This window comes from Arachis ipaensis, chromosome B8 (genome assembly GCF_059453495.1).
Source record: "Arachis ipaensis isolate K30076 ecotype BB chromosome B8, ASM5945349v1, whole genome shotgun sequence".
NCBI lineage: Eukaryota > Viridiplantae > Streptophyta > Magnoliopsida > Fabales > Fabaceae > Arachis > Arachis ipaensis.
In genome coordinates this window covers 86,539,668-86,611,756 of record NC_142443.1, presented here as the reverse complement: position 1 = coordinate 86,611,756, position 72,089 = coordinate 86,539,668, and the positions used below count along the sequence as shown (strand labels likewise).

At 37.5% G+C, this 72,089-nt stretch overlaps 1 protein-coding gene, 1 non-coding gene and 1 pseudogene across 2 annotated transcripts; 1 reads left to right on the top strand and 2 right to left on the bottom strand.

Moving 5' to 3' along the window:
* The first annotated feature begins 50,974 nt into the window (after window positions 1-50,974).
* Window positions 50,975-53,538, top strand: LOC148548707 (uncharacterized). The gene is made up of 5 exons (XM_088495650.1): window positions 50,975-50,997; window positions 52,049-52,531; window positions 52,605-52,737; window positions 53,242-53,279; window positions 53,514-53,538. The coding sequence occupies exons 1-5, from the start codon at window positions 50,975-50,977 to the stop codon at window positions 53,536-53,538; spliced, it is 702 nt and encodes a 233-aa protein (XP_088351776.1).
* Window positions 53,539-57,019: 3,481 nt separating this feature from the next.
* On the bottom strand, window positions 57,020-57,835 carry LOC107611056 (large ribosomal subunit protein eL18y pseudogene; annotated as a pseudogene).
* A 109-nt stretch (window positions 57,836-57,944) lies between these two features.
* Window positions 57,945-58,024, bottom strand: LOC148548706 (small nucleolar RNA snoR53Y). The gene has a single exon (XR_015898606.1). It is a non-coding gene; the product is annotated as a small nucleolar RNA snoR53Y (small nucleolar RNA).
* Window positions 58,025-72,089: the final 14,065 nt, after the last annotated feature.

Here is a 72,089-nt window from a genome sequence, read left to right as displayed (position 1 = left end):
TACTTGGATCTATGAGGATGTGTGGTATAAGTAGGGACCATTCTTCATCTCTTCTCATGAGCAATTAGACTAAAGAATTGGCCATTGATCAAGATTTGAGAGATTGAATTACCAAGGAATTGGGATTCAATCAATCATGATTACCAAGAGGTCAATGAGTTGTATGATTGAAGATGAGATGAAAACTATTGATCCTAAGAATGCAATATCTCTTGATCCCAATGTTAATGTCATTCTTAATTCTTGTTATTTACTTTTTGTCTTTAATTCTTGTCATTTACTTATGCACGTTTATGGCTTTATTTACTTTTGAATATTTGTGCCTTCCAAGTGTTTGTGAAAATGCTTCACTTGGTTTTACTTTCTACTCATTTACTTTCTTGAACTTTACTTTCTTGTACTTTCCCTTCCTTGCAATTTACATTCTTATACTTTAATTTTCAGCACTTTAATTTCTTGTCATTTACTTTCCTTGCACTTTATTGCTTTCTTTTTCTTTTATGTCATTTACATTTCCTTGTTGCTTATCACTCAAAATTGAATCGTCTAACTAGAATAATTAATCAACTATTACTTGCTTAATCCGTTAATCCTCGTGGGATTGACCTCACTCTTTGTGAGTTTTATTACTTGATACGACCCGGTGCACTTGCCGGTAGTTAAAACGGAAGAAGTAATTTTTCCTTATCAAGTTTTTAGCGCCGTTGCCGGGGATTAATTATGATTAACAAACTACCAGTTGATTAATTATCTAGATTAGACAATTTTTTTCGTTTCTTTTGTCATTTACTTTACTTTTTTTATTTCTCTTTTCTTGTTGCAAGTTAAGTGTTTGTGTTATTGCCTCACTAAGAATTCTTTAGTTGTGACACAAGGAATTTCAATTTCTCTTGGTAGTTGTGTTTGATACAATATTTTTCAATTAAAATGGAGTTTTCCTCACATGTTGATCAATTATATTACATGGGATATTGCCCACCACCACAAAATAATTGATGTCATTATCCTCATGGTGGATGGGAATTTCAACAAGAAATGATGGATCATGAGCAATCAACCTAAATGGGATATTCCCCAAGGTTACACAATGATCAAGCAAGTTACATGGGGATTTTCTACCACCACAAAATGATTCAAGTTGCTATACTAATTATGGTTGGGGATATCAAGATCAAGGAATGATGAGGTTTGAGCAATCAAACCAAATGGGATACTTTCCAAGAACACAAAATGATTTATACTCCTATGAATGGGACAACTATCCAAATTGTGATTGGGAAGGCCAAAACCAAAGAGAATTCAATGTTTCATATCCCATCCATCAAGAGCCATCATCCCTAAATGCATTTAAGAAAAATTGTCCAACCTCACCTCTAAATTCTTCATATTAAAATTCTTCACCACTTGAGTTTGCCTCAACACAAAATTCCTTCCAAAATCCATACAATTCAATTCATCAACCACAAAATTCATTTTCACTATACACAAAACTCATTTCAAAATTCACAAAATTCATTTCACAACTTACAAAACTCCTTCCATACTCCTCAAAACAATTTTACCACAACCTATGCACCTCTACAAGCTCATCAAATTTCCTCTATCAAACTTTCACTAGAACAAATGTCCCAAACATCTACCTCAATTGGCCATATCTTTGAGTCCTTAAGGGATGAGCTCTTAAGAGAAATGAATAGAGAAAAGATTGAAAATATGGAAGCCTCAAGAAGAAATCATACGGTGCAATTGAGTCTAATGGCACAACATTTTGTTGATGAACCAAACAATGTCTTCCTTAGGCCAAGGGAAGAATACAACTCCATAAGCTTGATAAATGGAGTGGTGCTTAGCAAGGAGGATGAAGACCAATTTGTGGGTGTAAAAGAGGAATTGGAAGAGCAAGAAAAAGAGGCCCCTATACCAAGTGAAATCCCAATGAAGGAGGTTGTAAGGGAGAAAAACAACCAAGGGAGTCTACACTCCAAGGAAGTAGAGAGTTGTATGGAGGATGATTTAATTGAACCATCAAACTAAGAGGTTCTTGATGAAGAGGACACTCCAACCATCACACAACACCTAAGTCTTGCAATGAAGGAAGTGAAGGCAATCAAGGAAAGCACTCAAAGAAGGACTGTGACCAAGAAACAAAAGACAACATCCATGAAAAAGAGAAGGTCAACAAAAAGCAATCCAAACCCCATCCCAACAAGCAAGAGGAATCAAGCTAATAACAACAAAAGAAAGCTTGTTGGGAGACAATCAACTCAAGGGGCATCAATCTTCTCTTCTTCTCCCTTGAAGTCATTTCTCTTAACCAATTGGAAGAAGAGGAAGAAAATTCAAGAACTAACATGTCAAGCAAATGACACTAAAAAAGCGCTTGTTGGGAGGCAACCCAACCTTTGGTAGCATTTTCTTTCTTTTCTTAGTTTACATTCAATAATTTGGCATATGATTGCATTCTAAGTTTGGTGTTGCATGCAACAATTTGATCTTCAATCTTTAGTGGGTACTTGCATTATTCTAAAATGAAAGTGTCACACTAAGTTTGGTATTGCCACTTACCTTTAATGCATAGTACCATCCACAACTCACTTATTAATGTAATCACATTGTCTCTTTTATTTATACCTTGATTGTTATCTTTAATTTTGCTTGCTTAAACACATGCATCACTCACTTACTTTCTTTAAGACATTCATGATTAATCATAAATTCCATCACCATTTTTTTGTTTGTTGCTTGAGGACAAGCAATCATTCTAAGTTTGGTGTGGGAAGGAAGGAATAGGAGGAAAATGACAACAATGAAGATGAACTTCAAGGTGGTTAAGTTCCTTTTCCTCTTATTTATTCGCTATACTTTCAATTGCATGATTATCTTCCATTTCTTTTATATGCATGTGTGTTCTTCTCTTGTGAATAAGCATAACTTGATTGCTAAATTGTAATATGTGCTATGACATTATGACCACCATCTTGAGTTTAGTGAGTTCCAAGTAATTAAGCATCATGATCATAAACAAACAAGGTAATTAAAGAAGAATGTAGTATGAGCATATAAGTATTGGACGGCTAGCATGACTATTGTTGCTCAATTGTATTTGAATTTGTTTAATTGAAGTTTTCATCTAGGACATTTTATGAAATTTTTTGAAATATTGAAAACCTTGAATAAGCAAATCAATTAAAAGATTAAGAAAAAGGGAAAAATGAGAATGTTGAAGGCTCTGAGTACCAATGACAATTGATTAGTCAAGTACTTGTGGTATTTATGTATCAAGCAAAAAGCTCGAAAACAAAACACTTAGAGTCAAGGCTAGTCTCAAGTGCAAAGCACTCCCTCAAAGCTCAAGTCTCTAAGCACCAATGATTAGAAGGAAAGTAAAGAAAAGAAATAAATGAGCTTAAAGAGTCCTCTAATTAAATGCTTGTGGTGCTTATGTATCATGTGGTAATACTTGAAAACAAAGCATTTAGAGTCGAAGCTTTCAACAAATGGTGCAAAGCACCCAAGAAGCTAAGCTAAGAAAAGAATGAAAAGCTTGTTTCAAGGAAAGAACATAAAGAAAAAGATTTCATAAAATGAGCTAGATAGAAGCATCAATCATTTGAATTCCTTTTGTGATTCTAGCATGCATAAGAAACTAGCCAACCATGAACATAAATATTGCTATTCTTCTCACCTTGGTTTGTCAATCTTTATTGCATGATTCTTTGTTTGCTTGAGGATAAGTAAAGTTTAAGTTTGGTATTATGATAACTTGCATCATTTACCCTTTTTACCTATGCAAAAGGACCATAAAAAGAGTACATATTCATTGTTTTAATGTAATTTCATGAACTAAATGATAAATCTTATGGTACATTGCTTTGAAATGGGTTTGTTTTGAATTTTGTAGGAAATGATAGAAAAAGAAACAATAAAAGCACTAATAGAAGAAGTACACTCTCAAGGTGGCAAAAGAGTTGGAGACAAACTCGAAGAGAAGCAAAGAGGATTTGCAACCCTGACCTCTTCACACTCAAACAAGAATAACTCGAGCTACAAAGCTCCAAATGAGGTGATTTTAGTACCATTGGAAAGTAGACTTCCAGAGCTTTCCAACCATATATAACACTCTATAGTGGACACTATATTTTATGGTGCAAATCGCAGTTCTTTCAGCACTACGTACTCGGCGTGGCACGCCAAAACCTGGACGTGGCACGCTGGACCAAAATTCTAGCAAGCCTGTCAGACTAACCTCTTCACCTTCAAAAGATCATATCTTAGGCTAGAGAAGTCTAAATGATATATAATAGTCTATAGTGGGCATTTAAGTCGGGGACCCAAACAGATCAATACTTCAGCGTGCAAGGTTTTCCAAACATTCAAAAGCCCAAAATGCCACTTCAATGACACTCCACATTGGGCCACTTCTAATACTCCAATTTCTTCATTTATTCTTCAATTTTTCAAGCTTCTATGAAGAGAATTAAAAGTTCACAAGCCCAAGTGAAGCCACAATTAACAATCAATCAAGGCCACAAGAATCATCTAGAAATAATTAGGAAATTTTCATTTAATTGTAATTTCATTTGAATTTGCAATTTAGGTAGCTTATAAGTAGAACCTTAGATTCATCAATTCACACACACCATGGAGGGGTGGAGGTGACTCCACTCCCCTTTTACTCTCATTCTTTTCTCTTCTTTTATTTCTTTCATATACACTTTTGTAAATATTTAGTTATGAGCTTCTAATTTCCAACATTGGGAAAGAGAGCTCTATTGCTATTTGATGGATTATTTTATTTTTATTCTTCTTCTTCTCTTCGTCTCTCTTTGATTTACTTGAAGGATTTTTATTCTTCATGCTTAGCATTTAATTATCTTGTAAAAGAGATTGAATGCAATTGGGTTTTATGGGAACCTTGGAAGAGGAAACATAAAACCATTCTTGAAAATCCTTCTTACACTTGAGTAGATTTGGGTTTTGGTGATTGGATATGGTGACATATAATCCACCCTCTACTTAGATTTATGAGGATGTGTAGTATAATTAGGGATCATTCTTCATCTCTTCTCATGAGCAATTAGACCAAGGAATTGGTTATTGATCAAGATTTGAGAGATTGAATTACCAAGGAATTGGAATTCAATCAATCATGATTGCTAAGAGGTCAATGAGTTGCATGATTGAAGATGAGATGAAAACTCTTGATCCTAAGAATTCAATATCTCTTGATCCCAATGTTAATTTCATTCTTAATTCTTATTATTTATTTTTTGTCTTTAATTCTTGTCATTTACTTATGTACGTTTACGGCTTTATTTACTTTTTCACATTTGTGCCTTCCAAGTGTTTGTAGAAATGCTTCACTTTGTTTTACTTTCTAGTCATTTACTTTCTTGCACTTTACTTTCTTGTACTTTCCATTCCTTGCAATTTACATTCTTGTACTTTAATTTTTAGCACTTTAATTTCTTGTCATTTACTTTCCTTGCACTTTATTGCTTTCCTTTACTTTTATGTCATCTACATTTCCTTGTTGCTTATCACTCAAAATTGAATCGTCTAACTAGAATAATTAATCAACTATTGCTTGCTTAATCCGTTAATCCTCGTGGGATCGACCTCACTCTTTGTGAGTTTTCTTAGTTGATACGACCCGGTGCACTTGTTGGGAGTTAAAATGGAAGAAGTAATTTTTTCGTATCATAGGGGCTGCATGATTATGGCCTTTTTTCGCGCCCCTGTTCAACGTTATTGAGTACTTGCTCAAACTCAGGACCTGAACGATCGAGATGTCGAATTCTCTGAAAACGAATGCGACATAAAGTTAGCTAAAATGACAGGTTATGACTAGCTAGACGGCTAATCACAAGGCAGGGTATGAAAAAAAAAGAAGAGAAATATACAGCAAGGTAACCAGAAACCAATTACCGGTCAAAATCAGAGTCACTGAGCTGGACATGTGCTGCTAGCGGCGTGTGTGGATATGCATCCTTGTGGTCAGTGTTTTCTTCTTGAGGACCATTGTGCTTGCCTTTGAACATGGGCTCTGCTTGTTTTACATTATGTGGTGGATGCTGCTGTTGGAATAATCGTATTATTCTAGCAAGCGGGACGTTGTCCTCATCAACAGAGTTCGGGACTACCAACGGTGCAGCATTGCTTCCTGGGACAATTTCTCTTGTAATTGATTTTTTGGTGCCGCTTATAGATCGGCTTCTGCGGACAAGCAATTTTCTCCTCGTACCAGGCCTGGATTCCTATGGTATATATTCTTACATATCGTCATTTGCATAAAAAATACTTAAACTCTTCGTCATAGATATCGTCATTTGCATGAAGAAATAAACACCAATGATAATAACACAAGTAATGGTAATTAACCAAGCACACCTTCTGCGTTTCAATATCCCTATGCTGAGGTTTTGCCCGGCTCCTAGTAGATGGCGACTGGTCAGAGTCCTTGCGCTGCTGTTTTCTTCTGATCTCGACCTTGCCATACTGTTGGAATTAGAAAAGAATTAACAACTACATGCACATCACAGAATGTTGCACAGCAAACAATGAAGGAATGTACAAAGATAAAGACGGATGCATGAAAATACTAACAAAAATGAATGACAAATTAGCAATCCAGTTTAGAACATAACCCTTTTGAACATCTTAAATGCATCAATTTACATAACAAATACAATCCAAATAAAAAATCAAAGCTGACCATTCCAAACAACTCTCCCAATTTTCCTGTTTAAACATCATCTATGAAAACTGACCATTCGATTACATACTAAAGTTACCTTCCAATTATACAAACCCAACATAAAAAACTCACTATCTATCATAAAAACCAACCATCCAAAGCCCTACTAAAGTGAACATCCAAAACTATACTAAAGTGAACATCCAAATGACTTACAAAAAATATAAACGTACTACGTGGAGCAGCACTGCCCTCAATTACAACCACACCAATCATCAATGAAAACTATTTTCACACAATCAATCTACTCGGCAGCCCCATATAGCAATTCTTTCATACATAAAAAGTCATCCAAATAAATAAATCATAAGTTATCTATGTAGTTTAGACCAGAACCTAATTTGAGCATCTTAAATGCATGTGTTTATTTAGCAAACTCAACCTAAATAAAAACTTAAGAAAATTAAGACACAACAAATGTATTCAAACAAGCCTTCAACATAAAAACATGTAAATAACATTCACGGTAATTGAAGTCAGGTCTCCCAAGTTTTCATTTATACAGATCATATATCAAAAGCAACCATGTAGCCAGGTACTGAAGTAACTTTCCAATTTTGTAACCGCATATTCTATGATAAGGATCAACCATCATATCACATAAGTAAGGATCTAATTAAATGAGCGTACGATCTATCATAAAGAAAGTAGACTACCTTATCCGCCTCCTTATAGCTTGGCTGAGATGTAGTCTTGTCTTGGGTAGATGGAGATTGGTCAGGGTCCTTGCGGGGCCTTTTACACCTTCCTTTCTCGTTAACTACTTTACTAGAAGACTGTTTTTTCTTTTTTTTTCTCTTTCTTTGCATTTTTAACTATGCAACCCTGTGTGTACAACATGGGACAACAAAGAGATGAAAAAAACAACGTGAACCTCCAATTGCATTTGTGTTCAACTAGATTATAAAAAAGAGATTCGTAGAGATTGAACCTGTGAGATAACATGGTCGGCCTTCTTATCAAGTTCATTAGTGGTCCATTCAACAATCAAAGGCTCGGGTACTTGACATGCATGCAACAGACCATGCTTTAAGCGCTGAAAGTACAAAACCTATACACAAATAACTTAAATATTAGGACTTACACCTAAAGCCGTACATGGTTTTTAAATTTATGTAATTTATTTGCAATACCAGCAACACGAACATGCACCCGCCGCATGTTTCCCGGTTCTCGTCTTGAAATTTGCTTATTGCATCTCGCAGCCACTTTAATATCTGATACGGCCAGTGAAATCTTCTTGGGTTCGAGACATCCAATATCGGAGGGAGGTGCCATGGAGAAATAGTCTGCTGGCTTGTGGGGTTAAGAAACATCTTCAAAACAACCATGATAAAGTATCTTCTAAAGGACATCCTCTGTTGCTTGGTCTCCATTGGACAGGCAAAGACAAAGTCCCGCAGTTGGGTAGTAGTTTTCTTCTAAAACTCTCTCTTAATTGCCAAATGCGATGCATTTTTTTTTGCAGTTCCGGGATTGGGTCCCCTGCGCGAAACGAAACAGTTTACCACAATCAGTACGTATCAACAACGGAAAAAGCATAATCACGCAGAGGAATTTTTACATATTACATAGCTTCCACTAACCTCGCGAAGGTATGCCGAATACATTGCCAATAAGTTTTGAGGTAATGCGAATGTCTCCTGCGTCGACCCTGAGAGTGTTTGTCTCCACGTCATAGACCCTAGCTAGTTGGAGCATGATGCTCTGCTTCACATGCCATTGTGGTACCCGGCGCAAGAAATCAAATCCAATGGCCTCAATCTCGGCCAACTTAGCCTGCTCATTATGTCGTTCCAAGTGGGTAAACATGTTGTTAATGTAGCAAGGTGATCATCGCGTCTTCACTATTTTCTGTTGAGAAAAACAAGAAAGGATCAGAATAACGGCCAAAAAAATAACCAAACATGTTCATTTATTCATGTAATCAATGGGATACCGTTTTACCCATCTGAGTTTGTGTTTGATAGAGATCGGTTTGTTTGAGCACCTTGAAATTTACTCACGCAATAGTTCCCCTGAAATCTAACTCGTTGACTCTTACAAAAGAGGCAGGTGACCTGCAACCAAATAACGTAAATAATAGCATAATATTACATTCCAATTGATGTAACCTTAATTATTGGAGCTATATGGCATAAGAATATAACCCTGATGTATCGAGGCAGATAAGAAAATATAGGCCTCAAAGATTATAGCCTTTTTCTTATATCTGCTGTGTTGTGGAAGATATATAATGATCAAACCTCAAAATTTCCCTTTTGTAACCATCTATTATTAAGATAAAAAATTAATTCATGAAGACATGGCAGCAAATACGAAATCCAACTGTCCAACCACAAACTTAAGTAATGATCCAAATAAATATGGGCAATTTCTATTAGATACACCAACCATCAAATACCCTATTAAAGTTACCATCCAAATTGCTTACGAATATTACTAACAAACTAAGAGGAGGAGCATAGCCGTCAATTACAACCACACCAATAACTACTTTCCCATAATCCATTAACTTGGCAGCTACAGAAATAAATTTTACCCTTCACAAAAGGGCATGCGAATAAATGATTCAGAACTTAGGTACGGAGTTCATATGTCCTCCGAATTAAGCATATAGAAAGGAAATGTTTACTTAACAAGAAAAAATCATGCAAAAAACAAAAGAAAAAATAAGCTGGAACATAACATATTAACATCAAAATAGCATTTACTTTATCTGTTTTCAAAGTGGCCTTCAACATAATAACATCAACACATCATTCATGGTCATTGAAATCAAATTCTCCCAATTTTCCTGCGTTAACATCATCTATCAATACCGATCGCCACATTACATACTAATGTACCCATCCAATTAAATATCCCCAGCACCTATGATAAGGACCAACAATTCAATCACATAATAAAGAAGAGTGTTTACAAAGTATAAAATGCACCAAAGACGCATTTAAGGTTTCATTCCACTTCTTAGCACAAGTTTCAGTGACTGCCCAAAACTGTTTACCAATAGGTTGGATCAAAGACGAAAGATACATGATTCACGCTGAATCTAAAAAGGCTTCAAACAACTTAATGAATATAGAAAAATAGAAACTGGACATCGTGTTGTAAAGTCGTATAAACCAATATAAATGTTGTGAAAATTAATATCTAAGGAACACTAAACCATATCGATTCACCTCCTAGCAATTAAGGATGCCTGTCTTATAGAAACCTTGAAGCTGGGATAGTGAGGTTGTTTTAATGCTTCCTGAGCCACACAAAAAAAAAAGATAATATTGTGTAGTTATCCAGCTCATGTAGCTGGGAGCATGAGTTAAACACAAAAAAAACATAATCATATTTAGTTTGCACAAAATAGCATAACACAAAGGTGCACCTCAAGGCCATAAACCCTTTCCTTATATTTTATCGTCTGGGGTTAAAAATCTAACGGTCCAGGCCTGATAAGAAAATTATTTTACTTTTATTACAAACCAATAACAAAAAGTTCAGGTAATTCTTTGGCTACATTGACAAGAGCAAAATAGTCAGATTTTGAAATTGTCCAAACTATAGAAAAATTGCAAGACTAACCATCTAATATCCTACTAAAGTAACCATCCAACAAATATCAACCGAATTTCAACAATGGTCAGCCAGTTTACGTCACATTGAGTGCACATGGTCTACGTGGAAAGAGAAAAAAAAATTTAAATTTTACTGCTATATAAACAAGATCACCAAACTTTTTCGACCTTTCCTGCGCTAAAGTTAAATCATCATGAATTGCAACAAAATCACTCATATCATCAACAAAATCTATCTATAGTACAGCATGCAACAGCGATTACCATTCGAATATTGAACAACTTGACCCACTTACCTTGGATGGTTAGGATTATTCCGGTCATGATGTTCGTTGTGTTTCCGGTGAACTGTTGATGAGCAGGCGGCTATTTTCCTAGGGTCGGATGTTCCGCTGCTCGGGGATGACGGCGCTAGAGCGAGGAGAGTTGTGCAGCTGCTCAGTTCGCGATGAGGACTCCCTTGGCTGTAGTTCTGGTCGGAGGCGTAGAGCACAAGGGCTCGGTTGCAGTAACGGCGGGATGTTCAGCAGCAACCGGGCGTTGTACTTGAGGGCAACGATTAGGAGGCTTGCGTTCATAGTTCACCTTCCGCAGTTGAATCTTGCGGCGCACACAGGTCTGGGTGGTCGTAGGTCTGTACAGTGATTGGGAGGGTTTTGGTGGGGGAGGCAAACGGCGACAACCAAAAGGATTGGGATTTTGGGGAAAAAGTGAAAATATAATAAATTGGGTGGTGTGGGAAATTAAACAGCCAAAGGAGATTAGGGTTATTGATGGGTTAATTTTCTGTTTGAATTTTAATTGGGCCTAATAAACATCCCATTGTAGCCATTGTATACATATTTCATTGTCTCCCTAGCTGGACTTAATAAATAAAGATTGATAAAGTTAAAAAAATGTGCAAAAACCAAGGATGTATGGTAGTTTGACTAACCATACTTACGCCTATAGCTCTCGACCTTAGTTGAGAATTTTACTATTTTAACAAGTGTTTATAAGATATTTTTCCTCAAAATTTTTTATAGGCTAAACATGACTTAGATTTTAATTTATCTAATAACTTTAGATATTGTGAAACACTATAGTGACTAAAATCAATCAATTAATTTAAAAACATTATATATTATTACCATATAACATCTCAAACTAAGAAAATTGCTATTAGATTATATTATAATAAATGTTGAAATATGTTTATGAGATACACTACAAGAATTAAGATTCTCGATGCAAGATATAATCAAATACATGAACTACTCAAAAACTGTTTGCTAATTTAATGTATAATAATACAAAGTTTAACTTAGATTACAAACAACTTATAGTAATTCTTTTGAGGTATCAAAAGTATATAGAAAATGAAGGAAATAAAAGACTGTAAACTGAACAATTAAAAGCAAATGATCAGTAATTCATTTTAGTTCGAACTTCTTATCCATTTTAGGGTTGTTCATTAATATGTATTTATAATGTGAACTTGACAAAGAGACGGAAAAAATCTTTTCTTTCTTCACTATATACTTGATTTCTTAAAATAAGTAAAAAGTAGGCTATTTTTTATATGAAAAAAAATATTGTTATTTTTATTGAAAATGAGATTATTTAGTATAATTACAAGTGGGTGAATTTTACAAGTAAAGAGTTGACACGCAGCATGCTGATGACAAGTCATCTTATGCTAGTTTCACAAGCATTTTTCATTTGTTTCATTAGGTTTTATGCACTTTCTTGCACAATAAGTAAGTGGTTGGAGTGGAATTTCATGATTATTGTGATTCAATCAAACATCATTTATTTTATACAAAATCATGAGATTTATGCAAGAACTAAGTGATTATTATGATTGATGAAAATTCTTGTGATTTATGCAAGAACTAAATCGGAATTGAAATTGAGATTGCAGAAAGGTAAATTGGCAGGAAACTTAAATTGCAAGAAAGTAAATGGCAGAAATTAAATTGCAGGAAATTAAATGACAGAATCTTAAATTGCTAGAAAGTAAATGGGAATGGGGAATTAGCATGAAATTAAAGACAGAAAATAAATAGAATGGGTAAATCAGAAATGGGGATTCATTGGGTTTCAGGAGATATTGAATTCTCCGGATCAAGTCATTTTCATCTCTTACTCAATCAATGCATTCATTAACATTGCTTGGCAATCTTAGATGATTGGATCACAATGTCTTGCTTACCAATCTCTCTAAGCATGAACAATTTCCCAATGTCTTGATTTAATTTCTCACGAGAAGAGTTAAAGTTTGGTCACTGACTATACCACACAAATTCATAGATCAAAGTATTGGTAGGATTACATGTCACTATATCCATCCAACCCCCAATCTAATCCAATGAGAGAAAGCAATTCTAGCATGAACTCTTCATTCCTCTCTCGAGGCTCCGAAGAATTCCAATTATGGATAGCTTCTCTCTCAAGACAACTATCCAATCGAATTAAGACCGAAAGCTTTCTAACAAAATCAAGAGAAAAGAGAGAAGAAGAGGATGTAAACTACTATTGATCCATTGAATTACAATAGAGCTCCCTAACCCAATGAGAGGGTTTAGTTGTTCATAACTCTCAAAATGGAAATTACAATTGAAAGAGACATTACTAAAAGCTAAAGAATTTCAGAAAATAAAAACGGAATTCCCCAAAAATGAAAAAGTAAAAATTCTTTTCTAACATAAATTCTAAGCTATTTACACACTTTCCTCCATTGATCTTCAAGTTTTGAATTGGGCTTTTGGCCTTGATGGAATTGGGTTAAAAATGGCTCCAATTGGTTTTCCTTGGTGTTGAGAAGATATCTGTGTGAATTTTGAATCCTAATGCTTCACGTTTGTGTGAACGTTTGATGGCTAACGTAGACTCAAATGCCATTTAGAACAAAACCAGAAAAACCAGGAAGCTTGCTGTCATTGGCGTTTGACTCAACATTGGAGGGCCAATGTTCAGCTAACCCACGCGTACGCGTGCCTTGCGCTTCCGCACAAAAAGGTTAAAAATGCTTATCAACGCGTACGCGTGCTTCACGCATCTGCGTCGATGCAAGATTTTCATTTTGCAGTTTTAAAACGAAGCAGGGGACGTTGGCCTCAGTGTTGGACCTCCAACGTTCCCTCCAATGTTGGCATTTTCACGCGTGCGCGTACTCCACGCTTACGCGTGCTTTGCCTTTTTTTCCATCCACGCGTACGCGTAGATTCAAAATTCTCGACTCCAATTTATGGGCTTGGCATAGCGGATGTTGGAGGCAGCGTTTGAGGCAACGTTGGACCTCCAACATTCGATTTTGACGCATACACGTGACCCACGCGTACGCATTGATGGTCAATTTTTGCCATTCAATGCGTGCGCGTGACGCACGATTGCGCGTGATATAGAATTTTGCTTTTTCACGCGTACACGTCATAGAGGCGTATGCGTCACCCAAAAAACATTTAGCTCCATAATTGAAGTTTTTATCACCATGTTGGGGGTAACGTTGGATGTCCAACGCTGCCTCATACGTGAGCATCAGCAGTGTCTACAGAGAAGTGCTCTGTTTCTCTTCCAACATTTGAGGCGACGTTGGTGGTCTAACTTAGCCACCAACTTTGCTTCTTCTCCATCTTTTCCATGCTCATTCTTCAACCTTCCTCCATGCTTTCTTTCACCCATCATCAACCAATACATGCATCAAAGCCTTGTTAAAGTCATGAGAATTCTAATCATTCTTAGCATACAAGTAATTATAGCATAATTCTCATGAAATTGCATTCAATTAATCATAATTAGATGAATCTTGGTATGCATGAATTTCTACCCAAATGGCTTACTTATAACTCAAGAAAGTGCATAAAACCTACTAAAAACAAAGAAAAAGTCTAGTGAAACTAGCCTATGATGCCCTGGCATCAATTATTCTTCTGCAATTGTCAATTTCTCTTTTAGGATTTTAGAATTGATCTAAGTTTTCTTTCTGTTTTATCTTCTTCTAAAAATTCTTCATTTCTGTTTTGTTACTAAAATCCTGATTGATCTATTTTCTGCATTTCTTCATCTATGAGTTCTCTAATTCACTGCAATTTACATTTTCCAGTTCTGTTTAGATTCTCAATACCCAAATCCCTTTAATCTTCATGCAATTTAAGTTTCCTAGCAATTTAGATTCTGTAATTTAAATTTCTTGCACTTTAAGTTTAAGTTATTTACTTTTCTTGCAATTTAAGTTTCAGCTCTTTTAATTTCTTGAACTTTAAGTTTCTATAATTTACCTCTTCTGGAGTTTAAGATTCTGCCAATTTTCATTCTGCACTTTAGTTTACTTGCAATTTAGTTCTTGTAAATCGAATTTTACCAAAATCATCGAATATTCGCTTAACTAAATTCATCACCATACTAAAGTTGCTCAATCCATCAATCCCTGTGGGATCGACCTCACTTTTGTAAGTTATTACTACTTGATGTGACCCGGTACACTTGCCGGTGAGTTTGTGTGGAATCGTCTTTCCGTCCTCAAGTTTTTGGCGCCCTTGCCGGGGATTGATTTAGATTGACAATGATTAAGTAGGTGATAATTTAGATTAAGCATTTTTTCTTTGTTTTTTTTGAGCATTTTAATTGTTTTAGATTTTGTTTCAACTAACCTTAACCACGCTCTAGCAGTAGAGTGTTTTGTTTTAGTTTTTCTGGTTTTGTTTGTGTTGTATGCCAGGAGGGAGAAGAGGTGAATCCACCTCCTTTGATTTTGAGCCAGAGAGAACACTCTTGAGAAGAAGAAGAGAAGCAGAGGGAAGGGAGTTATTGGAGAAGAAGAATCAGACAAAGAGGATCAAAAGATGGAGGGTAACATCCCAAATCCACCTGAGGATGTGACCAACAACAATGGCCAGCCTCAGAGAAGAGTTTTGGCCTCATACACTATCCCCAACCCAAGGAATTGTGGGAGCAGTATCCTAACACCTAATGTTCATGCTAACAACTTCGAACTCAAGCCTCAACTGATTACCCTGGTTTAGAATAATTGTCAATATGGAGGAAGTGCTGCTGAAGATCCAAACCAACACATCTCTGTCTTTTTGAAAATTTGTGACACTTTCAAAACCAATGGAGTCCACCCTGACATCTATAAACTCTTGTTATTCCCATTTTCACTGGGAGACAAAGCCACACATTGGTTATAAACCTTCCCTAAAGAAAGCATCACCAATTGGGATGATTTGGTTAGCAAATTTCTAGCCAAATTCTATCCACCCCAGAGAGTCATTAAGCTAAAAACTGATGTGCAAACCTTCAGACAACTAGAAGGAGAATCATTGTATGAAGCCTGGGAGAGGTATAAAGCTTTTATCAGAAGGTATCCAGAAGGAATGTTCAATGAATGGGTGGAGTTGCAGAATTTCTATGAAGGCTTGTCCTTGCCTTCAAGAAAAGCTTTGGATTATTCTTCAGGAGGATCTTTGCAAATGATGAAAACTGCTCAAGAGGCACATGATCTCATAGACATGGTGGCCAACAATGAGTACTTCTACTCCTCTGAAAGGGAAGCAGTTCCAAAGAAAGGTGTATTTGAACTTGAAGGAATTGATACAATATTAGCTCAGAACAAACTCATGCACCAGAAGCTTCAACAGCAAATTGAAATGATGACAAAGAGGATGGACGGATTACAACTTGCAGCAGTGAGCACAACTAACCAACCACCAGTGGTATGGGACAGCAGGAGGAAAGATATGAAGAACAGTAGCATGAACAAGTGTAGTACATGCACAATCAAGGTTCTAGACCAAATGACTTCTATGGAGACACCTACAACTCATCTTGGAGAAACCACCCCAATCTGAAATGGGGAGAGAACCAGAACCAGCAACCTTGGCAAAGGAACACCAACCAAAATAACTTCCGCAACACAAACCACCAAAACCATCAAAACACTAACCAAAATCCATACAGAAAACCACAAAACAATCAACCTCAATCCAACTTCTATCCACCCAACAACCCATCAACTAATCAAAATAACTTTCATTCACCATCTACATCTCACACTCAGCCACAACCACTCCAAGAATCTCAAAGAATCTCCAACTTGGAGATGATGATGGAGAAAATGATCTAGCATCATGAATTGGCAAACAAGAACCATGAAGCTTCACTAAGGAACCTGGAAAGACAAATTGGACAATTGTCTAAGCAAACAGCAGCTGAAGGAACAACCAATGTACAACCAAGTTACACTATTCCCAACCCCAAGGAAGAATGTAAAGCAATTTAACTTAGGAGTGGAAAAATATTGAAGAATAATAAAAAAGCTAACAAGAAGCCAGCAGATGATGATAAGGCCAACAACAAGGAAGAAGTGACAATTAAAGAGAAGGACCAGGAAGAGCTCAGAAAGAAGGATGAAGGGTCTCAAGCTTTAAAGAAGGGAAAACAAGTCATGATAGAGCCTCCACAAGAATAGAGGAAGGAAGTTAAACATTACATCCCTCCTCTGCCATACCCTCAAAAATTGTAAAGAGAGCTCAAGGATCAACAGTTTTCCAAATTTCTGAAAGTTTTTAAGAAGCTGAAAATCAACATTCCTCTTGCTGAAGCATTGGAGCAGATGCCCCTGTATGCAAAATTTCTCAAAGAACTCATCAATAAGAAGAAAAGCTGGAATGAAAAAGAGACAGTGTTCTTAACCCAAGAGTGCAGTGCAGTCATCCAAAAAAGGCTCCTACCCAAACTCAAAGATCCTGGAAGTTTTTTTCTCCCTAGTATCATTGGCAATATATCCATTGATAGGGCATTATGTGATTTAGGATCAAGCATCAATCTGATGCCCTTATCTATGATGAGAAAGTTGGCCATAGAAGAAGTGAAACCTATAAGGATGACCTTACAACGTGCTGATAGATCAATGGTAGTCCCTAATTGAGTGGTGAGAATCTCGTAGTCAAGGTGGATAAGTTCATATTTCCAGTAGATTTTGTGATCTTGGATTTAGATGAGGAGGGAGGCGATTCTATTATATTAGGAAGACCTTTCCTAGCCACAAAAAGAGCCATTATTGATGTGAAAAAAGGAGAAATAACTCTGAGAGCACATGATGAGAAGATCACTCTAAATGTCTTTAAGAAAATGCAGCATACTGCCGAAGAAAAAAGCTGCATGAGAGTTGAAGGAGAAGACTGGCATTGGAAGGAAAACCCAAAGAGGCACTCATCAGCTCACCTTCGAAGCAAAAGACAAATAGTGGAGAAGAACAAAAGGGGAATGAAGATGTAAAGACTGAGAAGAGAAGGCAGGAAGAGATTGAGAAGTTGATCCCTAGGAAAAAAGACCCTGATATAAAGCCTGCTGTCAAGACAGAAGGGCCACCAAAGAAAGGAAAGAAGAGCAAAAAAAAGGGGTCCAAGAGGGTGGAGAAACAAAAGAATACCAACTGAGGGATTCTCAGAAGGAGACAAAGTGAAACTGATCTACCAATAGTTGGAGACATGCCCTCAAACTGATGATTATTACACTGTCAAGAAGATACTCTCGTTGGAGCATATAGAGATTGTTCATCAAAGTATGGGAAGAAGGCTGATAAACCACTATTTTATGGTTTATCTTGTGTTTAATTGAGTGGTTTCATCAAGTCTTTTACCCACTTATTCATATGATTTGCATGATTTTATAATCCTTTCCTAGTATTGTTTTATGATTGAAAACTTGCTTCCTAAAGATCTTTAATTAGTATATTTTAATTCTCCTTTATACCATTCGATGCTGTGATCCGTGTTAAGTGTTTCAGGCTTTATAGGGCAGGAATGGCTTAGAGAATGGAGAAGAAGATTGCAAAAATGAAAGGAACACAAGAAACTAAGGAGATAAACACTGAGCACCGACGCGCACGCATGGCTCACATGAACGCGCGGAATGGAGAAATTTACAGTGACGCATGCGCATGCCTGACGTGTAGGCGTGGATTGGAGTCTGCACAAAAGACGCGCACGCGTGGACGACGCATACGTGTGACAAGTAAATTCGCCAAATGACGCGCACGTGTGACTGACGCGTACGTGTGACCTGCACAATCTGCAGAATTAACAGAAAATGCTGGGGGCGATTTTGGGCCGAGTTTTGACCCAGTTTTTGGCCCATAAACATAGAATAAAGCCAGGGAACATGCAAAGACTCAACACACACTCACATATTATCATTAGGATAGTTTTTAGGTTTTTAGATCTGAATCTACAGAGGGAATTACTCTTCCATTAGTTTCTCTTTACATTCATAGTTTATTGCTTTTACTTTCGGATATTGAAGAGTCATCACCTCCGTTGAAGGTACTATTCTAGTTTTTTTTCTTACTTCCTATTTATTTATTCCATATTCTTAATTCTTGTTTAGAGTGGTAATTAGATTATTTTCATGGATTGTTAATGCAAAGGATTACTTTTACTTTTAAACAATTTTGAATCTCTATTTTATTTAAATTATCATGTCTCTTTTCCATTCCAAACTCCCAATAACGAAGATGATATCCATGTCAATAGAGTAGATCCCCTACTTGACATGGGGGTTGATTAAGAGGAGACACTTGAGTTGGAATGCTCAAGTAATTAGTTAAATTGGAAGTTGTTGGCTAATTTTGTATTTACTAACGCTAGACCTTCCCAAGGGAGACGACTAGGATTTGTGAATAAGAGTTAGCTCAATCACTTGACTTTCCTTTATTTAGTAAGGGTTAACTAAGTGAAAATAACAACTTTTTTATACTACACTTGAGAGAATTCCAACAAGGATAGAACTTCCGATTAATCATTCCCCCAGTCAAGGCTTTCTTTTATTTTGAATAATATAAATTCCTTTTAATTTTCAGTGCACTTAATTATAATTATTTATTTTCTGTCATTCAACTCTCAAAATTCTCGTAGAACTCCTAATTAATAACCTAGCACCCTTTCTAGTAACTCATTGGGAGACGACCTTGGACTCATACTCCCAGTATTTTTATTCTAAACTTTTTGTGACAACATTTCTAAATTGATGAGGTAGATTTTTGCTCTTTAAGAGCTATACTTGCAACACTATTCTATTATATTATAATCTCTTAATTGCTCTAACTTCTGCCACGCATCAGTCTTTGGCGCCGTTGTCGGGGAGTTGCAATTGTGTGCTAAATTATTAATTAGTGTATATATTTTTATTTTATTTGTGTATTTTATTTTACTTTATTACCATGAGCTATATGTTTCTCTCATTGAATGACGTGTTCATTTCCTGATCCGAGCTTAGCCGCATTTGATCTTGAAATTGAAAGAACTATTTCACGTATTAGGCGAGCTCGACGCAGGTTAGCCTCAGAAGGTGGTGAAGTGATTGTTATCAATTCACCAGTCTCATCTGAAGATGAATTTGAACAGCCATCTGAGAGCAAAACATGCTCCTTTACTACTGATTCAGTTGATTCACGTGTAGATAACATGGAGGCACCTAGGAGGTTTACTCTCTAGGAAGCTGGAGTCCCAGATTTTACACTGCAGCCATATTAAGTGCATCATCCAACTCTGGCTGCAGATTTTGAGCTGAAGACTGCATTAATCAACTTGATGCCCAAGTTTCATGGCTTACCTGCTCAGGAGCCTATCAAGCACCTAAGGGATTTCCAGACAGCCTGTTCTACTGTTAGGCGTCATGGTGCAAATGAAACTTCTATTCTGTTAACCGCCTTCCCGTTTTCTCTTGAGGAAAAGGCGAGGGAGTGGTACTACTCCCAACCTGAAGCAACTATTACCATCTGGGATATGCTCAGGAGAGAATTCTTGGAAAAATACTTTCCAGCTGAAGTTACAGACAGACTGAGGAAAGAGATCTCCTGCATTGTTCAAGGAGCATCAAAGACTCTTTATGAGTACTGGGAGCGCTTTAAGAACCTTTTTGACGCATGCCCCATCACATGATTGACAGGCTAGTGTTAATAAGCTACTTCACTCAAGGCACGAAGCCTCGGGATAAAACCACACTAGATGGTGTTAGTAACGGTTCTCTGAAAAAGTACAAGACCGCAGATGAAGCATGGCAACTGATCAGCGACTTAGCTAAGTCTACTAGGAATCACAGGGACAGGAGCAGCCACTCAAAAGCTGTTGCAGAAGTTTCCTCTAGCACTGAGACTTCTGCTCTTACACAGAGTATATGTGAAATGACCAACCTACTGAAGCAAATGCAGTTGAACCAACAACAACAAGCTCAGCCTTCCCCACCACAACAAAGCCAACAGTTAGTTCCCCAAAGAGTATGCGGAATCTGTGCTGATTATAGTCATTATACTGATGAATGCCCACAGCTCCAACAAGAAGACAACACTGTGGCAGCTACTCATAACTTCTATGACCGCCCGAATCAAGGATACAATCAATAAGGCAGCAATTGCAACCAAGGTGGAAACTACAACCAAGGATGGCAGGACAACCTCAACTAAGGTTGGAGAGATAGTTCCAACCATGGTTGGAGGGATAACTATAACAGTGGAGGCAGAGACAACAATGAAAACCAGAGGTGGAATAACAATAACAGACAGCAGAATCAGAACCAGCCCTACAGAGCACCTCACCTTAGGCAATCCTAAGGACCCCAGCACAACCAACAACAGGTCCCACAGATCACTTATCCTACTTCCTCATCAAATGATGAGATGCTTCGTTCTCTTGCACAAGGACAACAAGACATGTAGACTATATTGAACTCTACTCTAAATGGTCTGAATGCCACTTTACAAGCTCTCGCCGCCCAGATAGATTCATTACCTGCTTCTACCTACCAACCTTCAAGCTTCGGTGGAATTCCTTCTCAACCCTTACCTAATCACAAGGGTGGCATCAATGCCATCACTTTGAGGTCTAGAACCACATTGTAAGAGGGGAACCAAGAGGCGCCTAGTGCAGTAGAACACACCCCAGTTGAGGATATGGTAGAAGTGGAAGATGCTGAAGAGGAAGAGGAAGTACAAGACAAAGTTTAAGAGGAAATAGCTCAGCAAAGGAATGGAGCACCAGAGGATGCAGAAGATGCAAGTGGCACCATTCCTATCCCATTTTCACACCTTGCAAGGAAGTCCAAAAAGCAGATGGAACTTGATCCCAAAATGGTAGAAATTTTCAAAAAGATTGAGGTAACTATTCCCCTTTTTGATGTTATTTAGCAGGTACCTAAATATGCAATGTTTTTGAAAGATTTATGCATACATAAAGATAAAATTAATGAATTAGAAACTATTCTTTTAGGTAAATCTATATCTGCTTTAATGGGAGGTATACCTGAAAAATGTAGTGATCCAGGTCCATGTATGGTAAACTGTACCATTGGAGGTGTAATATTTTCTGATTGCATGTGTGACTTAGGAGCGTGTGTTAGTATAATGCCATTGTCTATATATGATACTTTAAGGCTCCCTCCCTTAAAAACGTCGGCAGCTCATTTTGTGTTAGCAGATAAAAGCATTATTACAGTAGTTGGAATTGCTAAAGATGTATTCGTGAGCATTAAGCGGCTCACATTTCCCGTTGACTTCTATATCCTGGAAATGCCCCCTAATGACTCAGGAAGACCATCATCAATCCTGCTTGGAAGACCATTCCTGAAAACTTCGAAGTTCAAGCTGGATGCATTCTCAGGAACTTACTCCTTTGAGATAGATGGCAGAACAGTGAGTTTCAGTTTAAATGAAGCTATGAAGCATCCTCCGGAAGATCATTCTATCTTCCAGTGTGACATCATTGATGAAATTGTAGCTGAAGTTCACCAAGAAGAAGTAGAAGAGAAGCACATGGAGCAAGGTCCAAGTGTGGGGACACCTTCTGAACACAATGAGGACACTTTGCCAATATCATTAGTTCAAGATGATCCAGAGCCTAGCCATGAGCAGAAATTGGAATTGAAACCCCTTCCTTCACACCTCAAGTATACTTATCTTGAGGATAATTAGAAGTTCCCAGTTATCATTGCAAGGGAACTCACTTCACAACAGGAAGAGCAACTGCTCAATGTGCTGAGAAAACATAAGAAAGCAATTGGGTGGAGCTTAGCGGATATCGTATACATCAGCCCTCAAATTTGTGAGCATAGGATATTCTTAGAAGAAGGAGCAAAGCCTGTCCGTCAACCCCAAAGAAGATTGAATCCCACCATCTTAGAAGTTGTCAAGAAGGAAGTGACAAGGCTACTTGAAGCAGATATTATTTACCCCATCTCAGATAGTGAATGGGTCAATCCAGTACAAGTGATGCCTCCAACCATGCAGTAGGAGCGGCGCTGGCTCAGCACGAAGGTAAGGATCCTTTCGTAATTGCTTATGCATCTAAGACCTTAGATGCTGCTCAGTCTAATTATACTACTACTGAAAAAGAGCTTCTTGCTATTGTTTTTGCTCTGGATAAATTCCGAGCCTATTTACTTGGTACTAAGGTAGTAGTATACTCAGACCATGCAGCTCTAAAGTATTTATTAGCTAAAAAAGAGTCTAAACCAAGGCTAATACATTGGATACTGTTGCTACAAGAATTTGATTTAGAAATTAAGGATAGGAGTGGTAACCAGAATTTAGTGGCAGACCACTTGAGTCGCCTTGAGCACATTAAGGATGAATCCACTCCTATTAATGATACTTTTGCATTTGATAGCTTGCAAGCAGTATCTAAAGTAGTTCCTTGGTATGCACCTGTAGCTAATTATCTAGTTAGCCATACTTTCCCTCCAAATTTTACTAAGCATCAGAAAGACAAGCTGAAAAGCGAGTCCAAATATTATATATGGGATGACCCATACTTATGGAGGTGTGGAGCTGACCAGGTAATTAGAAGGTATGTACCTCAAATAGAATTCCAGTCCATTTTAGAGGTCTGCCACTCTTCTGAGAGTGGAGGACATTTTGGCCCTCAAAGAATTGCTAGAAAGATCTTAGACTGTGGATTCTGGTGGCCTATTCTTTTTAAAGATGCTGCTGAATTTTGTAAATCTTGTTCCCCATGCCAAAGGTTTAGTAATATATCCAAGAGGGATGAGATACCTCAACAGATTATGCTTTTCTGTGAAATTTTTTATGTTTCGGGCATTGACTTCATGGGTCCATTTCCAAACTCTAATGGTTATCTTTATATACTGTTAGCTGTAGATTATGTTTCTAAATGGGTGGAAGCAATTCCTACCCGTACTGATGATGCTAACACTGTTATTTCCTTTGTTAGAAACCATATTATCTGTCGCTTTGGAATACCACAAGCAATCGTGAGTGATCAAGGCACTCACTTTTGTAATAGGAGACTAACAGGATTACTGAAGAAGCATGGGATTGTTCACAAAGTGGCAACAGCTTATCATCCCCAGACCAATGGACAAGTAGAGGTATCTAATAGCGAAATTAAATGTATTCTGGAGAAGATAGTAAAGCCTCATAGGAAGGACTGGAGTGCCAAGCTATAAGATGCACTATGGGCATATAGAACAACGTACAAGACACCCATTGGGATGAGCCCCTTCCGCTTAGTGTACGGAAAGGCTTGCCACCTTCCAGTAGAGGTGGAACACAAGGCTTTCTGGGCTGTGAGGGAGTGTAACATGAATTTCAAAGAAGCTGGTGCTGAAAGGAAGCTGGAACTGGCAGAATGAGAGAATCTTCACCTAGAAGCATATGACAACTCCAGGCGATACAAAGAGAAGATGAAGGCTGTCCATGACAAGCACATAAAAAGGAGAGAGTTCAGACCAGGGGAGTTAGTTCTTCTTTATAACTCCAGACTGAGGCTTATGCCAGGCAAATTGAGATCAAGATGGGAAGGTCCCTACAGAGTAGAAAAGGCAGAGCCATACGGAGTTTTTCACCTGCGTCATCCTTCTATTTCAAAATTCATCAAAGTCAATGGACATCGCCTAAAGCTTTATCATGGTGAGAAGATGAAGGATCACAAAGAGCTAGAGGTTTTCCTCTTGGAAGACCCACCAACAGAAACAGAATGAGCCTGAAGACCGTCCAACTTAAGGACGTAAAAGCAAAGTGCTAGGTGGGAGACAACCCACCATGGTATGATCGTTCCGTTTCAGTCTTAGTTTTGTTTCGTTTTATTTTACTTTATTTTCTTAAGTGACTCTTCTTATAATCTCTGTATATAGTCTGCATTTGCATTTGCATTCTGCATATATAAAAAAAAAAGCATGCGACGCGCGAGCGTCACTGACGCGTCCGCATCATAGGCGCTTTCGTAACAAAAAAGAAAAGAAGCAGAGAGTCACGCGGGAGCATGGCTGGAGGTGTGCCTTAGGCACAAGCATGCCCACGCGAACACGTCCCTCACTCGTCCGCGTCATTTGAAAAAATTAGCCTCCCACGCGTGCACGTCACACACGCGCACGCATGACCCTGCAAAATCAACGTAAAGAGGTATATGGCAGAGAGTTATGATGGAGTGAGGCCGGAATGGTGCTGGAAGCACAAGCCCTATCACGCGTACGCATCACCCACGCGTATGCGTCAGTTTTCAAAAATAGGCCATTCACGTGTGCGCGTCACCCACGCGCACGCGTCACCCTAAATTTTGGCGTTATGCGAACGAAACAGAGAGTTATGCGTATGCGAGGCTGCTCTCGCGCCAATGGCACAGTTCATTTCATGCTAATGCGTGACCCACGCGTCCGCATCACTTGAACATAGCGCTAATCACGCAAACGCGTGAACCACGCATCCGCGTCGCATGCGACGCACAGTTTAACTAGACCTGCGCCAGAATTCTTATCTTTTCTTCCCCAATCCTAATTTTACTCCTCCCTTCTTATTTCTTCCTTTTTCCTTCTTTCTTCTTTATTCCTTCTCATTTTTTTACTTTCTCCCTCCTTCTCTTTTTCACATCCATTCTCAAGGTTCTTTTCTTTTCTTCTTTCCCTTTTACTTTTTCATTATTATTTTTATTTATGTTTTCTTCTTCCTTTTACTTTCATTATCTATGTTTCTTTTTTTTTTTCTTTCTCTTTTTACATTATTTTCATTGGTGTTAGAAATTTAACTGGGTGATTATTTTATTCTATATTTTTGCTTGTGAGTTATTAAGGAATTGTTTGACAATTATCAATAATTATTTATGGGTTAATTGCATGTTAAAATTCGATACTTTCCATAACATATTTACCATGCATGCTAACTGTTTGTGAAAAAGCCCGTATGGCATTGTGCATATTTAAATATTCTATTTACTCTAATGCCTGTTTTTCGCAAAACACTTTTTTACATATTATTGATTGAATATAATTGTCAATACATACAGGTTGTTAATTTGAAACACTTAATAATCAAATTGGGCATTTAATGCTTGATCTATGCTACTCATGCCTTTGCCAGCATGCCAATAAACATCTTGCATTTACTTTCCATAACATGCACTTTCTATATTTCCATTGATGACATCCTTCTTTACCGTGCATTCATTATCACTTGTACCATCCTCTTCCTTGCTCTAACCCTTAGCTTTAAAAGTTACTTTCTTTTTCCTTTTCAGGATGGCCACCAAGAAAGGTAAAGAGAAAGCTACTCCCAAACCACCGGCGAGGAAAGGAACAAAAAGAGCACTAACCGCGGAACCTTCTTCAACAGCAGTAAAGCTCTCAACAAAGAGAATCAAGAGGATCATCAAGGTCAATAAAAAAGAAAAAGCCTTTCCAGCAAAAGACACTGCGCAGTTCAGTAACCACTATTGTGAGCAGATGTTCCCCATCTTGGCTGAAAGAAACTATAACAATGAGTATCTACTCATCCTCTCGACCCACATTGTTGAATTTGTTGAGCCCCACATTGAGCAAAGACAATGGGAATTCCTACGGAGACAGCCACGGCAGGTTAACCTTTCATGGGTAGTTGAATTCTACTCCAATTTTCACATGCGAACCATGCAGCCTGTCTATGTCCGTCAGAAGCAAGTTCCTATAACTGAAAAAGCTATTCAAGAAGCTTTAGATTTTCCCCCTGCTCCAGAAGGATTGGACACATTCCAAAAAGCCTCTTTCAAGTACCAGACATACCAATTTGACTGGGATGCAGTTCTCAAAGTTATAGCACAACCTGGCAGCAGATGGACCTATGGATACCATCGATCCTGACCTAAGGGAATATCGGCTTCAGCACTCACCTTGGAGGCTCGAGTATGGGCACAGATCATGTCCTATTACATCTTTCAGAGCACTCACGAGTCCTCCTTCACTGCAGACATGGCTGTTTTACTCTGGTGTATCCTTACAGACCAGCCTCTCAATTTATCAAGACACATCCGGAATGCTATGGGACACGTACAGATTGCGGGCAACCTACCTTTTCCCGCCTTGGTTTCAGATCTAGTCTCAGCAGCTGGAGTCTCCTACAGAGTTGGGGACACCAAGGCCATGATTCGTGGGATGATCACTACGTCCCTAACGGGGAGTATATCAGACCTCCAGTAGCCACTATTAACCGGAGCACAGAACCAGCGGAAGATATCCCTTCTCCTACCACATCAGAAGCACCTTCAACAAACCAACTGCTCCATCAGATAATTGAGAAATTGAACCGGCTTGAAAGGCAAGGAAAGTGAAGAGAGCGCTGTAACAAGCGCAGATTTACATACCTCAAAGAGCTACTTGTTAGTAACCACCCACCTGAAGAAAACCCAGACACCCCGGACTCCACTTCATTTACAAGCACAGGGAGCCATGATGGTCCCGATTATGGAGATGCTGCTACCAGCCCCACTTTGTTCCTGACTGATGGCACCGAGGACGATGCCAAGCTTTAAGTGTGGGGAGGTCGGTCAGTACCTGACTTTCGGGGGTAACTGCTCTTTCTTAACACCAATAGGTTATTTTTTCTTTTGTTAGGATAGGATAAATAACATAGTAATAGGTTATTTGCATCCATGTTCTATTTGATTGAAAAATAATAAGTTTCTTTTTAAAACCCTATTTTTGAAAATTTCACTAATTTAAATCAAAACCTTTGTGTTAAAACCTGTTTGAAGACTATAAATTGGAACATAAATGATAGCTAAGAGCACACAATCCGTGAGACTTGAGCTTAATTACATGGTTACATTATTTAACCATAAAATTTTATTCTTGTGTGTTTGCTTCTCTATGATTGTAATCTATATTTTGTTTCATTCTATATGTCCAATGTTTAATGTGTTATATGCATGCATATGATTAAGGCCATTATTTTATTAGCTCACTTATCCCAAATAGCCTACCTTTCCATTTACCTTTATTAGCCACTTTGAGCCTGTTAATCCCATTTGTTCTATATTTTACCACATCACTAACCTTAAGCAGAAAAACATGTAATACTCCAAATTGAATCTTTAGTTAGCTTAAGATAGATATTGTGTATCAATTAAGTGTGGGAAAGCCGTGGGAATATGGGTTAACAAGGAAATGTGTTATGTTTTTACATTGATGAATTAATTGGGAATTTGGGTACCTACTCATGTGAGACCAGAAAATTAAAAATCCAAGTGCATTAATAATGTTATGTATATTTTTATGCTTCAAAAAAAATATTCAAGTAATTAAGTAATTAAATAAATGAATAAGAGGACAAAATTATCCCAATGTTAAGTTTAATGAAAAATCAATGCATATGTGATACAAAGTTAAGAGAAAAGTTGATGCATGAGTATGTGATGCAAAAGTGGAAAAATTTTGGGTAGCTAGGCATGATTCAAAAAGTATAAAGAGTGTATGTAGAGGTAAGATCTTAGGTAATTTATAGCTCACTTAAGCCATATATATACCCTCACCTTTACCTTGGCCCATTACCACCTTAAAAGACCTCATGATGTTTGCATTAGTACATTAAATACTTGTTGATTGGTTAGGAGAAGAACAAAATTTAGAAAGCATGACTAGGGAAGAGTAGAGTGGTTACCCTATACACTAAAGTGACTAAAGTGTATATACACCATCAGTGAGGGTTGAATGCTTGATTCTATGTTCCCTGCTTTCATGAGCTGTCTTCTTACAAGTTTACTTGTTTTTACTGTATAAATATTAATTAGTGATATTTGATTTATATATGTCTTGAAGAGCTTATCTACTTTTAACTAAGTAGGCAAAACCATTTTAGCATATAGTCGCATTCATATACATAGGTTGTATTGCATTTCATGAGTCTTACTTTTTCCTACTCATTTATTTTATCTCCTTAAGCTAAGCATGAGGCAATGCTAATGTTTAAGTGTGGGGAGGTTGATAAACCACTATTTTATGGTTTATCTTGTGTTTAATTGAGTGGTTTCATCAAGTCCTTTACCCACTTATTCATATGATTTGCATGATTTTATAATCCCTTCCTAGTATTGTTTTATGATTGAAAACTTGCTTCCTAAAGATCTTTATTTAGTATATTTTAATTCTCCTTTATACCATTCGATGCAGTGATCCGTGTGTTAAGTGTTTCAGGCTTTATAGGGCAGGAATGACTAAGAGAATGGAGAAGAAGCTTGCAAAAATAGAAGAAACATAAGAAACTAAGGAGATGACCAGCGAGCACCGACGCGCACGCATGGCTGACGCGAACACGCGGAATGGAGAAATTTACAGCGACGCATGCGTGTGCCTAAGCGTACGCATGGATTGGAGTCTGCACAAAAGACGTGCACGCATGGACGACGTGTACGCGTGACAAAGAAATTCGCCAAATGACGCGCACACATGACTGACGTGTACGCGTGACCTGTGCAATCTGTAGAATTAATAGAAAATGCTGGGGGCGATTTCGGGCCGAGTTTTGACCCAGTTTTCAGCCCAGAAACACAGAATAAAGCTAGGGAACATGCAGAGACTCAACACACACTCACATATTCTCATTAGGATAGTTTTTAGGTTTTTAGATCTGAATCTAGAGAGGGAATTACTCTTCCTCTAGTTTCTCTTTACATTCATAGATTATTGCTTTTGCTTTCGGATATTGAAGAGTCATCACCTCCGTTGAAGATACTATTCTTGTTTGTTTTCTTACTTCCTATTTATTTTTTCTATATTCTTAATTCTTGTTTAGAGTGGTAATTGGATTATTTTCATGGATTGTTAATGCAAAGGATTACTTTTACTTTTAATCAATTTTGAATCTCTATTTTATTTAAATTATCATGTCTCTTTTCCATTCCAAACTTCCAATAACGAAGATGATATCCTTGTCAATAGAGTAGATCCCCTACTTGACATGGGGGTTGATTAAGAGGAGACACTTGAGTTGGAATGCTCAAGTAATTAGTTAAATTGGAAGTTGTTAACTAATTCTGTATTTACTAACGCTAGACCTTCCCAAGGGAGAGGACTAGGATTTGCGAATAAGAGTTAGCTCAATCACTTGACTTTCCTTTATTTAGTAAAGGTTAACTAAGTGAAAATAACAACCTCTTTATACTACACTTGAGAGAATTCCAATACGGATAGAACTTCCGATTAATCATTCCCCCAGTCAAGGCTTTCTTTTATTTTGAATAATATAAATTCCTTTTAATTTTCAGTGCACTTAATTATAATTATTTATTTTCTGTCATTCAACTCTCAAAATTCTCAGAAAACTCTTGATTAATAACCTAGCACCCTTTCTAGCAACTCGTTGGGAGACGACCTGGGACTCATACTCCCAGTATTTTTATTCTAAACTTTTTGTGACAACCTTTCTAAATTGATGAGGCAGATTTTTGCTATTTAAGAGCTATACTCGCAATGCTATTCTATTATATTATAATCTCTTAATTGGTCTAACTTCTGCCACGCATCAAAGGCTCACAGTGAGAAGGGAAAAGGTAAGGCACCATAATTACCAGCCACCCTAACAAGGAATCAATGTCAAGCTAGTGACAGTAAAAGAGCACTCCATCGGAGGTAGCTCATGAATTAATGTTCTTGCTTTTGTTTTAATTTCAATAATTAATGGTTCTTCTAGCATGAATTTGAGCTCTCATAAGTATATTTGATACTTGCACACATCATTTTGAAGCATATGTCTGATTCCTAAGTTTGGTGTGCCTAAAGGCACTCTAAAATGGCTTTTCAAGCATGCTGATCATATAACTATTTTAGGATATATACTCATTCATTTTATTGAAGTATATAGCAAAACATTAAGTTTGGTGTTCTACATATGGTATGAATTTCTAGAAAGTCACTTTTGCTCAAAGACTCAAATTCATGAAATAGATAAACCATATATTGCATCATTTTATGAATTTATTTTGCTAAGGTAGAAAATAAAATGTCCCTTGTAATAAATATACCAACCATAGCAGAAAACAAGTTTGGTGTTCACCAATATTTTGTTTAATTTCAAAAGGGCATAGTTGGTTATTCATAAATAAGGAACATATAGCAAATTTTATTTTTTTTATATACTTTTCACTTGATAACCACCACCGTGCTACATTCAAATTTTTAACTTACTGTTGCCTTGATTGAAATGGATAGGTGTTAAGAAGATTGAGGAAAGGACAAAAAATCATGCAAGTACGGGTGTCACAAGGAGAAAAAGTGAGTCACATGTGCTTGGGAATTGCTTTTTGGGAAGCAAAAATCTGCAAGGTTCAACACCTAGGAGGCCAAACCACATGCACAATAAAGAGGTGGTTCTTGTCCTCATCCTTCCTTACATGCACACCATTCATTCCAACTCTTTCAAAAGACATCCTGGCCATCCATTCTTCATTAAAGTTGCTATAAATAGATTCACTTGGACTATGCCTCATAACCCGACTTTCACACTCCGTGCATTGAAAACTTTAGCTTTCGGTTGCCTTAAAGAAAGGCTATAGTAACCGTGTCCTTAGTTTTCTAACCCATACTTGTCTCCTTAATCTTTTAGTCTTTCTTCACCAGTAAGCCAACACTCATCCTAAGAGTCACATAAACTCCCTCTCCCTCACTATTCTTCATTTCTCCACTCAGCTCCACTCCTTCCCCAATTAATGGCTTCATCAAGTTCCAAAAGAAGGAAAGGGAAGCAACCAGTTAAAGCTGAACCACCAACCTATGATGACAAAAGATTTAAGTCTCAATTTCATGAGTCAAGATACCATAGGTTGATGGAAGCAAAAGAAGTTATTCCAGAGATTGGTTTCTGATTGAAGGAATGAGATTACCCCATCATGAGAAGGATAGTTGAACAGAGAAGATGGGAACTCCTGTGTGAACCTCTCATTGACATAAGTACAACCATGATAAGAGAGTTCTATGCAAATGCTGTAAGGCCAAGCAAAACCAGCCCTCCCTACAAGAGTTATGTTAGGGGGTTGATGTGGATTTCAGCCCATCATCCATCATGAGGGTATTGCAGATAAGGGTGATTGATAAACCACTATTTTATGGTTTATCTTGTGCTCAATTGAGTGGTTTTCATCAACTCTTTACCCACTTATTCATACTATTTGCATGGTTTTACATTTGCCTTCCTAATTATGTGCTTTGATTGAAAACATGTTTCTTTGGACTTATATTTGCTAATATTAATCCTCTCTTATTACCATTAGATGCCTTGATATGTGTGTTAAGTGTTTTCAGAGATTATAGGGCAGGAATGGCTCAGAAGATGGAAAGGAAGCATGCAAAAATGGAAGGAATACAATAAGTTGGAGAAATTGCTAAGTTGTCCAGCCTGACCTCTTCGCACTCAAATGGCTATAACTTTAGCTACAAAAGTCCAAATGACGCGATTCTAGTTGCGTTGGAAATCTAACGTCTGGGGCTTCAATTTGATATATAATTTGCCATAGTTACCTCGACGCCAGGCGACGCGAACGCGTCGGTCATGCGGACGCATGACCTGGCCAACACCCAATTTGCGCGGCCGCATGGACGACGCGGCCGCGTCACCTTTCTGCGACCTGAACGTAACAGAAATAGCAGGGGGAAATTTCTGGGCTGCTTTTGACCCAGTTTTCAGCCCAGAACACACAGATTAGAGGCTATAAAGTGGGGGAATGCATCCATTCATGAGGAGGCTCTCATAATTCACTTTTCATGTTTTAGATGTAGTTTTAGAGAGAAAGGTTCTCTCCTCTCTCTCTCTCTCTTAGGATTAGGATTTAGGACTTCTCTTAGTTTTAGGAATGACTCTCGATCCCAGGTTCAATGTCCCTTTCTATTTACTTTCGCTTCTATTTTTATTGACTCTAATGCTTTTATTTGTATTTGATTTATGTTGCCCAATTGGCTTATGAATTTTTCCATGTTAGATTTTACTGCTTTGAATGTATTTTATTTGTATTTGATTTATGTTGCCCAATTGGCTTTTGTTTTTAATTTTTATTAATTACTATGAATTCTCACCCCTTTGGTTTCAAGTTTGGTTCCAATGTTGTTGTAAGGAATGGAAACTATAATGAAAATAGGCATCAAGGTTGGAACAATCAAAGATGGGAGGAACCACAAGGATTTGATCAACCCTCATGGCAACAACCACCTCCAATGGACTATCAACAACCACCACCATGTGCCTATGAACCCTTTCCTCAACATAACTTTGGACCACCACACTCACAAGCCCCTTTCCGCCATTCACCTCCATATAACCCCAACCCTCAACCACCATACCAACCACCTTATGAGCCATATGAACCATATATAGAACCACCCCAATTCTAACCCAATTACTCACAAGAACCACCACTTCAATATTTACCATCTCCATATCCATCAATCCAAGAGCACTATGATCCTATTTATGAAAACCGAGTGCATCAAGAGACAAAGGATCGTCTCAAGGAAACAGTGGATCGATGTCAGGAAACCATTCATCAATTGGGTCAAGCAATAATGAGTTAATTAGCTTCCCGACGTTCGGACACTCAAGGAACCCCCATGGCTTCATGTGGACAGTCTAATGAAGAGCGTAGTATGAAGGAGATACTAGAAACTCCAGTGAACAGTACGGAGCATGACTTTGTACTGGAACAAGTAGAGGAAGCCGGGATTATTGAAGAAGAAGAATTGGTTGAAGACTTAGGAGATGCTGAACCTCCATGGGAAAGTCAAAACATAGAGCCTCCTTCCAAGACGATTGCAATTGATGTTGAGGAGGGTGTACAACCTCCAAGGCATATCACAGTTGAGACTTGGAAGAGGTTGATCTAGTGATGGAGATTCAAGAAGAAGAAGCACAACCTCCCATGCCCTTGGAAAGCAATGAAGAGGAGATTGAATTGGAAGAGAGCTGCCAAAAGGAAGAGGTTGAAATTGAAGAAGCTTGCAAAGAGGTGGTAGTTATCAGAAAAGAGCACAAGGGAGTGGAGCTTGCAATTCCATTAAAGATGCCTCCCCCTAAGTTGCCATCATCCTTCACAACATTCAAGTGGGTAAAACTCATATCCCTTAGCTTTCTAACCCCACTTGAATATGGGCTACTGGAGACGGATGGTCAACTTAGAGCTCTTTGTGATATTAAGAGTAAGAGGAAGATGGCCAGTGGTAAGAATTGTCCTGCAAGGTTCATCATGGTTGGAAGCTTTAAGTTCAAACGCAAAGGTTGGTATAAAGCTCAACTGAATGGGTCTAGGAAGCTGTTTGGTCGCTGCAGTGAGAATTCAGATCACCTTTCACCCGGCTGGAAAAATGCAGATCGAGACAAAAATGGGTGTAAAAGTAAAGTTTGGGATCCTGGAATCTGTTCTGGCATTTGTCACCCCGGGAGCCTAAGAATCTGTTTGAGGCTTCTTAAGGGCTTTACATGCTTAGTTTGGGACCCTGGAGGCTACTGGAAATACAAACATTGGTGGGGATTCCTGGATCAGTACAAGCACAAGCCACCATAGCAGGAATCTCATCAAATGTCCAACTTAAGGACTATAACTAAAAGTGCTAGGTGGGAGACAACCCATCATGGTATGATCGTTGTTTTTCAATTTTATTTCGTGTTGTTTATTTTTATTTTATTTTATTTTCATTGAACCTGGAATCATGCATAGCATTCACATTAAGCACTGCATTTGCATCTGCATATTGCATTAAAAAAAAATTTCCGCTGCGTGACGCGATCGCATCAGCGACGCGTTAGCGTCGTAAGGAGAGTAAAGAAAAATAAAGATGAACAGAAAGTCACGCTGGAGCGTGGCTGGAGGCGTGCCAATAGCACAAATCAACCCACGCGACCGCGTCGCTGACGCGTTCGCATCGCATGGGAATCATGGCCTCCCACGCGACCGCGTGCCCCATGCGGTCGCGTGCCCTGAGTTTTCGACGTAAAAGGGTTCACCATGAAATATTGTGCGAGAGTGATGCTGGATTGGTGCTGGAAGCACAATCCTTATCACACGACCGTGTCGCCGACGCGGCCGCGTCATCCATTTTCTTTCTGGCACACACTCACGCGATCGCGTGACCCACGCGATCGCGCCGTCCCAATTTTGGCAAATAAATTAATTTGAACAGAGAGATGTGCTGGTGCGAGGCTGCACTCGCGCCAGAAGCATAACATGGGTCACGCGACCGCGTGACCGACGCGATCGCGCCACCATACTTGAAGCACATCCACGCGAACGCGTGCCCCACGCGGCCGCGTCGCATGCGCCGCACAGCTCAACCAAAAAATGCCACATATCTTATCTTTCTCTCCTCCAATTCCTAATTTTTCTTTTCCTTCCTTATTTCTTCCTTCTCCCTTCTTCCTTCTATCTCACCTATCACTCTCTCTCTTTCTCACCTCCATTACCAAGGTTCTATTTCCTTCTTCCTTCTTCTCATTTCTATCATTATTATTATTTTATATGTTATTTTCTTTTTCTTTTCTTTCTCTTTTCATTATTCATATTTTCCTTTTTCTTCTTTTCCTTTTTACATGGTGTTAGAAAATTTTTTTTTGAGTCATTATCCCTCATTATATGCTTGTGGATTGTTGCAAATCGTTTGACAATTATTTTTATTCTATTTAAGGGATTGCTTGCATGTTCACCTTCATATTTCCTATACATTATGCACTTCTCTATGTTGTTATACTATTCAATGCTTGCTTTTCATAAACTCCCTTTACTATTGTATTAATTGAAATTAATTGTCAATACAAACATGATGGTTTGTTTCGAGTAATGCTTGATCTATGCTACTCATGCCCTTTGCCGGCATGCCAATAAACACCTTGCATTCACTTGTCCTTATATGCACTAGCTATTTTCCATTGATGGCTTTTCACATGTACTCGCGAGCATGTGTTAATGTCAGTTATATCTTAAATGTGCATCCATCACCACCTTTTCCGTTCTCTTCCTTGCTATATATATCTCTTTGAATTTAATTTACTTTCTCTTCCCTTTTTCAGAATGGCCACCAAGAAAGGAAAAGAGAAAGCCATTCCCAAATCAACAGCAAGGAAAGGAAAAAAAAAAAGAGCCCCAGCTGAGGAACCACAACCCCCATCCACTTGCACATCTTAGCATGCACCGAGGACGGTGCAATCTTTAAGTGTGGGGAGGTCGATACCGATCTCCAAGGGTTAGTTATTTCCTATTTCAACACCAATGTTAATTTGTTCATTGTTGCATTTGCATATTTAATTGCATGTTTATTTGATTTTGTGCATTTAGTTACTACTTGGTTAAAGTAATAAAATTCTTTTTAGGACCCTATTTTTGAAAAATTTCACTAATTTAAAATGAAAATTTTTGTGTTAAATTTGTTTGAAGTTGTATTTGGAACATGGTTTTTGAGCCAAAGAACACACAACCTGTGAGACTTTGAGCTTATTTACATGGTTACATTATTTAACCATAAATTTTTATTCTTGTGTGTTTCCTTCCCTATGATTGTAATCTATATTTTGTTCCAATTTATATGTCCATTATTTAGTGTATTTACGTGCTTGCATATGATTGAGGCCATTGTTTGATTCTAGCTCACTTATCCCAAATTAGACTACCTTTTACATCACCCTTGTTAGCCCCCTTGAGCTTCTAAATCCTTCCTTGTTTTAATAACCACATTACTAGCCTTAAGCAGAAAAACAAAATAAAAATCCCAAGTTGAATCCTTAGTTAGCTTAAGATAGAAATTGTGTATTGTTTAAGTGTGGGGAACCTTATGGGAACACGGATGATAAAAACAAAGGTAGAAAATTAAAAAGAATAAAGATATTTCAAAATAAAAGTTTTGGGAAGCATGCTCATGTAAAATCAAAATAATCAAATTACCATGTGCATTGAAAAAAAATATTAAGTAATTAAATAAGGGGATACAAAAGAAAAAAAAAATATATATATATATATATATATATATATTACCCCAAATGCAAAATAAAAAGAACCAATGCACATGGGACAAAATTCAAAAGAAAAAAAAAAGTTTGATACATGAGTATGTAATACAAAAGTGGGAAAATTTGGGTAGCTAAGTATAATTTTAATAGAGTATGTATATGTTAGGTGAGATCTTAGACTACTCAAGGATTCACTTCACTAGATCACTTAGCCTTATATATATACCTTCACCCTTACATTGGCCCCATTACAACCTTGAAAAGACATCATGATGTTTGCATTGATACATTAAATATTCGTTGATTGGTTAGATAAAGAACAAAGTTTAGAAAGCATGACTAGAGAAGAGTAGAGTGATTAACCCTATACACTTGAGAGATTAGAGTGCATATACACTTCCTATAAGGGTTCAGTGCTTAATTCTATGTCCCCTGCTTTCATGAGCTATCTTCTTACAAGTTTACTTGTTTTTACTGTATAATTTTAATTAGTGAAATCTGATTTATGTTTGTCTTGGGGGAACTTATTTATTTTTAACCAAGTAGGTAGGAACATTTTTTGCATGTAGTTGCATTCATATAGATAGGTTGCATTTCATACATCCTACCATTCCTCTTCATCTTTATAGTTCTCTTAAGCTTAGCATGAGGACATGCTAGTGTTTAAGTGTGGGGAGGTTGATAAAACACTATTTTATGGTTTATCTTCTGCTCAATTGAGTGGTTTTCATCAACTCTTTACCCACTTATTCATACTATTTGCATGGTTTTACATTTGCCTTCCTAATTATGTGCTTTGATTGAAAACATGTTTCTTTGGACTTATATTTGCTAATATTAATCCTCTCTTATTACCATTAGATGCCTTGATATGTGTGTTAAGTGTTTTCAGAGATTATAGGGCAGGAATGGCTCAGAGGATGGAAAGAAAGCATGCAAAAGTGGAAGGAATACAATAAGTTGGAGAAATTGCTAAGCTGTCCAGCCTGACCTCTTCGCACTCAAACGGCTATAACTTTAGCTACAGAGGTTCAAATGACGCGGTTCTAGTTGCGTTGGAAAGCTAACGTCTGGGGCTTCGATTTGATATATAATTTGCCATAGTTGCCCCGACGCCAGGTGACGCGAACGCGTGGGTCACGCGGATGCGTGACCTGGCCAACACCCAATCCGCGCGGCCGCATCACCTTTCCGTGACCTGAACATAACAGAAATCCCAGGAGGCAATTTTTGGGCTGCTTTTGACCCAGTTTTCAGCCCAGAACACACAGATTAGAGGCTATAAAGTGGGGGAATGCATCCATTCATGAGGAGGCTCTCATAATTCACTTTTCATATTTTAGATGTAGTTTTAGAGAGAGAGGTTCTCTCCTCTCTCTCTCTCTTAGGATTAGGATTTAGGACTTCTCTTAGTTTTAGGAGTGACTCTTGATCCCAGGTTCAATGTCCCTTTCTATTTACTTTCGCTTCTATTTTTATTGACTCTAATGCTTTTATTTGTATTTGATTTATGTTGCCCAATTGGCTTATGAACTTTTCCATGTTAGATTTTACTGCTTTGAATGTATTTTATTTGAGGTATTCCAGATATTTATGATTTTAATTTAGCTTTCTACATTCTTGGCTTTGGTTAAGAAATTAGTAACTCAGGAGTTATCTTAACTCAACATAAGTGATAATTGTTATCTTTGCTAATTGAACTGAACTTCGATAATCCCAATCTTTCCTTAGGGATTAACTAGGATTTGAAGATCAAACTAATTAGTCACTTGACCTTCCCTTGCTCTAGTAAAGGTTAACTAAGTGGAATCAAGAGTCAATTTTCATTATTGTTGATAAGGATAACTGAGCTAGGACTTCCAATTTCTCATACCTTGCCAAAAGTTTATTTTACAGTTATTTATTTATTTTAATTGCAATTTAAATTACTTGCTCCCTATTCTCAAAACCCAAAATTTACAATCTCCATAACCAATAATAAGAACATACTTCCCTGCAATTCCTTGAGAAGACGACCCGAGATTTAAGTACTCGGTTATCAATTTTAAAGGGGTTTGTTACTTGTGACAACCAAAACGTTTGTACGAAGAGATTTCTGTCGATTTAGAGACTATATCTATAACGCGACTATTTTTATGAACTTCTTTACTGGCAAAAATCCCGACGTCAGTATTGGATGGAAGAAGTGAGGAGAGAAGCATGCAAAGTGGGAGAAAACATGAAGAAATGAAGGAACCGTAAAGTTGTCAAGCCTGACCTCTTCATACTCAATTGATTATAAATTGAGCTACAAAGATCCAAATAAAGCAGTTTCAGTTGCATTGGAAAGTTAACATCCGGGGCTTCGAAATGATATAAAATTTGCCATAGTTGCCTGACGTATAGGGGCACGTACGTGCATATGACGTGCACTCGCCGATGGATTAGCGTGGGTCCACTTTGGGCAACTCGTTGGGGGAGATTTGTAGCTCATTTTGGGCCCAATCCAACTCATTTTTGATGTTCTTGAACCCAAGGATTGAAGTGGGGATGAACCAAGTAGTCATAGTTTAGTTTTCATCATGTTTTAGGATAGAATTCTAGAGAGAGAAGCTCTCCCATCTCTCTAGAATTTAGGGTAGTTTAGGTTAATCTCTCTCAATTTTCTCTTTCAATTCTTGTTTTGATTTCAATTCTCTTTATGTTTTAGTGTTCTATTGTCTTAATCTTCTTAGTTTCTCTTGTTAACTTCTTATTCTACTCTCTTTTATGTTGATGAACATTGTTGGATCCTGATTTCTTTGAATGCAATTTTATGTTTCCATGCTCTTTTATGTTTATCTTAGTTGTTATTATTGATTTCTTGCTTGTGGTAGTCATGGGTTTCACTAATTCTAGCATTTTGTGAAGTTTGCTTTTATTATGCTCTAGGTGTTTGATAAAATGTTTACACTATTTTTTGAGTAATTTTCTTGACTCTTGGCCTAGGCGAAGGGAATTGAGTGACCTTGAGTCATTGGGTCTCATTGAATTGGTGATTTGAGAACCCTTGGTGATCAATTTGATACCCATTGACACTAACCCACTACTAATCTAATTAGTAGATAGGTTGGAACTTATGGGCTGATGTTGATTAAGCCATTTGATATACTTCAAGTATAGAAGTATACTTAATGAGCTTGGTTCCTCCTAATTATCAATATTTGGTTTGTAGACAAGGATGGTGATCTCAATTACCTATGTCTAGCCAAGAGTACTTTTCCTTTATTTTATTAGTTCTTATCATTTTACTTTCTTATCATTTAATTTTTCTTGCCATTTATTTTCATGCAAAAATATAAAATCAAACCCCCTTGCATCTTCATAGCCAATAATTGATCACTTCATTGCAATTCCTTGTGAGACGACCCGGAGTCTAAATACTTCGGTTAATTTTCATTGTGGTTTGTACTTGTGACAAATCAAATTTTTGATGTGGGAATTGTTTGTTGGTTTAGAACTATGCTTACAACGAAGTAATTCTTTTCTATAAGAAGAAAATCTAGACCAATACGACAAATTCTCATTCATCAAAATGGCGTCGTTGCCGGGGAGTTGCAATGGTGTTATGTTATTGACTATTGTGAATATGTGAATATGTTTGCCTTTTGCTTATTTGTTAGCTTTTGTTAGCTTTAGGACTTTGTTGCTTATTTTTGTTAGCTTTTGCTTTTATTTGCTACTATGAATTCTCATCATCACTTTGGCTATGAGTTTGGCTCAAATTATGTTGTAGGTAATGGGAACTACAATGAGGATGTGCATCAACGATGGAACAATCAAAGATGGGAGGAGCCTCAAGGGATTGATCAACCTTATTGGCAACAACCCCCTTCGGTTTCTTATGGGTATAATCCTAATCCTAATGCATATCAATCTAATGGATGTGGTGACCCTTATTGTGATTGTCAACAACCACCACCACATGCCTATGAACCACCCCCTCAACATGACTTTGAACCACCTTACTCACAAGCCCCATACCACCAAACACCTCATTATGACCCTAATTCTTATCCACCAGACAAACCACCTTATGAACCATATGAATCATACATGGAACCACCACCATTCCAATGCAATTACTCTCAAGAACCACCTCAATATACACCAACTCCATACCCTTACCAAAATGAACCACCTTCCAACTATAATGCCTTCCCCTCAAAAAATGAACCCTCTCTTTTACCACCGTCCCCCGATGAAGCCCTCATGCAAGAACTAAGGGACCTTGAGTCTCATATCCAAAGGCAACAAGAGTGGACGGAAAAGGAGTTTAAGGAGCTAGAAGCCAAAATGGCTATCATGGTAGAAGCCGTTAGCAACATGGTCTCCTCCCGACTAAGCCTAAGTAACCAAGGCACTACTATTGATGAATGTGGAGAAGCAACCAAGGAGCATAGTGAGGGAGTGAGTTTAGAGCTTCAAGATGAAGAAGAGGAGTTGAAGCAAGAATTGCCACAAGGGGAGGAAGATGAGACAATTGAGCCGGAAGGAGTGGTTGAAGACCTAGGAGATGTTGGAAGTCCATGGGAATGTAGAATTAGAGAGCCCTCTTCCAAGATGCTTGATGTCGATGTTGAGGAGGGCGTACAACCCCCAAAGCATATCATGATTGAAGACTTTGAAGAGGTTGATCAAGAGATGGATTCAATCATTGAGGAGTTCCTATCTACAATTGAAGCCTCTTCCATTGGGCTTGACATAGAGAGTGAAGAAGAAGATACCTCACCTCCCATACCCTTGGTAAGCAATGAAGAAGAGATTGAATTAGAAGGAAGCCACCAGGAGGAGGAGGTTGAGCAAGAAGCAAGCTCCATCATTGAAGATGATTTCACACCAACTAATGAATCTTTTGGAATTGATGAATCTCCTTCATTGTGTTGTGAAATTGATGACAAGGAGGACCGTGCACAACCTCCGACACATGGTTTGAGCAATGAGGGGTGTATGGAAGAAGTTAGTGAGCAAAGAATCGAAGTTGAGGAAGCTTGCAAGGAGGTGGAGGTAGTCAAGAAGGTGCACAAGGGCGTAAACCTCATATTGGCTAAGTATGGGGAGGTCCCCCTTCCTAAGTCACCATCCTACACAACATTTAAGTGGATAAAATTCTTATCCCTAAGCTTTGCTTTCTCACTTGAATATGGTTTGATTGAAAATGATGGTCAACTTAGAGCTCTTTGTGGAGTTAAGAGTAGGAGAGAGTTGTGTAGTGGTTGGACACATCACTCTAAGTTCATGATGGTTGCATGCTCGAAGTTGAATAGCAATGGTTGGTGTAGAACCAAATTGCATGGGTCTAGGAGAATGTTTGGATGCTTAATTGAGAATTCTAAGGTCATGCCACCCAATTGGAATCATGATGATCAATTTGAAGATGGGTGTCAAAACAAAGTGTGGGATCCCGGATCACACAAGGAGAATCAAATTTGGGAGCCCATGGCTTGTGTGGAACTCCACCAAGGCTTGGAGTTATCATCTTTGAAGACTAAAGCTTATTGGAGATTCAAGCATTGGTGGATGTTCAAGGATACCTTCAAGCACAAGCCACCTTAAGAGGAGCTCCCCATAAGTCCAACTTAAGGACAATAAACAAAAGTGCTAGGTGGGAGACACCCCACCATGGTAAATTCTTTTCATTTTTCCCTTTTGTACATATTGGTAATTAGTTTAATTTCATGTTTTGTTGAGTTTATTGAGTATAATTGGTAGTCTAGTAGGATAAATAAGGTTTTATGGTGTTTTGGTAGCTGTTTGGAGGTTTAGAATGCTTGGATTGGTGCAAAAACATTGAAAAATTTTGAAAAACAGAGCACCATCCACGCGTACGCGCACTGTACGCGTATGTGTGTATTAAGCATTTTCACTCCTCCACTTGCACGTACGCGTGGATTGAAAAATTTCATCCCTCCATACATTGACCCGAGAGTTACGCCTATATTGCGCCAGCACCATGGCTGAGGCAAAAAAAAAAAAAACAAACCCGCGCGAACGCGCACCTGGCGCGTACGTATCCTTGATGCTAATTGCGCAATGCGCGCGCACTGATAGTGCCACCTGCCCTCCAGGTACATGTTCTAGAGAGTTGGGCCAACCTTGGGCTGACATTGTGCCCCACGCGTGCGCACACCTGGCGCGTACGCGTCCTTCTGCTAACCTGCGCATCGGCGCGTGGGCGTGCTTGACGCGTCTGCGCCGGTAAAAAAATAAATAAATAAATAAATAAGAGTTTTTTTTCTCATCTTCCATTTTCTTTTGACCATTGCATTCGCATACTTTTATTCTTCGCATTTTCATTTTGTTTTTATAGCCTGTTTTTACTTTATTTTTTTCGAGTTTCTTATTTTAATAATAGTGTTGAATTCTCTTACTCAATTGTTGAGAATTTCTTGCATTATTTTCGTGCTTCGTGACTTGTTTGATATTGATGGGTGATGAAACTTTTAAATCAATACTTCATCTTTTATGACTCTTGTATCCCTTGTTCATTGATATAAACTCATATTGTTTTTCATGACCCACTTCTTCTTATTTTGACTTGATGCTCAACATGCTCTTCATGCTTTGACTTTACTCTTGCATCAAGTGTTAGTTAATATGCCTTAGCTTATATTGTTTTCTCACTCACATGTTGTAGCTACCATGTAATGAGAACCATACTCTTATTTGGCATTAGCCCTCGCCTATGTTCTATTTGCTTTGATATCTTTGTTGTAGGCTTAATTTTCTTTCTTTTTCGTTCCTTTTAGGATGGCCACCGAAAGAGGAAAAGGAAAAGCTTCTAAATGGGGCAACAAACAAGTCCTTCCGCACAACCTTTTGGAGGAGCTCATCAATTGTAGCAACCCATCCACCTTGCCCTTCTTTGCATGCACCGAGGACGGTGCAAATTTCTAAGTGTAGGGAGGTCGTCCGACCGATCTCCATGGGTAACAATTTCCTATCAACACCAAATTTTAAATTTCTATCTTTGTTAGTTAGTTGTTGCATTGCTTGATAGGTTGCATGATAGTTAAAATTTGTACATATTTTACTACTTCTTTTTATTTTAGGACTACTTGGTTAGGGTGATGATTTCTTTTCCAAGAAAATTTGTTTTAGGGTACCCTACCAATTCGAAAAAATTTTTTTTCTTGTTGAACTTGCTTGAAGAATTTATTTTGGAACATGGTTTTTGAGCTAAGAACACAAGCATGTGAGTTTTGAGCCTAATTGTGTGGTTACATCTTATAACCATTTATTTTCATTCTTGTGTGTATTATTCTCTCTCTATGATTGTAATCTTTGATTTGTTTGATTCTTTATGTCCATTATTCCATGTATACATGCATTTATATGATTGAGGCCATCATTTCATTTAGCTCACTAACCTAAATAGCCTACCTTTCATCAACCATTGTTAGCCAATTTTGAGCCTATTTAATCCCTTTTGTTCTTAATTGTAGCACATCACTACCCATAAGCGAAAAATAGTAAATGTCCTTAATTTAGATCTTTGATTAGCTTAGGCTAGTGAGGGTTTGTATCATTTGGGAATGGGAAACTTGGGAACATTGGTTGAGATAAAAGTGTAATTTTTATTTTTATTAAGAATATTGGGAATTGGGTACATATTCATGCACTATATGTAAAACCATATGCATTGATATGTTTGTATATACTTTAGAAAAAATGATTAAAAAAAAGAAAAAGAACATATACGTATATATAAAAAAAGAAAAAAAGAGAGAGAGAAATCAATAAAAAGGGGACAAAAATGCCCCAAAGTAAAGTTCAATAAAAAAATCAATGCATATAGAATGTGAATTGAAGAGAATGCATGAGTATGTGAAAAAGTGGGAATCATGGGTAGCTAAGTTGTGTATTAGAATTGTATAGGTTGTTATATGTGTTAGGTGAGAGCTTAGGCTAATCAAAGATGCAAATTTTACCCTAGCCCCATTACAACCTATGAACATGTCATGATGAATGTATGCATGCATTGAATAATTATTGATTGTTAGATGAAAAACAAATTACGGAAAGCATGATTAGAAGAGAATTGAGTGATCGAGCCTATACACTTGAGCGATTAGAGCGGATACACTTCCGGTGAGGGTTCGATACTCAATTCCTTGTTCCTGGCTTTCATGAGCTTTTCTTCTTGCAAGTCTATTTGTGCTTTATTTTGATATTCAAATTGGTAGGATTCATGAATCGTCATATGATCATAGCCCTACTTATTCATATGTGTTCTTGGGGATTGATTTACTTTTAACCAAGTAGGTAGAATCATTTTACATTTAGTTGCATTCATATAGATAGTGCATATAGTTTATTTGCATTGAATAAATGTTCATACCCCTTTTCTTGTCCTTCTTTATTCTTAGCATGAGGACATGCTTCATTTAAGTGTGGGGAGATTTGATAAACCCCAATTTTGTGGTTTATCTTGTGCTTAATTTGGTGGATTTTATCACCTTTTCTCACATTTATTCAACGAAATAGTATGGCTTTGCAATTCTCCCTTGATTTGTGCTTAAATGTGAAAACATGCTTTTTAGGCCTTAAAATAGCTAAATTCAATTCGCTTTAATTCCATTCGATGCCTTGATGTGTTTGATGAGTGATTTCAGGTTCATAAGGCAAGTATTGGATGGAAGAAGTGAGGAGAGAAGCATGCAAAGTGGGAGAACTCGTGAAGAAATGAAGGAACCGTAAAGCTATCAAGCCTAACCTCTTCGCACTCAATCGATCATAACTTGAGCTACAGAGGTCTAAATGAGACGGTTTTAGTTGCATTGGAAAGCTAACATCCGGGGCTTTGAAATGATATAAAATTTGCCATAGTTGCCTGACGTATAGGGGCGCGTACACACACATGACGTGCATGCGCTGATGGATCAGCGTCGGTCCACTTTGGGCAACTCGTTGGGGGCGATATGTAGCTCATTTTGGGCCTAATCCAACTCATTTATGATGCTATTGAACCCAAGGATTGAAGGGGGGATGAACTAGGTAGTCATAGTTTAGTTTTCATCATGTTTTAGGGTAGAATTCTAAAGAGAGAAGCTCTCCCTTCTCTCTAGAATTTAGGGTAGTTTAGGTTAATCTCTCTCAATTTCTCTTTCAATTCTTGTGTTGATTTCAATTCTATTTATGTTTTACTGTTCTATTGTCTTAATCTTCTTAGTTTCTCTTGTTAATTTCTTATTCTACTTTCTTTTATGTTGATGAACATTGTTGGATCTTGATTTCTTTGAATGCAATCTTATGTTTCCATGCTCTTTTATGTTTATCTTAGTTGTTATTGTTATTTCTTGCTTGTGGTAGTCATGGGTTTCACTAATTCTAGCATTTTGTGATGTTTGCTTTTATTGCACTCTAGGTGTTTGATAAAATGTTTACACTAGTTTTTGAGTAGTTTTCTTGACTCATGGCCTAGGCTAAGGGAATTGAGTGACCTTGAGTCATTGGGTCTCATTGAATTGGTGATTTGAGAACCCTTGGTGATCAATTTGATACCCATTGATACTAACCCACTACTAATCTAATTAGTAGATAGGTTGGGACTTATGGGTTGATGTTGATTAAGCCATTTGATATACTTCAAGTATAGAAGTACACATAATGAGCTTAGTTCCTCCTAATTATCAATATTTGGTTTGTAGACAAGGATGGTGATCTCAATTACCTATGTCTAGTCAAGAGTACTTTTCCTTTATTTTATTTGTTCTTATCATTTTACTTTCTTGTCATTTAATTTTTCTTGCCATTTATTTTCTTGATAAAATATAAAATCAAACCCCCTTACATCTTCATAGCCAATAATTGATCACTTCATTACAATTCGTTGTGAGACAACCCGGAGTCAAAATACTTCGGTTAATTTTCATTGGGGTTTGTACTTGTGACAAATCAAATTTTTGATGTGAGAATTATTTGTTGGTTTAGAACTATGCTTACAACGAAGTAATTCTTTTCTATAAGAAGAAAATCTAGACCGATACGACAAATTCTCATTCATCAACAGCATCCAAGAGATGGCTGAGGACAGCGGCGAATCAAGCAGACTTGGTCACCCAAGCACTATATTGAGGCTGTGCAACAGAACAGGGGTAATCTTTGAGGATGCAGATACAGATCGGGTAAAGGGAGGCAGAGGAATCACTAAGCAAAGGATGGACGGTGTCACTGACACCCAAGAGGAGAGAAGAACTCAAGGAAGAAGAAAGAGACCACAAATAGAAGAGGGACAAGCTTCTGGCGCAATGGACTTGAGCCAGATCCAGAATGCCATTGTAAAAATGTCCCAGCAATACTTGAGGGCTCAACATGAGCAATATGTGAGAAATCAGGAGAAGCAGGAGAACTGGCAGCTGAAAATGATGGAGAAACAAGAAGACTTTCAAGCAAGACTACTAGAGCAACACAGGGAATAATCAAATCAATTCCAGGAGTCTTTCAATAAAATATCTGAACGACAGGAATAGCTTGAGGAATATCTTCAAGACCATAGAGAATGGAGGAATCTCCACAACACAGCTAATGAGGCCAGGAACAAAGATATAGTGGAATATGATGTGAACACTCAAGCGTGTCTAGACTACATAACCCGCAGCATGCCACTATTAAGCTGAGGAATCAAACCATATCAAGAATGCACTGAACTCATGGATTTCCATATAGCTCGAGCAAAAAGCAAGCAAGAAAGAATGAAGCAACACTTGATGGATGCTGGACTATGGGTGAGGAGAGATTTGGGACTGAAGACCAGCTGAAAGAAAGAAGAAGCAAGAAGAAGCAGGATGCCAAGAATAAAGGAAAGCAACCAGAGAATTGAAAGGTGGTGTTGCTCCTTGTCCATCAATAAGAAAGATTGTGTTTTCGTTTTATGAAGTTTAAATTCTGTTGTTTACTTTCCCTAAGTTCCAAAATAAATGTTCTGGTTTAAGTGCTTGTTTTCATCTTCATCAACTTAGATGTTATGACTTGTGCCTTTTGATTTTTGATTCAATAAGAGAAACATGTTGAAACAGGAAGTGAATGTCCAATGTGGTAGGAATGATAATAAAATTCTGTGGTGGTAATTTCTTGATTAGTTGGTAAGCACAATAATAAATGCTGCAGGATAGGATGTCTTCTTGTAGTGTGAACTTAGTTGCTGTTATAAAGCTTTCAATAAATAATTATCCTTGGAAAAAGAAAAAGCAAGAAAGGAAAGGAAGAAAAGCCAAGAATTGGCAACCAAAAATGAAAGAAACAGATAATAAGGCTAGACACCAATAGCTTGGACCTTAGGATAAATGCCTGTAATGCTATTGTATTAGGATTTGCTTGGATTATTAGGTTCTGAAGTATTTTAAAACTTGGTAACTTGGATTAACTAATCTGGGTTTACCAACCAAAAATCCACCATCAAGAGCAACCTAATTACAAAGCATTTAATGACCCAAAGAGGTGTTGGACATCAATGTCTTAGGATGAATTGTGAGCCAAGTGTCTGTAGTAAATAGGTGTTGAATTGAGCTAAAAAGCTTCTGCAACACTTAGCTACAATTGAAAAACAAGCTTCTGAAGCAAAAGAAAGAAAGAAAAAGTTAACAAGGATCAATAAAGAATAAGGCATTATAGCAGCAATTCTAGTTAACACTCAAAGAGACATTTCTTGCTTGGAAGCTGATAATAATTGAGCTGCATTCTGTCTGTATAAAACCCCATGAACCAAATTCAATTACCTGCTAAATAAGGACATATAAGCTTCTCTATTTTCTCTCATTTCTTCTCATGTTTTAGTGCTTGCTTGGGGACAAGCAAGATTTAAGTTTGGTGTTGTGATGACAAGTCATCTTATGCTAGTTTGACAAGCATTTTTCATTTATTTCATTAGGTTTTATGCACTTTCTGGCACAATTAGTAAGTGGTTGGAGTGGAATTTCATGATTATTGTGATTCAATCAAACATCATTTATTTTATACAAAATCATGAGATTTATGCAAGAACTAAGTGATTATTATGATTGATTCAAATTCTTGTGATTTTGGGTGAAACTTTGATTGCTTGTTTAGTTGATTTCAGGTGAGAAAATGAAGAAAAGAAGAAGCCATGCAGTATAGCGTTGCATTCAAATAATGAACGCCACGCTCACTTGCGGTGCGCACCCGTAACGGACGCTTACGCATTAGGTATGGATTTCTGAAGATCCACGCGTATGCGTGGTAGTGGGTGGCGCTTGTTTTCAAAAAGAAGGCTACGTTCATTTACTCAGCATTTTCGGGCACGTTCAAATTTGGAGGCAAAGTTTTGAAATCGACGCGCACACGTGCATGACGCGCACGCGTCGATAAAGCACTTGTGATGAAGCACGTGCACGCATGACTGGCGCCGAAGCCTGGAATTGAGATTTTACTACCCACGCGCACGCGCAGAGGATGCGCACGTATGGGCAGCGCTCACTAAGCTAATGTAGCGCTTACTAAGTTAATGCTATCAACGTCACATACGCGAGAAAGGGACGCGCGAGCATGTTTGGAGCTGAGGATTGATAGTGACGTGTACGTGTCGGTGAGCAAAAAGCGCAAAAGGACGCGCACGCGTCAGAGACGTGCACGCGTGGATGAATGAACGCTGCGCTCACTTTGAGAACACAACGTTCCCCTGGAAGCAGCAACCAAATGCCACTTTGATCTACTTCATACAAGGCCACAAAGCCCACTCCAATTACTTGAAGACTAAATTGGAAAGTGTATAAATAAGATAAAATTTGATTTCACAGGGGACTCTCTTTTAATTTTTCATTTTAGAATTTTAGAATTGAGATCAGATCTGAGTTTTTCCTTCTGTTGTTGTTTTCTTTCTTCTGCTGCAATTTTTGGTATTCTGCTTTTGGTTTTGGAACTCTGATTGGAGAATTCTTATGAATCTCTTCACCTTGGAGTGTTCTTTTATTTTTCCTATTTCTAGCTTTAAGAATTGGAGATCTGATCTTAATCTTCTTTCTATTTTTACTTTCTCTGTAATTTCTTCTTCCTGTTTTATTAAGAGAGCAATTGAGATCTTAATTTCTTTTCTGTTTCGTTATTCTTCTGCAATTGTCAATTTCTCTTTTAGGATTTTAGAATTGATCAAAGTTTTCTTTCTGTTTTATCTTCTTGTACAAATTCTTCATTTCTGTTTTAGTGCTAAAATCCTAACTGATCTATTTTCTTCATTTCTTTATCTAAGAGTTCTCTAATTCACTACAATTTACATTTTCCAGTTCTGTTTAGATTCCCAATACCCAAATCCCTTTAATCTTCATGCAACTTAAGTTTCCTAGCAATTTAGATTCTACAATTTAAATTTCTTGCACTTTAAGTTTTAGTTATTTACTTTTCTTGTAATTTAAGTTTCAGCTCTTTTAATTTCTTGCACTTTATGTTTCTGTAATTTAAATCTTCTGCACTTTAAGATTCTGCCAATTTTCATTCTGCACTTTAGTTTACTTGTAATTTAGTTCTTGTAATTCGAATTTCACCAAAATCATCAAATATTCGCTTAACTAAATTCATCACCATACTAAAGTTGCTCAATCCATCAATCTCTGTGGGATCGACCTCACTCTTGTGAGTTATTACTACTTGATGCGACTCGATACACTTGCCGGTGAGTTTGTGTGGAATCGCCTTTTCCTGATCAGATGCGTGTTGGACACATGTCAACATTCTGACCAACACGCAGGATGCGTGTTAGACATGTTTTTTTACACATTCACAATATTGTAATACACTTCAAATATCAATATTTAACCAAAATACTATCTTCATCTCCATATTAAAAATAATTTCTGTCAAAAGTGTACATCATTCTTTTTTTTTTGTACAAGTCCATTTATCAAAAATGGTAAACTATCATGTACTTGTTGCAATAGAATGAGAAAAGCTTATTTTCAAGTGTTCTATCTTGTTGAACATGGTCATAATTTAAAGCAAAATTATATTCATTAGTTTAAATGTTGTTCTAAGATCTTAGAGAGACATGTGTCTTGCTTCGTTTGAGGTTCTTGAATCAACTTGTCGTATCTTCTGCATCGGATAGTGAACTTAAAACCATGTTTTGAGGTATTCATACATTGAGTATGCCACTCTCACAATTTATACATTTCTAATTTGCAATAAATTATTTAGGGAGACATTCTCTAGTACTTCAAAATTAGGAAATTGTTAGAAACAAATTAATGAAATTTTTAATTATATTTATTATTTATGGACCATCAAAACTCAATTTGAGATACAGAGCTAACATCTTCCTCTCGCAGCCTCTAGACCATGAAGTGTCACACTTCAATGACCATTCTAGCATTAGTTATGACATCAAAATACCTTTTCCTTGTTATTACAACGACACATTGAACCAACTATCACTATAAAAAATAGTGTATTTTCTGAGGCTAAAAATCGATGGCTACGGTTTCTGTCGATATGTAAAAATCTGAAATTTATATTATCGACAAACCACTACAAGAAAAAAGGCCTATGGCCACGCTTTTTTCTTGCCACGCTTCAAAAGCGTGGCCAAAAGTGGTCAATGGCCACGCTTTTATGAGGGTGGCGATAGATTAGAGATTTGGCCACTTTTTTTATTGCCACGCTTCAAAAGCGTGGCGAAAAGTATCAACGGCCACGCTTTTGTAAGGGTGGCAATTGATTAGAGAAACGGCCACTCTTTTTTTTTTGCCACGCTTCAAAAGCGTGGCCATAGAGAGAAACAAGGACGTTTTGAAAGCGTGGCGATAGGGTTTCATTACGGCCACGCTTACAAAGCGTGGCCATATCCTAGTACTCTTTTGGCACGCTTTAAAAGAGTGGCCAAAAGGTTCTTTTCTGCCACGCTTCAAAAGCGTGGCCATAGAGCTCTTTCTTGTGCACATTGCCTTCGTCACTCGAAACTGTAAGACTCAGAATTTTCATAAAATTTTTTTGTGAACTAATTTCAATTTATTTATGTATTAAAGATTTTAATTTCAGAAATTAATTTATTAAAGCTAATTAAACCAATTTTTGATAATTAAATTCGAAATTTTATCTAATTTTACAACTATTGGGTAATTTGCATATTTAAATTATAAAGTTTAGGAATCGTAAAATAATAAGAATTTATATGATTTGATTGAAATAATTGTGATTCTAGAAATTAATACTTTAATTTTCATGAATAAAGAAAATTAATTATATTATCTATAGTTATCGAATTAGAATTATTTATTTGAGAATAATATGTAAATTGATAATTAAATATTATTTTTAATAAATATTAATGTTGGATTAAAACAAATTTTTAATTATTTTATTACTCTTAATTTTATAGGATTATTATATTACTTATATAAATTTTATCTTAACTCTAAATTCCCAAATAAAACCCTAATTTTAATCAAATTAAACTATAACCCCCTCCTAATCTAACCTAACCACCGCCACTCATCTAACCTAACCACCCCCACTCCCTAACCCAAACTCAGTTCCATCCTTCAGAAAAAAAAGAGAAAGACAGAAAGAAAGAAAGAAAGAAACGAAGGCAAGAAAAAAGGAAACGGGGAAGGGGAAAATCAGGGAGGAAGAGAGCGCCGGAGAGGAGCCGTCACCGCGCTGCTCAGGATCGTGTCCCGCTCGCTACCGCGCCGCGCTCAGTGTCGTCCTTGCCATCGCAGCCGTGTCGTCGTCACGCACAAGAGGAGGAGAAGGGGAGCGACGGGGAGAAAAGGAAGGGATAACACCGTCACTGGGCTCGCCGCCGTTGCGTCGCAGAAGCTTCCAGTCCCGTTGCCGCCGTTCGCGCTGTCACCTCCAGCCCGCGCCGTTGCCGTTCATGAAGAGTGAAAGAGAGAGAGAGAGAGAGAGAGAGAGAGAGAGAGAGAGAGCTCGGGAGCCGAGAAGAGAAAGGGGAGACCCGTGCTCAGCCACTGCCGCGCCTCTGCCGCTGAGAAGCTCCGCTGCCGCCACTGAGATTCACCATCGGTAAGGGTTTTTGAGTTTTTTTACCTTCGTTTAAGATTCCAAAAACCTTATTGTCCCTGCGTGTTGGTTTTAGTCACCGTCGAAGAAGCTTCAGCCGCCGCCGTCGATTGTCACTGGGGAACAACCGCCGTGCCTCTGGTCGCCGGAATCACGGACTGGAGAGAAGGGGGCTGCCTCTCCTATTGCTGCTGTTTCGTTCTTTTATCGTAAGCTGTCTTTGTTTCCAATTCCATCGAATTCATTTCTGTTTTCGATTCCATTGAGTTGAAATTCTCTATTTTGCTGTAACCATGGTCACTGTTGCTGGAATTACTGATGCCGCTCTCGGTGCTGATTGGATTAACCACCATAGCTATTCTGCATCACCTTCACTTTCCATTATTTCGGTGCTGATGTGAGTTTTTATGAATTTATTTTATACTTTTCCATCATCGAAGAGGTAGATATCCCAATTTTATCTTCTGTGATTAAATGAATGTTAATTTGTTTTGTAATGCAGCACTACTTTGAAATGCAAGATGGGGTTATTCACGTATATCCAAATAAAGACTGTAAGTAATTAGTAATACACCAAGTTTCTTGTAGTGTCTGATTTGAACTACAGAATATAGGGAGCAGTTTCATTTAACAAGTTTCAGTTTTTTGTTCATTGCATCTGACATATTTTTAAGTGTCCCTGTCCTGTTTCACTGACTATTGTTTTCTCTCAGATCTATACTGCAGCTGTATCAGCAAAAAACTGGAAATGGTATGTCCGTATTTATTGTTTTCTTTCCCCATCTGGTTTTTTGGTGTTGGGCAAGAGGGATTGCACGTTTTGGTCTCCAGTTACTGCTTTCTCATTAACTGATATTTTTACAGATGTACCTATAAAAACTTAACAATAAAAATTAATAAGTAGCACTTTTCTCAATCAAAGAAAGGAAAGGGGCTGGGGGTGGGTTTAGTTATAAAACCCTGTTTGTCTAACTGTTTTTCTTAGGATTTTGGCAGAGGATCTCAGCTGACTCCTGTTTTACATCTTGGAGCTGGAGCATGTGCTGGAATAATTGCCATGTCCGCAACTTATCCAATGGATATGGTTCGAGGCAGGATAACTGTACAGGTACATCTTTACCTTCATTTTTCTGTTTACCAATTGCTTGGTTTGCAAATCACATAGAGAGAAGATATAACATTGGTTTTCTTCGTGTTCTTTGTGCTCTACTACTCTTAATATTTATAGTATGCTTTTTGTTGATGATTACTTCTTTACAAAGTTGATGATTACAGTCATGATCATAATGGCAAATATGACAAATCTTAATATCATGCAACTGATATAATTAACTCCTTAAAGTTCTCCACCCCCTCCTCTCCTGCTGTAGTGGCTGTAGTGCTGTTATTAGAATTAATGCTTTCTTATTTTTAATTGTTTTTCCTGTTCTCCAGGTTCCATTGTAGGTCTAAACTTTGCTGTTTATGAGTCTTTGAAAGATTGGTTAGTTAAATCCAATCCATTTGGTCTAGTGCAAGATTCTGAGTTGAGTGTGACAACTCGCCTGGCATGTGGTGCTGCACCTGGAACTGTTGGGCAAACTGTTGCTTATCCCCTTTGAAGCACCTTTAGATTGAAGGTGTGAGTATCATTTTAGAGAAGCCAATCCATGCATGTTGTTAGAATTTTAATTATTATTTTTTTTAGGTGTTACATATCATAGCCCATATTGTTAACGTGGTTTCTCAGCCTGGGAAATCGTGGAATAATTATTGATTACTAGACCATATAATATTACTCTACTTAACAACATTATCTCTTTTAATGTGATCATAAATGTTCTGAGGAAATAGAGTGTTCATGCAGATGTCTTGATTAATTTCCAACACCTAGACTACATGTGTCAGCTTTCTGTTTCACTTAGGTTTTAGGTTTTTTCAGCACTTAGATTTGTTTTACAAACCAACTGCTGCTTTCATCTGCAATATCAAATTCCCTCTTCAGGTGGCTAGCTTTCCATTTGATGATCATAATTGCCCACCACTTCAACTGGTTATCTCTTTCTGTCATAGTGCATACTCGTGGTTGAAGTTAGATATTGAGAATGTTGTGGTTGTCCACTGTAAGGCTGGAACGAACAAGGTTGATGATTTCTAGTCTTCTATTATTCTTGAAGGTGAGTAGTATCTAATCGTTTTCTTCTAAATTTAATGAACCTGCTTTACATTTACTCCATCTTTCTTTTTATGCTGCTCAGTTTTATTTATATTTGGTAAGTTAAATGTGCTGCAGTTCTTTCCAATTGCTGAGGAGTCAATGGATTACTATAATAAAAAATGATGTGTTGATGGAAAAGGACTTGTTCTGCCCAGTCAGATTGTAAGTTCGGCTTTGCTATGTCCTAATTCAGCCGAAAATTGGGGATTCTGGAGTATTACACTCTTGCTTCTTCTTGTCTTATGTCTTACTTTATCTTTTATAACTTAAACATGTTTTTTGTTCCCTTGTTGATTTTGCTATTTCAGGGAAGCTGTGAAACATTTTGATCCTGGTCCTAGTGTTCCTCACAGCCATACCAAGCCTTATGTACGATCTAAGGGAAGGAAGTTTGAGAGGGCTAGAGGAAGAAAGAACAACAAAGGACTTAGTGTTTAAGTTGTATTGTTTCTGTATTTTTTTACCGTTTTTAGTTTTAGAATTTGAACTCGAAATTTATTTTGTATTTGAATATTAGTTTATTAATGTATAAAATAATTAAAGCAAAAATTATGTCACTAATAAAAATTGTCTTGCAACAAAAATTGCATACTATATTTATAGGTTTGGTAATAAAAAAGGATTGAAAATTTATATTGTGTAGTAATTAAGATCAAGTAAGAAAAAGAAATTTTTTTTTTAATTTAACAAGCCTTTCGCCACGCTTTTAAAGCGTGGCCGTATATCTCCCTATCGCCACGCTTCAAAAGCGTGGCTGTATCTCTCCCTATCGCCACGCTTCAAAAGCGTGGCCATATATCTATCTATCGCCACGCTTCAAAAGCGTGGCCATATCTCTACCTATCGCCACGCTTCAAAAGCGTGGCCGTATTTCCCACCTACAGCCACGCTTTTACAATTGGTGGTTTGTAAAAAAGCGTGGCAAACAAAAAGCGTGGCAATAGGCTGCAAAAAGCGTGGCGATAGAGCAACCGCCACCCTTTGATAGGTCACCCTTTCAAAAGCGTGGCGGTAGCTTAAAAAGCGTGGCGAAAAGCTATCGCCACGCTTTTTTCAGCTTTTCGCCACGCTTTAAAAGCGTGGCAATAGACGTGTTTTCTTGTAGTGAACGAAGTGTCAATTTTATTGAAATTTTATTAACAGTCTCGCAAACGGTCGATTTTATTGGATTTTTGAAAAATTAACACATTTAAAAGTGTCCGCTTTTGCCATCGGTTTCGCATATTATCAACTGCTTTATCATCAATTTTAATAGTGTTTCTTGTAGTTTATGCCATAATAATGAATCATCATAGCAAGCATGCTGATTACCACACTTTATTCTTCTTCTCTCACCACAACCACACAACGACGCATCCCTCTGCTGCTCTCAAACCCTATTGCACAACCTTAGCTATATTATGGTTTTTTCCTCTATTATGTTAATATACTCTTTTATTTGTGTGGGGTGAAGGGTTAGGAGTTATGGTGGTTGTGGATCTGAGGTTGGGAATAGTGATAGTGCTAGTGGCTATGGTTGATGGAGGTAGGATTAGATGCTCGATAAGGGGTGGTAATGGATAAGGTAGGCAATACAAAACTTTTAATTATTTGTGGAAGTTTTTAGAGGAAGTTTTAAAAACCTCCATAAAATAATTTATTTATCGCAATTTATTAAACTCTCTGGATAGAAACTGTCACTATTTATACATGATTAAAATCCCCTAAAACTCCTACCCCGACAAACACACCCAAATAAACAAAATAGTGAAACCCCCAAACCAAACCCTAAATAGAATTTCTCTATTTCAATGAAGGACAAATGTCGCGATGCCAAAGTACAAGAAAATATCTCTATTGCCACGCTTTTAAATCGTTGCAAAATGCTAAAAAAAAGCATGACGAAAGCTACCGACACGCTTTTGAAAGGGTCACATCTGCAAGGTGCCAATTGTTCTAATGCCATCCTTTTGGTGATCTATCGTTATGCTTTCTTTTTTGCCATGCTTAAAAGTGTGGTCGTATGTGAGAGATATGGGCATGCTTTTAAAGCATGCAATTAGAGAGAGATATGGCCACGCTTTCAAAGCGTGGCCTATATAACCTTATCAAATTAAAAAAAAAGCCTTTTTGACTTTACCTTCATCGCTACACAATATAAATTTTCAATCCTTTTTTATTACCAAACTTATAAATATAGTATGCAATTTTTATTACAAGACAAATCAAACAGTAATTAGTGACATATATAATTTTTGTTATAATTGTTTTATACATTAAAAAACTAATACTCAAATACAAAATAAATCCCGAGTTTAAAACTCTGATTTCTCAACATGCTTCTCAAACTTGCTTCCCTTAGATCGTACATATGGCTTGGTATGACTTTGAGGAACACCAAGGGCAGGACCAAATTGTTTCACAGCTTCCCTAGAGTTCTTTGGGCCTCGAAGAATGACCTACATTTATAGAACAATAAATAAACCAAATTAATCATCTAAAAATTGATCACTTCAACATTTCCAAACTTATCCTATCATAATGCTTAGTACCATTATAATTCACAAACGAATATATACTTGGTTTCATGTGATTTATTCAATCAAACGGTATAAATATTATTTGAACTAGTCCAGCTCAAATATCTATTGATAAGTTTATATATCATAGTCATAGACATCATTTGAAACTAGTTAGTGGATTATACATCTAATATACACATACCGTGTTCTGTCCGAGAGGTGCTCTAAGTGCAAGCTAATCAAATGTCAAGCATTCACCAACAGCCATCTCTATTCTAGCACGTGTAGTCTCTATAAACATGAGTGTCGTAACCTTTAATGCATGAACTTCAGACACTCTGATATCATCGGTTACAGTTTCCACTACCATGGCAATTTTACCTTCCTGCATAAAATAAACAAGCATCCAGTGGAGAGTATAAGTACTCAAAACTTGAGAGAATTCCTATCTTACCACTGAGAAAGATAAGAGAAGGGAAAACAAACCTTGCCCTTCATGAACTTAATCAAGCATGACAAAGAAAGTGGAGGCTATTTAACCTTGCTCATGAACAAGCGCTTCTGTATCACAACATTGAAATTGCTGCCGGTCCTCCTCACAAGGAAGCGTTAAAGTGGATCATGTCACACCAAATCAAAACCGTCCAAATGCATACTTTGATAAAGAATAAATAAATCTCTAAAATAGATCAAAATTTGCACAATTTATAGTTAAAGGAGTTCCCTCAGTATAATGATAGGAATAATCAAATGTTATTCATCATTAGCATGGTAAAAAATAGCAGCATCGTTGGGAAGCTTGCAAATTACAAGCACTAAAGTATTACTAAAAAGCATTAATTATAATGTTATTAATCAGAATTTGGTACATATTAGGTCATGTGTTTGTTTCAGATCCTGATCTGGAATCCAGAAATTAATGACTAGTAATGAGCTAAAATGCACACCAGAAATTATGCATAGCAAATACAAGAACTCCATTGGTGCAGTGTAGCAAACATCCACATGATTAAATCGTTCCAAAGAAGAAAAAAGTTAACTATATGATGAAAATTTATCCAAGCAAGGAACACAAGCAGGGATTTATGGGTTTTAATAATTTTTTTTTAAATTACAAGCTCTATTCAAATCAAACACATAGTAGTGCAAATGAAATAGTCCACTTTCCCCAAAAATGCCTAAGAATTAGCAAAGTTTAAGTATAGATAAACAAAAGTGTCTACCTGAAAATGCATAATTGTGGATTTTACAAGTCTTGTGTTGAACTGGAAGTTATAGAAGGCCTTCCCCTTCTGCACTTCCAAACACTCTTGCCAAATAAATAAATAAACAGAGAGTTTATAAATAAATTAGAATTGGTATTTATAATCTCATTTGAATTAGAAGTGAAAGCGTGAAGCAGCTGAGGTGTTCACCTTGTCGTGATCCTCTCGAGAAGGGGAGTGGTTCTTGTACTGCTTCAATCAATTCTCGCGGTACTTCTGTAACTGTAGTTAAGCATCTCCCATAGAATCCCTTGTATAGCTTTCCCATGGACCTTTAGTACAACCACACATAGGAGGAGACAGAGAACAGCGATGCAGTAGGAGAAATAGAGCGTTAGGGGTTTCAGCCAGGGAGGAAGGAGCGACGTTTAAGGGCTTACGAGAGTGTGAGCACGATGGAGGCTTTGAGACAGAGGGAGCGCCGACGGAGGGAGCGCCAAAGCAGGGGTTGGAAGCGTGATGAAGTTCTGGGGTTAGGGTTGTAGGCGCGACGAAGCTCTAGGGTTAAGGTTGGAGGCGCGACCAAGCTGCTCTGGGGTTAGGGTTACGATGGAGTTCTGATGAAGAAGCAGGTTTAGGGTTGGAGGAGTGTTATGATGAAAAAGCTGTGGGACGTTGAAGAATGATGAAAAATATTTATGTGTAGGTGTTAACAGTGAAGTGTTTTTGCTCAGTATATTAAACATACCCTATTGGCACGCTTTACAATTGTCACTGTATGCCTACTTTATTAGCACGCTTTATAAGCGTTCCTGTTGCTTTCTATGGCCAAGCTTTTAAAGCGTGGCACAAAAAACGTGGTCAAATTTTTAATCAATTGCCACCCTCAGAAAAGAGTGGACATTAACCCTTTTGGCCGCGCTTTTGAAGTGTGGCAAAAAAAAAGTGGCCAAAACTCTAATCAATTGACACACTCATAAAAGCGTCCCTATTGGCCCCTTTCGCCACGCTTTTGAAGCATAGCAAGAAAAATGTGGCCAAATCTCTAATCAATCGTCACCCTCATAAAAGCGTGGCCATTGACCCCTTTTGGCCACGCTATTAAAGCATAGCCAGAAAAAAGCATGGCCACAGGCCTTTTTTCTTGTATTGCTACATCCATGCACCACCGTGCTGGAGCTCTAAAGCACAAGGCTAGGTCTCTCTCACTAGGGCACATCAAATCTGCACGGCGTTGCTACTGCTTCATCTTCTGTGGTGGGTTTTGCCGCTGATTCTACCTCTTAAGGAACTCCGATTCTGATCTCTAGAGAATGTTCTACTTCGATTCCACTTTCTTTCTTCAATCTCCTCAAGCAAAATGGTGATCTTCATCTTCCTCTTCGATCCATTTCTTCACACTAATGCTTTTAAATCTAGAATCAACACGCGCTTCCATTTTGATTTCCTTATCCCCACTATGTCTCTCTAATTTTATGATTTTAAATCATTTCTGTTATCTATCGATGATGTATATGTAAACATGAGAAATGTGATGCTCTTGGTTTTGCTTTGTTTTTTCACTGTTAGTTCCTACGGTTTTAGCTTTGAATTGGATTTAATATTGAATTGTCAATTGATTTATTTTATTCGTTTGTTTGTTGTTTTGCTTGCATTTGTATCCTTTTATACTCGAAATCAAGGTACGGTTTATTCTTTTGCATTTTGCATTATGAAGTTTGTTTATGTTTGATTATTTGGGAAGTTTTCTAGTTTTGCAATGTGGTAAGATTTTTAGTGAAAGAAAGGGGAAAAAGGTTGCATTATGATCGATCCAACTTATATGAAGCATGGTAAGTTGAGGGTGATGGTGTGGTTTTGTTGTTGTTGTTATTGTTGTTGTTGTTGTTGTTGTCGTTGTTGTTGTTGTTGATGACATGTCATCATGTCATGTTTTTCTATGCTTTTTCATACAAGAAATTGATAATTAGTGCTTAAATATTGCATTCTTTTGTGCTTAAATGGTATATTTCTTTGATCTTTTGATTTGATAAACTTTGTAGGAAATAAGAAGAAAAAGAAGCAAAAAAGCACAAAATAAGCTAAAAAGGAGAAAAAAAGAGTTTTGGAGCACACTTTGATGCCTTAGGCCACGCTTTTAAAAGCGTGCCCCATGACCATGAATGAAGGAAACAAAGGCTAGCGCTCAATTACATGGAGCGCTACGTTAAAATTGTTAACTTTTTCGGGTTTTTTTTAGCCTTGTGACAGCATGACCATCCCTCCTTCAAAGGGCCATAACTTGAGCTACAAATGTCCAATTGATATGCTTTCAGTTGCGTTGGAAAGCTGACATTCAGAGCTTTCCAATGATATATAGCAATTTACATTTGGCATGAAATTGAAGCACAAGTGAAAGGAATCTTCAAAGCCCCAAAAACCAACCAAGCAAGTGCTCACACCAAGGCTCAAAGAGGGAACCAGGGTAGCGCTCATTTACAAGGCACCAGCACCCAATTTGGAAGTAGCGCTATGTTAACTCTCTTACCTTTTTGGTAGCCCATGAAGAGAAAAGCAAAGCTTGCACAAGGAAAAGCAAGGGCGCTACATTCAATTCACTCACTGAGCGCTACTTTCGCATGAGGAATTGCTCCAAAATGTAGCCACCAAGGTTTGAAATAGGGGACACATGCATAGAGAGGGCACTGCGTTGCTTCTTCTCACTGAGCGCCATTACTTTATGAAGAAATTGGCCAAAATGATGGAACCAAGGCTCGAAGAGGGAGCCTCTCTTCAAAGCATGAAGTGCTACGTTGAAACAAGTAACTGAGCGCTAAACAAGGCTTGGTTCGAAGCCTGGGACAAGACCATTGAGCGCTATGTTATTTGAGTTAACTGAGCGCTTCCCTGGGAGGTAGCCTTGGTTGAATTCTCAATTAAAAAAACCAATGTGGATCCAATTCTTCACAAAAATGAAAAACCCACTCCAAAGTCTGAAAATTAAAATTAAAAAGTGTATAAATAGGACTTAGTTTGATTTGTAGAGGACCTTCCTTCATTTTTAGTTTTTACCTTTTAGCTCAATTTTAGTTTTTACTTTAGCTTTCATTTTTTAATTTGGGAATTGGGATTGAGATCTGAGTTCTCTTTCTCTTTGTTTTTACTTCTGCAATTCTTACTTTCTGTTTCTAAATTTTGGATTGAGATTGAAGGAATTCTGTTTTAATTCTTGATCTGAAATCCCTCTTTGTTCTTCTTCTGCATAATTTAGTGAATTGAGAATTGGATCTGAAGTTCATTTATTGTTTTCATCTTCCTTTCTTCTGCAAATTGTTTTCTGTTTGACCAAGGAAGGAATTGAGATCTAGATCTACTTTCTAGTCTCATTGATCCCCTGAGATCTTCAATTTCTCTTTTAGAGTTCACAATTGAGCCAAGTTTACTTTCTGTTTTGCTTTTCAAGCAAATTTTACCTTTCGGTTTAGATTCTCTGCAACTTATTTCATCTTCTACTTCTCTAGTTAATTTTTTCTTTACATTCTCTTATTGAATTCTGAATCCCAGCTTCCACATCCCTTTACTATTCAAGCAATTTACATTTCTTGCACTCTAAGCTTCAGCTATTTACATTTCTTGCAATCTAAGCTTCAATCATTTACATTACTTGCACTTTAAGATTCAGCTCTTTTACTTTCTTTCACTTTAAGTTTCATGCAATTTATTCTTCTGCACTTTACTTTTCTGTCAATTTCCCCTCTCCTTTTTATTTTCATGCAATTTAGCTTCTGTTGATCACAATTCACTCAAATCATCAATTGTTTGCTTAACTAAATTCATCACCTAACTAAAATTGCTCAATCCATCAATCCATGTGGGATCGACCTCACTCATGTGAGTAATTACTATTTAATGCGACCCGGTACACTTGCCGGTGAGTTTAGGTGTGGAATTCTAATTTCCACCCATCAAGTTTTTGGCACCGTTGCTGGAGATTGATTTAGATCAACAATGATTAAGTGGGTGAGAAGTCTAGATCAAGCATTTTTTTTATTTTTGTTCTCTGTTTTAAATTGAAACCAAGGTGTTTGTGTTTTTGCCTCACTAAGAAAATTCTCATCTCTGATATGAGTAATTTCAATTTTCATTGGTGTTGTGTTTTACAAAATTCAAATGGAGTTCAACTCATCTTATGATCAAACAAATCTTATGGGATATTACCCACCAACACCAATTGATTATTCTAATGGTGGCTGGGAATATCACCAAGAAAATGCAAATTCTGAGCACTCCACTCAATGGAGATATGCTTCAAAACCACAAGATGAGCAAGAGAATCATATGGGATACCTCCCACCACCACAAAATAATTCGAGTCATTATTTTAATGGTGGCTGGAAATATCACTAAGAAATGATAGATGATGAAGCAATTCACACGAGATATGATCCAGAACCACCGAATGATTCATGTCATTTTTCTCATGGTGTCTGTGCATATCAACAAGAGTGTGAACAATCAAGTGAATGGAATTTCCTCCCAGAGCCACAAAGTAAATCATACTGTTATAATGCTAACACTAACTATGGCTGGGAAGGGAATTCTGGTGCTCCACACGACACTCAGCAAGAGACATCATCTCTTGATTATGCCTCAACACACAGTTTCTTCCAAGATCAATACAACTCATCTCACCAACCACAAGATTCATTCCACAACTCACAAAATTCACTCTATAACCCTCAAAATAACTTCAATACAATACGTTCATGTCCGCAAAATTACTCTCAACTTTCAGAGGATCTCCTTCAAAAGTCCAGAGAATTTTTTGAAAGACAAGAACAATCCTAGAAAAGGCAAGAAACCCTCTACAATAAGATGAATGGATATTTGGAGCAAGCAAGAAGAATCAGAGATTGCTAAGCAAGGAAGGTGAAGATCAATTGGGGGATAAAAAGGAAGAAGTGGAGAAGGAAGATGAAGAGGCCCCTGTGTCAAGCAAAATTTTAATGAAGAATGAGTTGAAGGAGGCATTTGGACCTGAAATTGCATATCCACAGAAGCCACTTGAGATGACAAAGGAACATGAAAACTCACAAACCTCACAAACTTCCCTGAGCCAAAAATTCTTAGCGCTTGAACCTGTGATTAAAATATATGAAGAGGAGATGAAGAAATCTTGGGAAGAACAACAGACCTCCTCCATGAAAGTGCTATTAACTCAAATATTGAGTGCAAAAGAGGAAGTGGAAGAACAAGAAAGTGAGGAAGTCAGTAAAGAAAATTCACACTCAAGTAAGGCAGAGAAGTACATGAATGAAGAGCTCATTGAGCCACCAAATTCAAATGGCTCTGGATGAAGATAAAATTCCAATAAGCACACAACAACAAAGTGTTGAATCCAAAGAAGTGAAGGCAACTAACAAGAGCACCAATCCTGTCTCTGATCCAGCAAGCAAGCTCAATCAAGCCATTTACACAAGGAAGCTTGCTGAGAGGAGACCAAAAAAGGGGACATTAGCTGGTTCATCTCTCCCCTTGAGGTCATTCCTCTTAACAAACTGGAAGAAGAGGAAGAAAGTGAAGAACAACATGTCAATTTAATGACACTAAAAGAGCGCTTGTTGGGTGGTAACCCAACCTTGGGTAACATTTCATTTCTCTGCTCTGTTTATTTTCTTTCCTTGTCTTGTTTAAGTTTCAATAAATTGGCATATGATTATATTCTAAGTTTGGTGTTGCCCTGCAACAATCTGTTCTCAATCCTTATGGATGATTGCATCAATTCTAAATTGAAAGTGCCACACTAAGCTTCTAAGTTTGGTGTGCCACTTAATTCTCTAAGCAAGAAATCCAGCAACACCACTTGTCTGCATAATCATAATGCCTTTACAGTATTATCTCTCTTTTGGTTTGATTTTCATTTTAGTCATTTCTTTGTTTTTAAAGTCTTCATTTATTTTTCTCCTTAACTTTTCTTGTTAATACCTCACCAAGAAATCCTTATTCATGACAGATTCTTCGCTTGGTGAGTGTATTTAACATATAATAGTTTCATTTAGTCTTAGTTCAAATAAAATGGACATGTGATTGCATTCTAAGTTTGGTGTTGCTATGCAACAAAATTTGCTTCCAATCTTTACAGGATACTTGCATCAATTTCAAGTGTAAGTGTCACACTAAGTTTGGTGTGCCACTTACTTTCTTTATGCAATGTATCATGCACATTCTCTATGTTTGCAATCACAATGTCTCTGGTTCCTGTGCCTTGATTGTTATCTTTAATTCTGCTTGCTTAAAACACATGTGTTACTAACATTTCATTGTGTAAGACATTCATGATCTATGTTAACCCCATAGCCATTGTTCTAATTATTGCTTGAGGATGAGCAAGCAATCTGAGTTTGGCAAGGGAAGGGAAGAATAGAAGGAAAAGGATAACAGTAGAGAAGATGAATTACAAGGTTGTAAAGTTCCTTTTCTGCTCATTTGATTCCAACACTTAAATTGCATCATTGTCTTTATCTTCTCTGTATTCATGTGTGGTATGAATAAACATAGCCTGAATTTTGATTTGCAACATGTTGCTGTGACATTATGACTACCAACTTGAGTTTTGTGAATTCAAAAGCAATAAAGCATCATGATCATAAACAAACAAGGAATTAAATAAGAACTTAGCATGTGCATACAAGTATTGGAAGGCTAGTATGGTTAATTATTGCTCAATTGCATTGGATTTTATTTAATTGAAGTTTGCATCTAGAACATTTTGTGAAATATTTGGAAATCATGAAAACCTTGAAGAAGCAATTGCAAGTTAAGGCAAGAAAGAAAAAGGGAAAGAATGAGAAAGCTGAAGGCTCTGAGCACCAATGACAATTAAGTTGTTAAGTACTTGTGGTGTTTATCTATCAAGCAAAAAGCTTGAAAACAAAACACTTAGAAGTTAAGGTTAGGCTCAAAGTGCAAAAAGCACTCCCTCAAAGCTCAAGGCTCTAAGCATCAATGATTAGAGAGTCAAGAAAAGAAACAAATGAGCTTAATGAAGTCCTATAATTAAATGCTTGTGGTACTTATGTATCAAGTGTTAATACTTGAAAACAAAGCATTTAAAGTCGTAGCTTTGTTATCAACTCATGGGGCAAAACACCCAAAAGGAGAAGCTAATAAGAAAATCAAAAGCTTGTTTCAAGGAAGAAATATAAGAAAAAGATTTCATAAATTGAGCTAGATAGAAGCATCAACCATTTACATTTCTTTTGTGATTGTAGCATACATAGAAAACTAGCTAACCATGAACATTGAGTTGCTATTCTTCATACCTTGGATTGTCAATCTTTATTGCATGATTCTTTTCTTGCTTGGGGACAAGCAAGGTTTAAGTTTGGTGTTGTGATGACATGTCATCATGTCATGTTTTTCTATGCTTTTTCATACAAAAAATTGATAATTAGTGCTCAAATATTGCATTCTTTTGTGCTTAAATGGTATATTTCTTTGATCTTTTGATTTGATAAACTTTGTAGGAAATAAGAAGAAAAAGAAGCAAAAAAGCACAAAATAAGCTAAAAAGGAGAAAAAAAAGAGTTTTGGAGCACACTTTGAAGTTGGAGCACACTTTGATGCCTTAGGCCACGCTTTTAAAAGCGTTGCCCATGACCATGATGAAGGAAACAAAGGCTATCGCTCAATTACATGGAGCGCTACGTTAAAATTGTTAACTTTTTCGGGTTTTTTTAGCCTTGTGACAGCATAACCATGCCTCCTTCAAAGGGCCATAACTTGAGCTACAGATGTCCAATTGATGTGCTTCTAGTTGTGTTGGAAAGCTGACATTCAGAGCCTTCCAACGATATATAGCAATCCATATTTGTCATGAAATCAAAGCACAGGTGAAAGGCATCATTAAAGCCCAAAAACTAACCAAGCAAGTGCTCACACCAAGGCTCGGAGAGGGAACCAGGGTAGCGCTCAACTACAAGGCACCAGCACCCAATTTGGATGTAGCATTATGTTAACTCTCTTACCTTTTTGGTGGCCCATGAAGAGAAAAGCAAAGCTTGCACAAGGAAAAGCAAGGGCGCTACGTTCAATTCACTCAATGAGCGTTACTTTGGCATGAGGAATTGCTCCAAAATGTAGCCACCAAGGTTCGAAATAGGGGACACACGCATAGAGAGGGTGCTGCGTTGCTTCTTCTTACTGAGCGCCATTACTTCATGAAGAAATTGGCCAAAATGATGGAATCAAGGCTCGAAGAGGGAGCCTCTCTTCAAAGCATGAAGCGCTACGTTGAAACAAGTAACTAAACGCTATACAAGGCTTGGTTCGAGGCCTGGGACAAGACCATTGAGCGCTACGTTATTTGAGTTAACTGAGCGCTTCCCTGGGAGTTAGCCTTGGTTGAATTTTCAATTAAAAAAACCAATGTGGATCCAATTCTTCACAAAAATAAAAAAAGCCCACTCCAAAGTCTGAAAATTAAAATTAGAAAGTGTATAAATAGGACTTAGTTTGATTTGTAGAGGACCTTCCTTCATTTTTAGGTTTTACCTTTTAGCTCAATTTTAGTTTTTACATTAGCTTTCATTTTTGAATTTGGGAATTGGAATTAAGATCTGAGTTCTCTTTCTCTTTGTTTTTACTTCTGCAATTCTTACTTTCTGTTTCTAAATTTTGGATTGAGATTGAAGGAATTCTGTTTCAATTCTTAATCTGAAATCCCTCTTTGTTCTTCTTCTGCATAATTCAGTGAATTGAGAATTGGATCTGAAGTTCATTTATTGTTTTCATCTTCCTTTCTTCTACAAATTGTTTTCTGTTTGATCAAGGAAGGAATTGAGATCTAGATCTACTTTCTAGTCTCATTGATCCCATGAGATCTTTAATTTCTCTTTTGGAGTTCACAATTGAGCTAAGTTTACTTTCTGTTTTACTTTTCAAGCAAATTTTTCCTTTCGTTTTAGATTCTCTGCAACTTATTTCATCTTCTACTTCTCTGGTTAATTTCTCTTTACATTCTCTTGTTGAATTCTGAATCCCAGCTCCCACATCCCTTTACTATTCAAGCATTTTACATTTCTTGCACTCTAAGCTTCAGCTATTTACATTTCTTGCAATATAAGCTTCAGTCATTTACATTACTTGCACTTTAAGATTCAGCTCTTTTACTTTCTTGCACTTTAAGTTCCATGCAATTTACTCTTCTACACTTTACATTTTTGTCAATTTCCCCTCTCCCTTTTATTTTCATGCAATTTAACTTCTGTTGATCACAATTCACTCAAATCATCAATTGTTTGCTTAACTAAATTCATCATCTAACTAAAATTGCTCAATCCATCAATCCTATGGGATCGACCTCACCTATGTGAGTAATTACTACTTGATGCGACCCGGTACACTTGCCGGTGAGTTTAGGTGTGGAATTCTAATTTCCACCCATCAGTACCATGCAAGAGGCTAGAATGCTATGACAGTAAAGTGTGGTCACTGCAGCAACGTCTTATCTCTGAGCACCAGGATCCCTCCACCTCTAACCCCTTTCTCTGACACCTATCAAACCACCACCATTGATCAAGCCCTCACTCTTCAGGAACACAAAATATTATTGAGCTTTGGCATGGAGTTGTCCTACGATATTGCATCTTTGTTGATGTAGCTAGTTTTTAAATTAATTATGTTCTATATATTGTTGATTTTATTTGTTTAGGTTGATATTTGTGATGTTTTTTGTAAGAACCGAAAATCATTGTTAGTTAATTAGAATAAAATAACAATTGAAGTGTCCAGAATAGGTTGAAAAATTTAGTGATATTAATTAGCAAATTTAAAGGTGAGATCTGGATTCAACGGATTTTTTCGAGTGGAAAAATGTAATTTTCTGCAGCAAAATGTGTAAAAACGCATACTGGTAATTTAGCCGGTAGTACCACCATAAGTCTATCCGATACTGCTTGTGAGAAAATAAAAATTGCAGAAATTCTTAGGAAAATATTTAGAATTATAACCTGGTTACTTATTCTAACGGTTTTGGCCCAAAGTTAGGCTAAACAAACAAAAGGCATAAACCGGTTGGACCAGGCCCAAGTTGGCCCCAAGCCCAACACTTATAAGCCACCTAAGGCTTAGAGTTCATCATCTACCTGGTGCACGAAATTGTGATCATCAATGGCACCAACAACTTGGTATGCACAATTGTAATCTCAACTGTTTTTCACAATTCCGCACAACTAACCAGCAAGTGCACTGGGTCGTCCAAGTAATAAACCTTATGTGAGTAAAGGTCGATCCCACGGAGATTGTCGGCTTGAAGCAAGCTATGGTCATCATGTAAATCTCAGTCAGGCGGATTCAAATGGTTATAGAGAATTGATAATTAAAAGATGAATAAAATATATAATAGGATAGAGATACTTCTGTAATTCATTGGTCAGAATTTCAGACAAGCGTATGAAGATGCTTTGTTCCTTCTGAACCTCTGCTTTCCTATTGCCTTCATCCAATCATTCATACTCCTTTCCATGGCAAGCTATATGTTGGGTTTCACCGTTGTCAATGGCTACCCCTCGTCCTCTCAGTGAAAATGGTCCAAATGCGCTGTCATCGCACGACTAATCATCTGTCGGTTCTCGATCATGTTGGAATAGGATCCATTGATCCTTTTGCGTCTGTCACTATGCCCAACACTCGCGAGTTTGAAGCTCGTCACAGTCATCCCTTCCCAGATCCTACTCAGAATACCACAGACAAGGTTTAGACTTTTCGGATCTCAGGAATGGCCGCCAATAATTCTAGTCTATACCACGAATGTTCTAATCTTAGATTAGAAACCCAAGAGATACACATTCAAGCTTGTTTGCATGTAGAACGGAAGTGGTTGTCATGCACGCGTTCATAGGTGAGAATGGTGATGAGTGTCACATAATCATCACATTCATCATGTTCTTGTGTGCGAATGAATATCTTGGAGAAGAAATAGGCTTGAATTGAATAGAAAAACAATAGTACTTTGCATTAATTCATGAGGAACAGCAGAGCTCCACACCTTAATCTATGGGGTGTAGAAACTCCACCGTTGAAAATACATAAGAACAAAAGGTCTAGGCATGGCCGTGAGGCCAGCCTCCCAAAAGCGTCTAAGATAGCATAAGGCTAATCAAAGATGAAAATACAATAGCAAAAGGTCCTATTTATAGAGAACTAGTAGCCTAGGGTTTACAGAAATAGGTAATTAATGCAGAGATCCATTTCCGGGCCCACTTGGTGTGTGCTTGGGTTGAGCATTGAAGCCTTCACAAGTAGAGACTTTTCTTGGAGTTAAACGCCAGCTTTTGTGCCAGTTTGGGCGTTTAACTCCAGCTTTTATGCCAGTTTTGGCGTTTTGACGCCAGAATTTTTATGCTGACTTGGAACGCCGGTTTGGGCCATCAAAACTCGGGCAAAGTATGGACTATTATATATTGCTGCCCAGGATGTCTACATTCCAACGCAATTGAAAGCGCGCCAATTGGGCTTCTGTAGTTCCAGAAAATCCACTTCGAGTGCAGGGAGGTTAGAATCCAACAACATCTACAGTCCTTTTTCAGCCTCTGAATCAGATTTTTGCTCAGGTCCCTCAATTTCAGCCAGAAAATACCTGAAATCATAGAAAAACACACAAACTCCTAGTAAATTCCAGAAATGTGATTTTTATTTAAAAACTAATAAAATATAATAAAAAGTAACAAAAATATACTAAAAACATAACAAAAACAATGCCAAAAAGCATATAAATTATCCGCTCATCACAACACCAAACTTAAATTGTTGCTTGTCCCCAAGCAACTTAAAACAAAGTAGGATAAAAAGAAGAGAATATACAATAAATTTTGAAAACATCTGTGAAGATCAATCTTAATTAGATGAGCGGGGCTATTAGCTTTTTGCTTCTGAATAGTTTTGGCATCTCACTTTATCCTTTGAAGTTCAGAATGATTGGCATCTATAGAAACTCAGAATTCAGATAGTGTTATTGATTCTCCTAGTTCAGTATGTTGATTATTGAACACAGCTACTTTATGAGTCTTGGCCGTGACCCTAAGCATTTTGTTTTCCAGTATTACCACCAAATACATAAATGCCACAGACACAAAACTGGGTGAACCTTTTCAGATTGTGACTCAGCTTTGCTAGAGTCCCCAATTAGAGATGTTCAGAGCTCTTAAGCACACTCTTTTTGCTTTGGACCATGACTTTAACCGCTCAGTCTCAAGCCTTTCACTTGACACCTTCACGCCACAAGCACATGGTTAGGGACAGCTTGGTTTAGCCGCTTAGGCCAGGATTTTATTGCCTTTTGGTTTAAAGGGCTATTGGCTTTTTCTGCTTGCTTTTTCTTTTTCTTTCTTTTTCTTTTCTTCTTTTTTTCGCCATTTTTTCGCAAGCTTTTCACTGTTTTTTCTTGTTTCAAGAATCAATTTTATGATTTTTCAGATTATCAAATAACATTTCTCCTTTTTCATCATTCTTTCAAGAGCCAACAATTTTAACATTCATGAACAACAAATTCAAAAATATGCACTGTTCAAGCATTCATTCAGAAAATAAAAAGTATTGCCACCACATCAAAATAATTAAACTATTTTGAAATTCAAAATTTATGTACTTCTTTTTCTTTTTCAGAGAACATTTTTTATTTAAGAAAGGTGATGGATTCATAGGACATTCATAACTTTAAGGCATAGACACTAAGACACTAATGATCATGTAGTAAAGACACAAACATAGATAGAACATAAAGCATAGGAAACGAAAAACAGAAAAATAAAGAACAAGGAAATTAAAGAACGGATCCACCTTAGTGATGGCGACTTGTTCATCCTCTTGAAGATATTATGGAGAGTTTGAGCTCCTCAATGTCTCTTCCTTGCCTTTATTGCTCCTCCCTCGTGACTCTTTGGTCTTCTCTAATTTCATGGAGGAGGATGGAATGCTCTTGGTGCTCCACCCTTAGTTGTCCCATGTTGGAACTTAATTCTCCTAGGGAGGTGTTGATCTGCTCCCAATAGTTTTGTGGAGGAAAATGCATCCCTTTAGGCATCTCAAGAATCTCATGATGAGGAACTTCCTCATGCTCTTGGTGAGGTTCATGAGTGGGCTCTCTTGTTTGCTCCATCCTTTTCTTAGTGATGGGCTTGTCTTCATCAATGAAGATATCTTCCTCTATGTCAATTCCAGCTCAATTGCAGAGGTGACAAATGAGATGAAGGAAGGCTAACCTTGCCAAAGTAGAGGACTTGCCCGCCACCTTGTAGAGTTCTAGGGATATAACCTCATGAACTTCTACTTCCTCTCCAATCATGATGCTATGGATCATGATAACCCGGTCTATAGTAACTTCAGACCGGTTGCTAGTGGGAATGATTGAGCATTGGATGAACTCCAACCATCCCCTAGCCACGGGCTTGAGGTCATGCCTTCTTAGTTGAACCGGCTTCCCTCTTGAATCTCTCTTCCATTGAGCGCCCTCTTCACAAATGTCTATGAGGACTTGGTCCAACCTTTGATTAAAGTTGACCCTTCTAGTGTAGGGGCATGCATCTCCTTGCATCATGGGGCAAGTTGAATGCCAACCATACATTTTTCGGACTGAAATCTAAGCATTTCCCCCGGACCATTGTAAGCCAATTCTTTGGGTC

Coding starts and splice junctions, on each gene's coding strand:
- LOC148548707 (XM_088495650.1), top strand. CDS start 50,975: ATGGCTACGGTTTCTGTCGATAT. Junction 52,532..52,604: donor GCCACTGAGATTCACCATCG/GTAAGGGTTTTT, acceptor TGTTGGTTTTAG/TCACCGTCGAAGAAGCTTCA. Junction 52,738..53,241: donor TGCTGTTTCGTTCTTTTATC/GTAAGCTGTCTT, acceptor GTTTTCTCTCAG/ATCTATACTGCAGCTGTATC.